The sequence below is a fragment of the Bidens hawaiensis genome, unplaced genomic scaffold (assembly GCF_021521415.1).
Source record: "Bidens hawaiensis isolate Kalapana, Puna unplaced genomic scaffold, B.hawaiensis_p1.1 tig00012610_1, whole genome shotgun sequence".
Taxonomy (NCBI): Eukaryota; Viridiplantae; Streptophyta; class Magnoliopsida; order Asterales; family Asteraceae; genus Bidens; species Bidens hawaiensis.
The window spans coordinates 518566-590654 of record NW_027492036.1 but is presented as its reverse complement, the minus strand read 5'-3'; the positions used below and the strand labels follow the sequence as shown (position 1 = coordinate 590654).

At 38.8% G+C, this 72089-nt stretch overlaps 3 protein-coding genes, 2 long non-coding RNA genes, 1 other non-coding gene and 2 pseudogenes across 6 annotated transcripts; 5 read left to right on the top strand and 3 right to left on the bottom strand.

The window, feature by feature from the left end:
• Positions 1-28398: 28398 nt before the first annotated feature.
• LOC143541536 (glutamine--tRNA ligase-like) lies at positions 28399-42854 on the bottom strand (annotated as a pseudogene).
• A 132-nt stretch (positions 42855-42986) lies between these two features.
• LOC143541522 (uncharacterized) lies at positions 42987-43298 on the top strand. The gene is made up of 2 exons (XR_013136766.1): positions 42987-43162; positions 43256-43298. It is a non-coding gene; the product is annotated as an uncharacterized LOC143541522 (long non-coding RNA).
• A 218-nt stretch (positions 43299-43516) lies between these two features.
• On the top strand, positions 43517-44555 carry LOC143541535 (uncharacterized). The gene is made up of 5 exons (XM_077034340.1): positions 43517-43866; positions 43950-44027; positions 44136-44197; positions 44415-44487; positions 44541-44555. Exons 1-5 carry the CDS (start codon positions 43780-43782, stop codon positions 44553-44555), a joined length of 315 nt encoding a protein of 104 aa, XP_076890455.1. The 5' UTR covers positions 43517-43779.
• A 2-nt stretch (positions 44556-44557) lies between these two features.
• On the top strand, positions 44558-45154 carry LOC143541521 (uncharacterized). The gene is made up of 3 exons (XR_013136765.1): positions 44558-44652; positions 44748-44831; positions 45005-45154. It is a non-coding gene; the product is annotated as an uncharacterized LOC143541521 (long non-coding RNA).
• Positions 45155-49593: 4439 nt separating this feature from the next.
• LOC143541534 (L-ascorbate oxidase homolog) lies at positions 49594-50598 on the top strand. The gene is made up of 2 exons (XM_077034339.1): positions 49594-49780; positions 49862-50598. The coding sequence occupies exons 1-2, from the start codon at positions 49594-49596 to the stop codon at positions 50596-50598; spliced, it is 924 nt and encodes a 307-aa protein (XP_076890454.1).
• Positions 50599-51900: 1302 nt separating this feature from the next.
• Positions 51901-54564, bottom strand: LOC143541546 (HIPL1 protein-like). Its single transcript, XM_077034346.1, has 7 exons — positions 54477-54564; positions 54235-54392; positions 53253-54017; positions 52970-53186; positions 52731-52903; positions 52438-52658; positions 51901-52342 (listed from the first exon to the last, which is right to left on the bottom strand). The coding sequence occupies exons 1-7, from the start codon at positions 54562-54564 to the stop codon at positions 51961-51963; spliced, it is 2004 nt and encodes a 667-aa protein (XP_076890461.1). The 3' UTR covers positions 51901-51960.
• A 780-nt stretch (positions 54565-55344) lies between these two features.
• On the top strand, positions 55345-55415 carry TRNAG-GCC (transfer RNA glycine (anticodon GCC)). The gene has a single exon. It is a non-coding gene; the product is annotated as a tRNA-Gly (tRNA).
• Positions 55416-67105: 11690 nt separating this feature from the next.
• On the bottom strand, positions 67106-68532 carry LOC143541533 (pectate lyase pseudogene; annotated as a pseudogene).
• Between the last annotated feature and the right edge of the window lie 3557 nt (positions 68533-72089).

The following is a 72089-nucleotide window of genomic DNA, read 5'->3' as shown; positions in this document are numbered from 1 at the left end:
CACTCAATGTCCACCACCACCACCACCCACCGTGTGCCACCACCATCACCGCCAATCACCACCAACCATTATCCACCACCACCACCCACCGTCGGCCACAACCACCGTGCACTACCAAAACCCACCGTCAGCCACTACCACCCACCGTCATTGTCCACCACCACCATCGTCCACTACCCACCACTACCACCGTCCATCACCACCACCACCCACCGTCGGCCACAACCATCATCCACTACCACCAACCACTGTTTGCCACTACCACTGTCCACCACCCACCACCACCCTTAATCGCCACCACCACCCACCATCGGCCACCACCATCGTCACCACCACCACCACCGTCCACCACCCACCACAACTGTCTATCACCACTACCCACCACCACCGTCCACCACCTCCACCCACCGCCTTCCACCCACCACCACCACACTCTATCACCACACCACCCACCGTCGCCCACAACCATCGTCAACTACAACCACGCACTGTCCGTCACCACCACCGCCCACCACCCATCGTCGGTCAGCACCACCACCCACCACAACCGTCCATCACCACCGCCCACCGTTCGCCACCACCACCCACCACAACTGTCCATCACCACCACCCACCGTCCACCACCAGCATTCACCGCATACCACAATCGTCTGCCACCAATCGTCCACCACCACCCACTTCCACATTTCATACACCATCACCAATTATTATAGCAGTCTACAGACGTTAAATAAATTTTGTTTACTGTGATATGTATGATAGGCAATTAATTTTTAGCCTATGCAGACGATATCCAGTTTATACAACAACAGTATTATATTTTCTGATTGCAGACCTTCAGACCACATCTTCGTTGCAGACATGAGATTTGTTGAAATCAGATTGTAGACAGTTTTTGTTTTCAAAAACAAGCATCACCACTTTCATAATGTTGTTTTCCATTAAAAACGTCCCAAAAAAGACGTAATCTAATTGCATATGCAAATCCTTCAAAAGCAACCCCTTCATTTTCAAAAACTTTAACGAAAATTTAAGTGTTGTCCTACTCATATTAGTATGTTAAGCTGATATAAAGATCAAAAAGTTAAAAAGCAGTAGTTCGTTTCGTGTTGGTGTTATCAACTTTATTATTCTTATAATCAAATACTTGTTACACCCTTCTCTAAACCTCAAATGGCCATCAAAATAGGTTATAGAAATAATCAAGCAAAGTCAAAATTGACGAATCTAACAACTGATAAAACTAATTATTATCAGTCAGTTGAATTTTTCTTCTTCTTCTTCTTCTTCTTCTTTAATTAAAGGATTTATGGTTATCTTTACCTCTACTTCAACTTGTTTGTTGTTGCGAGTACCATCCCAATGCCTCCCATTCATTTTCTTTCAATCGCATGTTAGCTTTGGAACAGAGTAGATGAGGGTGACTTCGATGACTGATATGATTAGGCAAAAGTGTGAATTAGAGATACCTATACTATTGGGAACGAGAATCAGAGATATATGATGCAAGTTTTGATTTCAACCGATTAGGTGGTGATGAACGAAGGCGGGAAGTTTATTATGGGAGCCGGTGTTTAGGGAAATTAGAGCATTCTCAGCCCATTCCCTATATTTTTGTGAGGGAGATTTGTAAATTATATGGTATGGTTATGAGTGGTTGTGAGTAGATGAGAGAGAAAATGTTATATGAGAAAGTTAAATTTGGGGTTTCACTGTTCATACCGTATAATTTTTTAATATTTTTTAAAAGTGGTTGTGAGTGAAAGAAAGAGAAAAGATAATGATAAAGGTATAAAAAGTATTATTTAATTAAACAGGAGAGAGAAAAAACAGTAATTTTTAGTGTAATTATATGAAATATATGGATATAGGATAGGGAATAGGTTGGGAATGCTCTTATGGTGGTTGGAAGCTGAATAACCGCACCAGACAGAAACCTCCCTCCTAGAAGAAATTTCATGGCTCTCAACAAATGGGATTAAAAGATAGAGACTTTAAACGATCAAGCTCTACTTAAAATATAGTTTTATGACAGAGAACAATATATTATATGACTAGGTTATTGACCCGTGCATGACACGGGTGGAAATATATAAATCATCTAACAAACATATAATTTAAATGGCAAGATAATTTGTAGTATATTTCTTGGGACGACAACATGATATTTATTACGTACGTAACTTAAATACACAAATAAATGTAATTTAAAATCATATAAACATGAAAAAAGCTATAAAAGCATATATATTAACAAATAAATGTGGTAACATACTGCAAACACATAATATAGAACTTAAGGACTTAACATGAGAAATTATATTGTCAAAAAATAACTGAAACTTATCATTTCAGTCGTCCTTACGAAGCACCATGCCAGGAAATACGTACACATTTATATAAAATTTATAATGTAATTGGATTTTGGGAATTGGCTAAGTATTTATAATGGACCCAAAAAATGTTGTCAATTGTATTGAGAAAAGTAAACTAATGCGGTGTTAATATCTGTAAAAAATAATATATTTTTAAAAATTCATAACTTCAATAGGAATATCTAAACAATATACTTTAAAATTTTAATAGTTAGTATTCATCATATTCACTTAAATAATTTAATTGGATTTAGGTTTCTGGCATTATTACATCTTATGTTACACTTTTATTTATTACAAGTTAACAAAAACAACCGAATTTGAATTTCGACATTAAGTGTTAAAATGTATTTAAAATATGTTGTTAATCAACATTGAAAAGGACGGTTACAACATATTCCATTATATTAGGTTATTTATTTTGACTAGTTATGTGTGTTACATTTTGTAAAATTGATAGATAGTACATAAAAAATCAATTGTTATTGACTATACATATATATATATATATATATATATATATATATATATATATGAGAAGTATATTTTGAAAACCCTCTTGAGTTGAGAAAACCCGTGAAAACCCTATGTAACATCGGTTTTTTTTGTTACATGTAATATATGTTGTTACATTTAATACAAAACATCGAAAATATAAAAAAAAAATGTTTTGCTATTTTTTTTTACATTTTTTTAGTAATTTTTATATATGTTTTTAGGAGAGAGAAAATGTAAATAAACTTTTACATTTTTTATTAACTTTAATTGTGAACCACAAGATTTAATCTTTAATTAAAAACATGTGGTTGAGAATGAGTTTCTAGAGTTTTCACAACTTAAGTGAGTTTTTATTCTAACCTAACCCTATATATATATATATATATATATATATTAAAAATATTTCCTACACTCACACATTTACTATTTATCAATGTTCAAGTCTTCCTACATAATGTACAACTAACTATTGCACAAGTATTATATATGTATTTAAAAGGTAAACAGTAAATTTTTTTTTCTTATAATTTTATCAAAATAGTTTCAAATAATTAACTTTTTAGCCTCTCAACTTTTGTTACAAACTTTGGTTTATTAGACTTTTGGCTAAAGATTTTTTACACATAGATTTTTTTAACCCCTCAACTTAATTTCATATATTTACTTTTTGGTTCATCGACTTTGGTAATGAAACTTTTACCACAAAAATTTCACCATAACAATAGAACCGATATCAATCGACTTCTTGCCGCTTGCCCATCGCAAAACGTGATAGCTTTCGAACATGCAACGCATTTAATCCGCTCGGCCGCAGCGTGCGAGGTAGAAATATTTGTTCTTGTTAATGGTATATTGTATCTTTTGACATAAGCTTTAACTTGAAGCTAATAGCATAACAAAATAAATTTAAATATATGTTACTGTATTAAAGCGTTATAAATAAATTGTTATAGTTCGAAATGTTACTCAGTAGTTCTCTTGGTATTGACACTACAATTTTATTTAAAAAAAACATTATTATATAACACTTGAAGGGTAAATAAAAAATATTAAAATGACTAACCGTTTAAATTACTCCTCTTATTGAAAGATGTTGATTGAACAAAATTACGTTTCTCTGATTTTGAAGACATTTGTAATATAATATAACAAGGTTGCATATGAAAATGAGAAACACGATAAATGTTGACAGAAAAAAACGTATATGGCGTGTTGTCTTATTTTCTTGATTTAATGAAGGATTTTAATACACAAAACATAACAATTAGTATAACGGGACAATAGAGAGTATTAAGTTTAGTCACAATTGTGACTTTTCTATTGGATGTTCATAATGTAATTGAAAAAGCATGGAAATTATAAACATTACCGGCAAAGATAAATAGCATACCTTAGTCTACTGGATACGAAGAATAACGGTTAACTTCAAACGACATAGAGGATTATAAATCATTAATGTGAAAGTGTCTAACCCATCAACATTGTGCGTTGACTGTATATGAACAAAATGTGTAGAGTTAAATAGTATTAAACTTTTCACATGTAAATAGGAATTACTGTTTTCTTTAATATCATAATCATTAACATTAATATATTAATTGAATTGTATACTTTTGAATAATATTATCAATTTTTAAATTATTTAATTAGCTAGAAAATTTAAGAAAACTTAGTATATATGGAAACTATAGTGATGGACTAGTAGGTAGATGTCATATACCCAAAAAGCCTATTACTTTAATAGTATAGGTTGATAGATTAATAATAATGTGGCCCACCCATAGTATATGCTCGTTATTCTGTTTATTAATTAGTTGTTGGGTCGGTTTGGGTTAGTTTAGTCGCGTTGGGCTGCATGTTTGTCTGGGCCTTGGGCCAACAAACAAACCGAACCAGGCTTTAGTTGATCAGGAATTAATATGTACAGGCCATCCTTTCTAAGTTCTAGTCACTCATGTGCAAACTGCAAAGTAAAGTAGCAGCATCATTTGGAGTCATTTATACGTACATGCTGCAAACCACCTATTTCAAACCTGATATACAAGTACCAGTAACACTACGGACTGTATATCTAGCTATATAAACAAGAATAAACTCACTAGTATTATATATATAACAACCATATACATGCATTACACCAAGTCACACATTTTAAATATATAGCTAGGTAAGTGATCTTAAAGCCTATCTTGTTTATTCATATATGTATACATAAGTTCTTCTAGCTCATACACGTTTCACCAAAGGATCATTCTTATTAGACACACAGTAAGTGATCGATCTTTCAGCACTTGCTTATCCTTCTCCTTTTTTGATTTGCTTCAGGAATAATAAACTGCACAATTAAATCTCCATTAAAACCCAAGAAATGTCAACTACATGCATATGCAACATGCAAGAACTAATTAATTACATCACAAGGAATTATTCGGCAACTTGGAGTGCGAACCGGTTTCGCTTTATCCTCGTCTTTATTTGACAATAGAGATCGCTTGGTAAGCAAAATTTCCCTTTTACTTGTTCTTTTTTCATTTAGTGCTTCTTCATCTTCTTTTGCTTTATCTAGATTGAAATACCAAGTCGATCTTAACGTCTGAGAACATATTTTAAATATATAGCTAGGTAAACTAATTAAGACTAGCTAGTTATATAACGGTTACCAGCCTTCGTTATAACTTTATTAAATGCTTCCATAAGGTCTGGGTGAGCTCCAAGTAAATCTTTTACCTATATAATAAACAAAAAACTTCAGAAAATTACAACTAAACGTTTAGCATGGAAAGCTGAGGATATATAGAGTAATAATTAACGCAATGAATTATATCCTTCCAAAGAAGTAAATTTACATTATTTATTTGAAAAAAGATAAATTTAAGAGCTTATACAATAAAAGTAATCGTCTCTATAGAAAATGCATATATACTGTTCAACGTACTGTCACATATATATATATATATAGAGAGAGAGAGAGAGAGATAATGAAAGATGATTATAGGACTGTAGAAAATTCATAATTACCAGCGCATTGAGTTGTGATGGACTTATGTTTCCTGAGTGATAGCACTTGATGCACTTCAAATAGTTTTGGTAGTCATCGATTTGATATAGCCGTTCCTTCACCTTCGCATTGAGTGCAAACACTTGCTCATGCATATCTGCAAAAACACATATATAGATTATAAGAATCATAATTAAAGATAAAAAATTGTTCAGTCAGCACGCAGACTGAACAATTCTGCTATACTTTAGCATGGAACAAATTTGCACTTGATAAAAAATTCAAGAAGTCTATATATTATTCTGCTGTATTTTTGTTGCACAAATCTGTAATATCTGTAGAGAAAGAAGTATCTAAATTTTAAAATATAATACCTTGAGGAAATCCACTCATAACTGTTTCTTCAAGTACTATAGGAGTAACACGTTTCTTGATGGGCAGAATATTTACTTTTTCACTTGTCTTTTTTTCTTTCTCATCATGTCTAGGCGGCTCGGAACTTGAAGCAATCGTAATTGTTGCCTAGCAAGAAATAATTTTTAATACAAAAAACATGCATCGCGGGCTTTTATTAGACGTGATGTTGGAATAGGAAAGTATTCATTGATATATGATATTTGGCAATTAAGTGAATTATGATTGAGTTACATAATGTTTGAAATTATTACATTTTCAAAATGCGCAAGAGAAGACACACTGTTGAACTCCTTAAGCAGATCTTTATGGTCATAAAACAGATAAGTAATCTGAAACAAGATGGTAAATTATGTTATAATTAATTAGAAATAGAAGCGGCGTAAATTAAGACACAAGTATTATATGGTGACGACGTACCACTTGGCGAGCCTCAGAGACCGTCCTCTGTCCCAGTCTATACCGCTTCAAAATACGAATAAAGTAGTTGTAAAGATGTTCATCATCTTGAAGTTTCATCTGCAAGAAAATATATAATTTTTTTAAAGGAAACATATATAATATATGGTTGGTGTGATGGTACGTACCTTAACATTTCCTATAAACTGCAGTAATGCATCATACAGTTTTGTGTTTTTAATTACTTGATAATTAGGCTGATCATCTTGAGAGAATATGATTTTTTCTCTATGTGGAAGAAAGGCGTTAAAAAGCGGAAGCAGCAGCTGTTGTTGATGATGAGCTTCGCATAGTTTTATAACCTTTTCTTTCACACCTGACACGTCGATCCTACAAGTGAATATATATTATTCATTCATCAGTATATATAGAAAGAAAAAGAAGAATTAATATATTAATTGCATGAAGCATTAAGATATATATATAGATGAAGTACCTGCTATCATTGTAGTGCTTGAGGATATCAATAAAGTGATCATAGTCTTGGGGTGTCAAGGTTTCTTTAAATTTGTTGAGACACTGCTGGGCATCAGAAATTGTCAAAGCTTTGCCTTAAAAGATTATCCTTGCACAAGAATATTATATTGAAATTATATATATATATATTGAGTCAAAATTAATTAACTAATATAATAATGATAATATATCAGAATTCACAATTTATGACCAAAGTCAACAAATTACCGGCCAGAATTCACAATTTAAACAAACAATTAAAGCCATACATACATAGCTTAAATTATATTATTTTTATTTTTATTTTTAGAAGAAGCACTTTTGATATATAGCTTGACTACTACTAATAATAAATGATAATAATAATTCAAAAAGGGTTTTCAATTAAAACGGTGCCCGTTTGGCTTCTGTTTTAAAAAATAAAAAGTAAATGATAATAATAATAATAAATGAGTTTGAAACTATATGCATATATATGATGACGTACGTATATAGAGACCGACCACCGCTAGCTAAGGTAGCAAATTAATTGACAGTTGAGAAAAAAGATGGAGAATGAAACTAAGGGTGGAGAGAGAGAGAGAGAGAGAGAAAGAGGCATACGATGATCCAATATCTACAGTATGAGTAGTAGGAGGAGGAGGATTAAGGTTGGGGAAACTGTGGCTAATGATCATGTGTTGACCACCATCGCCAACTGTAAGAATTAATCAAAAAAAAAATCATATCATATATATATAAAGCTATCTAGCTAGCAAGTAATAGCCAGCAAAAGAGAATTAGAAGACGAACCTCTTGACCGATCACCATCACCCGCCGTCATTTAATTTCTTTCTTTATATGTACTTTCTGCAAATCAATAATTAATTAATTAGCAACTCCATCAGCCATATCATGAATCTCAAATGATGAATCTGACACTTTATATATATATATATATATATATATATAGTCAAAACCTTTTGAAATTAATCGGAATGTGTGTGTGAATGTGGTGTTTTTAGTTTAGTAGTGGATCAATATGGAGTGTGTGTTTGTGCATGTATATATTTAGCAGAGAGAGAGAGAGAGAAGGTGGTGACGAAGGCATGAGTCTTTACAAGTCGTGACGTAATTAATTAATGGACCAGGGATAAAACTGTCTTTACCATTACATGCTGTTGAAGCTGTCAACATCCAAAGCTGAAGTCGGTCACAAGTTTTACAAGTCACATTAGTCATGTTTATTTATCTTTTATCACATGTTTATTTCTGTTACTAGTGGTTAGTTATTTCCTGTTTTCATGGTAGTAGGGAGTCATGGCTTAGTGCCATAGTGGTAGTTTCTTTATTTCTAGTATTTATATTCTCAATTTGTATGTTGATTATAATTCAGTTTTTCATCAATACAAAAGGCTTTCACAGCAATTCGTTCTTGTGTTCTTTTGTGTAAACAACCTGTAACTAGTTTCCTTGCTTTGATTCATCACTTTGTGCAACAAGTGGTATCAGAGCCTCCATTCAAGATGTCAGACCTGCAATTGATCGGTGGTGTGAAGAAATTGAATAACCAGAATTACAAGACCTGGGCTACGTATCTTTCTTTCGTATTTGCAGGGGCAAGATCTTTGGGAAGTGGTACAAGGGAGTGATACAGTTCAACCCCCTCGTGAAACAGTTGATGGAGCTCTAAGAAAGTGGCGAGTCAAAGCCGGCAAAGCAATGTTTATTCTGAAGACAACGGTAGAAGAAGAGCTCCTTGAACATATCAAGGATGCAGCAAGTCCCAAAGTGGCGTGGGATACTTTGTCAGAGGTTCTTTTAAAAAACGAGTTGTTGAGTATAACTCAGAAGGAGCTAACAATTTCCCAATATTTCCATAAAGTTAAGACTTTATGTCGAGAGATTGTCGATCTCGACCAACAATCTATTATTGGTGATGCCAGAATGAAACGCATCATCATTCATGGATTGAGGCCTGAATATAGAAGTTTTGTTGCTGCTGTACAGGGTTGGCCAACCCAACCATCGTCAGGTGAGTTTGAAAACTTGTTGGCTAGCCAAGAAGCCCTGGCCAAGCAGCTGGGAAATTTATCTGTTGGCTCAAGGTCCAAGCAAGAAGATGAAGCGTTGTACGTTGAAAAAGGCAAGGGTAGGTACAACAATAAGCCACGTAACACGTATAGGTACCATGACAAGAACAAGCATCATCAACAAAGTGAGAAGAAAGGGGGCGATTCTGATCGTGGTGAAAAATCTAGTGAACGAAAGTCTCGGTACGGCGGAAAACGGTTCCCGTTTCCGTGCTACAAGTGTGGTCAGAAAGGTCACATTGCCCGGAATTGTAGTGACAAAAGTGAAGAAGGAAGTGCAGCCACAGTCGAACATGAAGATGGCTGGGATGTCGAAGCCTATGTTGCCAAAACTGAAGAGGTTGTTGCTCTTACAGTTTCAACTGAAAGTCGAAGAAACAAATTGGACGATTGGATCATGGATTCGAGCGGTTAAAAGACCCAATTAAGTATGGTGGCAGCCGGGTGGTTGTAATTGCGGATAATTCCAAGCACTCGATTGCACTTATCGGTGATGTGGAACTTCCATCGAGTAGAAACAAGCATGAGCTAGTGTTGAAGGATGTCTACCACATTCCCGGGATGAAGAAAACTCTCATATCTGTTCCTCAATTGACAGATGAAGGTCTCTATGTATTGTTTGGACCAAAGGACGTGAAAGTGTATAAACACTTTGAGACCCCATCGACTCCAATTCTTCAAGGTCGCAAAACAAAAACAGTGTATGTTTTGAATGCTGAATCTGCTTATGTAGAGAAAGCTAAAGGGAAACAAACGGCTGATTTGTGGCATCAGCGACTGGGTCATGTAGGGTTTGATAAGTTGGGCCGGATGATGAATCACAACCTCATGGAAGTGAATGAAGAAGGGGTTTGTGTTGGGTGTCAGTTTGGAAAAGCAGAAGAATTGTCATTCAAAAGCTCCGACCATCGTGCCAAGGAGCCGCTTGAACTCATCCATTCTGATGTGTTTGGTCCGGGTAAACAAGTGATGTGCTCTAAATTATACAAATATTATATAAATATTCCCTATACTTTTGAGTTGATTTAGAGTTGTTTTTACTTAATTATATCCGTTCCTAGTGCATATTGAAAGTCTAAAAGTTTTAAGATACCAGGAACCAAAAAAACTAATAAAGCAACTCAACAATAGATACACCTAATTAATATTTGTAAGTGCACATGTTTAAACTTGAAGTATATTACCTAATAATATAACTATACTAAAAGTAAGAAAAGGAAAAAATGAGCTAAATAAAGACATGAATGCATATAACACGTAAGCTGAAAAGAAAATTTGATTTAAGGATTACTAAATTGGTTCGGTTATTTGATGTTTTGTAGAAACCGAGAAAAGCTCAAGTGCTAACTAAATTTTATTGTATGGGCTCAAAGGAATAATTGTTTAAGCAGGCCACAAGAGCATGAGAATGAAACTCACAATTACACATTTATCGGCCCATAAAATAGAATTGTGAAAAAGGAAGTCGGTTATTATTATTATAAAAAGAGAGAACCCTTGCACCATAAGGGGAGAGAACGAAAAAGACAAAAGAAAAGTCATCAGGTTTTGAGAGAGAAAATTGCTGTGGACGCAAGGATAGAGAAGAAAAGAGAAAGCAAGTTTTTGGTTTGACCAAATAGTATCCAGGTTTAACACCGACTCATCCAAGAATCCTTATTAGTCGGTTTGAATTTATTATTTTCGTCATGAATTTATTATTTGAACCTATTTATTTTCTTTTGGTCTTGAGTATGGTTGTTGGCTAAACTCTCAGACTGCCTAGGTTATGATGAACCTACTTTGACATTTTGATTTGACTTGGGATTGTTTATTATTATGGTTTTTATGTTTTAGTAAAAGATTTATTTATATTAAATTGATGCATATGGATGCTTATGATTGTTTGATGAGTTTTGTTCCATAGCTTTTCTTGATTATTATTCGTCATATGATAGGATTGCTATTAGGTCAATTACTTCGTGTTTTGATTATTTTATGGTTGATTTCATGATAAGATCATAGGAATAATATTGTCAAATAAACCTGAGTGTGCTCCTAACCTAAAATCTGTAAAGTGCTAGGTTATTGATAGATCTTTATTATTTAATCTTCCTAGATTTAGTTCTTCGTAAGGAGTCCGTCTAGGGTTGATTATTTATTATTATCTATTAAGTCAATTAAATATATTAAATTGCCTTTGATTTCCGCGTTGTAAGGTAAGATTTCGTATAAAGGAACTAAATTATAAATAATTAGGTGACCGTAAGGGAACTTGATTTCTAATACTGGTGTGCGTTAAAACTTGTTAGAAACCCATAGGTGTCTCTTGAGAAGGGTCAGGGGTCCTGTTCGGGTTTTCTTTTAAGTGTCTATTTTACGATCCCAATCCATAACTAAATATTTTCCCGGGTTAAGTCATAACTGAAATTTAGGGGATTCTAACCTAGGTAGTTTTCTCATCATCATCTTATTTTCACAACAAACTTTGTTTTTGTTTAAATTACTTGTTTTCTTAATTAGTTTTTAATTATAGTATTAAATTAGTATTTTAAATAAAAACCCCCAAAACAAATATAAATTAATAAGCCGTGTTTGTAGTCGAGTCTAATTAGCTAATAAACGTAATTTAGAGAGTTTCGTGGGTTCGATATCCGGACTTACTTAGCTTTACTAGAGTAGATCGGTTCACTTGCAAATAAAATTTGACTAATATAAAGCCAAATGTTAGCTATTTTCGAGTCTTTGGTTGTGTGTGTTATGTTTTTGTCCCGAGTCATCTCCGTCATGAAATGGAGAAGAAAGCTATCCGTTGTGTGTTTGTAGGGTATGACCCAGAACGCAAAGGTTGAAGGTGTTGCAATCCTAATACCGGCAAGTTTTATGTTTCAAGAAATGTTATTTTTGATGAAAACTCTTCCTGGTGGTCATCAAGTTCTGAATTGTTACCTGATACTCAACAACTTAAATCAGAATTTGAAGTCCAAATGGTGAAGCTACAGTTTGATGATAATCAAGTGGAAGAAGGTAGTAACGCATGTGATCAAACTGTTGTAGAGGAAGAAAATAACGATGGTTTAGCACCTGGTCTTAGAAGGTCACAAAGGGTTAGAAATCCTAATCCTAAGTATGCTAATGTAGCAATTGTAGAAGATATTATTGGTGAACCAGAGTCATATGATGAAGCATGTGTGAAAGAAGAATGGGTTATGGCAATGAAGGAGGAGATGGATGCTATTCTAAAGAATCAAACTTGGGAACTCATCCCAAAGCCGACTGATGCAACAACAGTTTCTTGTAAATGGGTCTACAAGTTAAAGAGAAAGGCTGACGGGTCCATTGAAAGGTATAAGGCCCGTTTGGTGGCTCGTGGTTTTTCTCAAACATACGGAGTTGACTATGAGGATACGTTCAGCCCGGTAGCCAAGATAACCACTATCCGAGGGTTACTAGTTGTTGCAGTTAGTAAACAGTGGAAGTTATGGCAAATGGACGTCAACAACGCATTTCTGTGTGGTGACCTTGACCGGGTAATACTCATGGATCAGCCATTGGGGTTTGAAGATAAAGATCGTCCGGAAGATGTATGTAAGTTGAAGAAAGTGATCTACGGGCTGAAACAGTCTCCGCGGGCATGGTTTGGTAAGATTGGAGAGTTTCTTGAACAAAATGGTTTTATGCTAACTATGGCTGATTCAAGCTTGTTTGTCAAGAAATTTGACAACAAAATTGTAGTAGTGCTAGTGTATGTTGATGACTTAATTATTACAGGAGATAGTGAAGAAGAAATCACTCAGTTGAAGAGTAACTTGTGTGTACGGTTCAAGATGAAAGATCTTGGAAAATTGGTGCATTTTCTTGGTTTAGAACTAACTTATGCAGGGGATAAGTGTCTGCTGCATCAAACCAAGTATGCAACTGATATGTTGCATAAGTTTAATATGATCTCGCGCAAACTAGCAACTACTCCAATGGACCCGAGTACCAAGTTATATGCTGATCAAGGAGTGGAGATCGACGACCCTTCAGAGTATAGAAAAATGGCGGGGAGCCTAATTTACCTCACACTAACAAGACCCGACATTTCCTTTATAGTTGGGGTCTTGAGTCGGTTCATGCAGTGTCCAAGGAAACCGCACCTGTTTGCCATTCGGAGAGTGTTGAGATATGTAAAGTCCACTGCAGGTCATGGAATATGGTTTAAGAGGGAGACTGAGCCAAAGTTGGTTGGTTATTGTGAAGCGGATTATGCTGGGGATTTAAATGAAAGGCGGTCTACCTCAGGATATGTTTTCAAGTATGGGTCGAGTACAATTTCATGGTGTAGCAAACGACAACCAACCGTGTCGTTATCTACCACTGAAGCCGAGTACCGAGCCGCAGCAGTTGCAGCTCAAGAGTGTGTTTGGCTTGTTCGTTTGCTAGGAGAATTGAATCAGGATGTGAATTATCCAGTTAGACTATTATGTGACAACATGTCTGCAATCAAACTTGCAGAAAATCCCGTGTTTCATGCCCGCACGAAGCACATTGAAATACATTACCATTTTATCCGAGAAAAGGTTTTAAAAGGAGAAATTCAAATGGAACGGATTGACACGACTGAGCAGCTTGCGGATATTCTTGCAAAGAGTGTGTCAAGTCCTAAGTTACTCTAACTTGGCAGTGGTTTTGGTCTGGGAAATTTGGATGTTGAGAGGGAGTGTTGAAGCTGTCAACATCCAAAGCTGAAGTTTCGGTCACAAGTTTTACAAGTCAAATTAGTCATGTTTATTTATCTTTTATCACATGTTTATTTCTGTTACTAGTGGTTAGTTATTTCCTGTTTTCATGGTAGTATGGAGTCATGGCTTAGTGCCATAGTGGTAGTTTCTTTATTTCTAGTATTTATATTCTCAGTTTGTACGTTGATTATAATTCAGTTTTTCATCAATACAAAAAGCTTTCACAGCAATTCGTTCTTGTGTTCTTTTGTGTAAACAACCTGCAACTAGTTTCTTTGCTTTGATTCATCACTTAGTGCAACACATGCCGTGATCACTTTACATTTCCTTCGACACTTCATTAGTAGCTAATTAAGCACACAGAACGAACAAATTAATATATACAAAGAGATCATGGAAGTGTTGTGTATTGAGTTTTGTAGCGCTTTTTGTTTCCACGATTTAATGACATCTGTCAGATGAAGATTTCAGAAATTATTTTGCCACTTATAGGGCAAGCCAAGGCGGCGGTGACGTGGAAGGAAAAACGAGCATCCATTAGATATATATGCTCGCGCTTATATAGCTTCAAACAAATAGACAAAAAAAATTAATATTTTAAGTAACCATGCCTAATTAATGAAACTTGATTTAAGTTATTTGAAATCTAGATATGATACACGGAAGGAAGTTTATTTCAAGTGATAAAAAGGTTACTTGCAGTTACCATAGTAAATATAACGAGTTTCCAAGTAAGTCTATAGTATTTTTCTATTCCCATTTATTCAATTTACTTTGTTAAGAAAGTTAGACAATCTAAAGATAATCAAATGTAACTGAAGAAACACTAACCGGACCCCGGGCAGATTACGGATAACCTGGGGGTTAGGTAGATGTTTCCCACGAGGGGTTAGACCCGGTAAAGATGGTTCTTCTGATAACCTGCAAAACAGACACCGTGAGCTTGTCACTGAGAAGGGGGGGGTTCCTCCTTGTGACCACCCTCCGGCGTGAGAATCAGACTAGATTGCTCTTTAAATATAAATGTATATTAAGAGATTGCTAGAGCAGATATCAGGTATAATATGATGATAATATGATAAGATATGGTCATACCATTTGGGGTATTTATAGCCGAAGGTAGGTTTCCAAGGAGGTGTGGCCGGCTGAATAGTGTTCCTGTTCCACCAACTGTGACCTACGCACGTGCCCTGCTGGTAGTTGGTGGGTAGGCAGCGGCTGACAGTGACCAGGCCTGCTGTGTACTATTCCTTTTCCACCAACTGCCGGCTATGCACGTGGTATGACAGGAGTTGGTGAGTAGGCAGCGGCTAATAGTGACATACAGTACAAGAGCATGCTGCTCGCCATACTGTTGTCAATAAGCTGTCGTATCTTTAGTCAGATCTTTTGCCCATACCTCGTCAGGTACAGTACAGAAGATCTTCCCGTATCGTACGGACTGGCTTAGTTGGGCGGGAGTATTCCCCCTCCCGCCTTTGTGCGGGATTGTTCCCGGCTTTGCTCATTCCTTCAGGTGACACTGAATGATTGAGAGCTAAGTGCCTTGTGCGTGTAGCCTTGCTGCGCGGGTGGCCTTCCCTGATGGCTTGTATCCGCAGCTGCGGGAACAGGCGGAGTCCTTCACCATTGGGAGGCATTTCCTGCGGGAACAGCTTGCGTACTGCGCGTAAGGACGTCACGTCTCTGAGCATGGTGGGTCCTGCGGATCCAGTTGGTTTCTGCGCAGACGTCCCTCTTCAAGGTGAGTCTTGCGGGTCCAACTGGGCTCTGCTGGGACCTACCTCTTCAAGTCCCCCTAGTCCAATATTCTTCTCATGAATGTTTAATAAAGTGAGGTGAACTTTTGGACTTAAGCAAAGGGTTTTGAAAAAGGTTTTTTTTTTAAGGTTTTCCATGGGGATTCTTCCCGCGGAAGTCCTTGTCACTTGCAGAAATTCCCGACTTTCCTGCTTGGTCTTTGGGTATGATGCGGGTAGGTCTGTGACCTCCTCGCAGGTCAGGAGCGTTGAGTCCCACTTGTGTGGATTCTCCATGAGGTTTTGGTAGTTCTGAACATAGTGATCAATTATGTTAAAACCACCAATTCCATCCTGGAGCTTCAAACAATGTAGTTCTCGACGTTCCCGCTATGCGGGGATGTTATTTCCGTTTCCGCAAGCATTGCCCAGAAGATCCTTCTTGGTTTCAATTCCCTGCGGAGCGCTAGGTATGTGAAGGGTTTTGCCTTAACACTGTACCCGCTCTCGTCTTATGGTTACTTTACTTCCAAGGTATTCCTGGCGTCAATTCCCTGCGGGTGCTAGGTATGTGAAGGGTTTTGCCTTAACACTGTACCCGCACCCGTCTTATAGTTACTTGGTTGCCGAGGTATTCTTGGCTTCAATTCCCTGCAGGTGCTAAGTATGTGAAAGGTTTTGCCTTAACACTGTAACCGCACCCGTCTTATGGTTACTTGGTTGCCAAGGTATTCCTGGCGTCAATTCCCTGCGGGTGCTAGGTATGTGAAGGGTTTTGCCTTAACACTGTACCCGCACCCGTCTTATAGTTACTTGGTTGCCGAGGTATTCTTGGCTTCAATTCCCTGCAGGTGCTAAGTATGTGAAGGGTTTTGCCTTAACACTGTAACCGCACCCGTCTTATGGTTACTTGGTTGCCAAGGTATTCCTGGCGTCAATTCCCTGCGGGTGCTAGGTATGTGAAGGGTTTTGCCTTAACACTGTACCCGCACCCGTCTTATAGTTACTTGGTTGCCGAGGTATTCTTGGCTTCAATTCCCTGCAGGTGCTAAGTATGTGAAGGGTTTTGCCTTAACACTGTACCCGCACCCGTCTTATGGTTACTTGGTTGCCAAGGTAAGGGGCATTTTCCCGCTTACTTTTGAATCTTTTTGAATTTTTGAAATTCGAAGAGTTGGTGAAAGGATAAGAACAGTCCAAACCTCTGAAACGTCGTGCGACGGTTTCTTCTGACTGTGTCAGGACGTGCAGGAAGTTATGGTGACGTGACAGTACATGGTCATTCCAGACGCTTTTTCAGGCGCGTGGGCGCGATTTTTCGGGCGCGTGGCCGCGAAATTAATGGTACGCGTTCTTTCAACAGCTGTTGCCAGCTTGCTTTTTGCCACGTGTCATAGTTTCATTGCACCTTCGATTTCTCTCTCTTCCGCATTAAATTCATCGCATTAATTGCGATTAGTATATAAAGGGGGAGAGGGTTCTTTGTAATTCACACTTTCACTCTTCTCTTCATCTTCAAAACGATTTCCGGCGAATACTCACCTTTCAGTCGAGCATTCTCTTGAAATCGTTTTCTTCTTTCATCTGCAAGATGTCTTCTCGTGATCTCGAATCTACAGCCCAGGAGGCTGGGGTGTTTGCCGATGACAAGAGTACTGCTGGCGAGTGCCAGTGTGCTCTGCCTGTCGATCTGTATCAGTACATCGTCAGGAAGTTCATGCTCGAGTCTCTCGAGCCTGAGTTTCCTGAACCCCATCAGACGGTGTATGATGCCCCCAGAGGCAAGATCGGGGTATATGCTGCATTCTTTGTCTACGGGAATCTTAGGTTCCCGTTGACAAAGTTTGTGTACCGTGTCCTGGAGAGGCACGGTGTGCACCTGACCGAGGTGCATCCGATGGCGATCGCCAAGATTCGCCACTTCGAGTGGGTGTGCCGGATACTGGGCATTGAGCCCTTCGTCGACCGCCTGATGACCTTCTACACTTGGAGGTGCATCCAGGGGTGGTATACCCTGATAACCCGGATCAAGGGTTTGAAGATTTGCGCAACCGAGCGCAGTCTTCGTTCGTGGAAGAGGGAGTTCTTCTACCTCTCTGCTCGCGCCATCCCCCTTGCCATGAAATTTAAGAATGGGCAAGCTCTCCCAAGCCTTCACGCCTCCAACTACCAGGAGGCGGAATGGTTCTCGAAGATATCCTGGGTCCAATCTCCGGTTTACCGGTTTGCGGAGTCCGGGATGGTGATGCTCGGGATGAGCCGGGTGTGGAAGGATGCGGATGCGCGAAAGATCCCGATCGTCCTTGAATACGGTTCGAACTCTGTTCCTTACGGTATGCTCTGTTTCTTTTTGTTGATTTAGAATTTCTTCTAACTTCTTTCCTGTTTATTTCAGAGGGGAACGACTTGCAGTCGCTCATGTACCCGCGGGAGGCTGACAGTCCCGCTCGGATGGGTACTCGCGCTCTAGACGAGAACGAGTTGCCCATCCTAGAACAAACGGCGGATCGGTTCGTGGAGGTCTACCCGCTAGGCCACGAGATCCTTAGCGCCAGGCGGCCAGGTAAGGCGCTATTCAACCCTCGACCCCTCAATGTTGAAACCTCTGCTGGAATTCCTCTAATCGTATGTTCTGATGAGGAATCCGCAGATGGTCCTCCGTTGATGCGGAAGAAGAAGGCTGCCCGCGGGAAGGGGAAGGAGAAGGTGGCCTCCACTGCCGATCCGGTGCCTCGGTCTGTCTCAGAGGCCGAGAGCGAGGAGGTGGCGTGGAACCCGGGTGGTGATAGGACCACCGCTCCGGAGGCTGCGACTGTCACCTCCGGAGAGCCCCGGATGACGGTGAGCGGCGCAAAGAGGCCGGCTCCATCGGGTTCATCCCCGCCTGTCCGTACATTCAGGCTCAAGAAAACCCGTAAGTACAAACTTTATTTATCTTAACTTCATAGATTTTCGTCTTAACACTTTATCTTCTTTGTGCAGGCGTGGATGTTGACGCATTCCAGGGTGGAGCGCAGAGGAGTACCCCTCCGCCCATGACGGTAGGCTTGGTCAGCCTTCCTGAGGCGACGACCCAGGCGGCTGCGCCTGCTTCTGCTTCCGCTGGTTCAGTTGCTCACTCCGTTGAGCCGACTGTTCCAGCTGTGATGACCTCACCGCCGGCTGTCAGTGCCATTTTTACCACATCTTTCACTGAGCCGGCGGTTACTTTTGCTACGGATTCCGCGGCGGCGACCGCGGCGGCTGTTACCATGCCTCCGTCATCGGCAACGACGGCCGATCCATCAGGTATGCATGGGGCTTATCGCCAACCTCTGCCTCCTTCCTATCTGCCTGACCTCTTGGATGGATTTCCGTTGGGTTCAGGTGATGGGTTTGGCGGCTATCGGCCTGTTATTGACCCTACAGGTGCGTAGGGTTCTTTTGGCCTATTTTATATATTTTTATCATCTTTTCCTAACTGCTTTATGTTTTTTGTAGTGTCGGATTCCAATGAAGTGTATGTTCCACGATGGAACATCCGCCGAGGAACAACCCTTCGCACACCTGTGGAGTGCGTGGAGTGGGCTTGTCACGCTGCTCCCAGTGGTGCGTTGGGGGAAGCCATGGCTAGCTACCAGGAGGGTAGGCTAACCAATGAGCTTCGGGTTCTCCTGGCCCGGATGCAGCCGCGCGTCGAGCTGCTTTGTCGTGAAAACGACAAGTTAAAAGCAGCTCGCCTTCAAGAAGTAGCTCGGGCGCGGGTTGTCCGGGAGGAGAACGTAAAGCTTTCCGCAGCTGCTGCGGAAAAGGAGAAGGCCTTCAAGGCCCTCGAGGTTGAAGTTCAGGCCCGACTCGAGGCCCGTTCCAAGGCTGCCCAAGCTGTTAACGAACAGCTTCGGCTGGCTAAGGAAACTGCAAGGAACGCAACCGAGAGGGCCACCAAGGCTGAAGCTGTTGCTGAGCCTCTACGCGTGGAGAATGAAGAGCTTAAAGCCAAATTAGAGGCTCTCCAGCAGGCTCATGATGCCTTGGCGATGGAAGACGCCAAAAAGCTCCAAGAGATCTTGGACCAGAGGGGGGTGCTTGACCACACTGAGCGGAAGCTAATGGGCGTCGAAGAGGCTGCGGCTAAAGAAGTGTTGCTTGCCAACCTCAACAAGAGTGAAGCCGAACGCGCCCGTAACGAAGCTCAAGCTGCCCTCCAAGAAGCTCTGGTTGCCAAGGAATGGCTTCTTTGAGAAGCGTTGTCTCAGGTATGCTTTTCATTTCTTTACGCTTTTCTTTGTAAATAGAAAAGGTTTTGACACTTGTATATTTTCTTGTAGGTTGTGCATCGAGTCTTTGCTGATACGTCTTATGACGATGCTATGAGCGCAGCCCTCAACGCTTCTCACGAGGATGGGGAAAAGGCCGGCTTCCTGCTTGGTCTAGGGTTCGTTGAGAAAGGCATCCCACCTTCCAACTTCCCTTTGTATAATGTAGATACTGAAGCTGTTTACGACCAAGCAGTGAATCAGTATGCCGTCTTCCCGCATCCGGTGGTGGAGAAGGTGAACCAAGTTGCTGCTGCTGATGATGGGCTAGCTATCCTTAAAGCTTTCCTTGAACCGCCACGTTCTACTGATGGTGCGGGTCCAAGTGGAAGTGGCCCTGAAGCCTGATCCTGAAGATCCCTTCCCACTGTTAGGATAGATTTAGCTTGTATAGATTTATTTTCTTGTAGGCGAGTAGTTACCCGGCCATTCTTGTAATGAATCATTGTGAAATATAAATCTTTGTGCGGGTAAGACCGCTACTTTCTCTGGATTCCTTGCTTTATAAACGTTATATGACTTGCATACTTTAGTTTAAATTAGCAATTTTCCAAGTGTAGAATAAGTTAACCTTTGAACGTGGTAGATAATAGGTTGAAGTTTTGCTTCCTCTTTCGTGATTGTGCGGGTAGGACCGTCACTTGCACTTAGTAGGATGGCTAAACTTTACCTACGTCTGACCTGCGTGGAGGTTTTCCTCATCTTTTTGAAATTTCTAAGTATTTAGGATAAGTTAACCTTTGAACGTGGTAGATAATAGGTTGAAGTTTTGCTTCCTTTTTCGTGATTGTGCGGGTAGGACCGTCACTTGCACTTAGTAGGATGGCTAAACTTTACCTACATCTGACCTGCGTGGAGGTTTTCCTCATCTTTTTTGAAATTTCTAAGTGTTTAGGATAAGTTAACCTTTGAACGTGGTAGATAATAGGTTGAAGTTTTGTTTCCTTTTTCGTGATTGTGCGGGTAGGACCGTCATTTGCACTTAGTAGGATGGCTAAACTTTACCTACATCTGACCTGCGTGGAGGTTTTCCTCATCTTTTTTGAAATTTCTAAGTGTTTAGGATAAGTTAACCTTTGAACGTGGTAGATAATAGGTTGAAGTTTTGCTTCCTCTTTCGTGATTGTGCGGGTAGGACCGTCACTTGCACTTAGTAGGATGGCTAAACTTTACCTATATCTGACCTGCGTGTAGGTTTTCCTCATCCTTTTGTTAGAAATTCTCTGTTTTGAATAAGTTAACCGTTCGACGCGCGGTTGTTAATAGGTTAGTGTTCAGTTTCCTCTATCATGATTCATGCGGATAGACCGGCACTTTCATTTAGTAGGATGACTGAACTTTTCCCCTTCAACTGACCTGCGTGAAGGTTTTCCGTTTTTTGGGTTTATGCGGGTTTTGCCGCCTTCCCCACGCAACGACTTTCCACGTAATTATGCGGTGAAAACCGGCATATTAGTGTTGAATAAATTAACCGTTCGACGCGCGGTTGTTAATAGGTTAGTGTTCAGTTTCCTCTATCATGATTCATGCGGATAGACCGGCACTTTCATTTAGTGGGATGACTGAACTTTTCCCCTTCAACTGACCTGCGTGAAGGTTTGCCGTTTTTTGGGTTTATGCGGGTTTTGCCGCCTTCCCCACGCAACGACTTTCCACGTAATTATGCGGTGAAAACCGGCATATTCGTGTTGATAGTTCATAAAGTATAAATGTAAAATCATCAGCGTCGATGTTCTAAGGAGAATCATTTCCATTAGAAGTGGCTCTGGGCCTTTACAAATTTGGAATTGATCTACATGCAAACTGTGTAATTGAGCTCCCTTCCCTGTTGTTGGGATGGGAGTGCCATCGAGCCGATATGCACCTGGTTCGGGATCTCGTTGTTTGCGCAGTATGTAGTCTCCAACATTGAAGCTGCAATTTTATTCGTGTTTTCCCCAACTGGGGTTCTACACGCATCAGCCTGCTCAGCGTTCATTGCGCCACGAGGTGCGCGAGCGTCCCATCTCTGACAAATGCTTCGACCATGTCCTTTACGTCTGTGCATTCTTCAGTGTTGTGGCCTTTTGTCCTGTGAAAGTCACAGTATTTGCTCCGATCAGCATTGGGACGATGTCGGATTATTGGAGCTTTTGGCCATGGGAGCTCCTCAGTGGCGAATATCTCGGTGACGCTTTTGGTGAGTGGCGTCCATCTGGAGTTCTGGTTCGACCGTACGTTATCCCTTCCGCCTAACCGATGTTGCAAGCCGGATGAGGTGTCAAAGTTTACCCTTGACTGCCAAATGCCTAGCTTCCGCTTTTTGTTTAATCGGGCGGTAAGGACGTTGTCTTCTCTTGTTTTCTGGGTGTAGAGGTTTGTGCTCTGTGGGAGATCTCTACCTAGTTGCTTCTCCGTTTCCGCAAAGCGTTTTGCTGCTGTCATGATGGCATCCCATGTGGATGGCATGCCATCTTTACCCGTTAAGGTGCGGATGAGCTCTGGGTCGTTCGCGCCCTGAATAAAAGCAGCGCGAACAAGATCTTCGCTAATGTTACCCAGACTTAGCTTCTTTGAGTTGAAGCGAGTGATGAAGTCTGGCAAAGATTCATCTTCCTCTCGAATGCATTTGAGGATTGTCCATTGCTCCTCGGTATACTTTCGTTGTTGGCTGAAGTGTTGGCTAAACTTCTGTTGGAAGTCTGCCCAGTCGTAGATGTGGTTGACCGGTAGACGATCGAACCACGCTCTAGCTGCCCCAACAAGCGTCATTTGGAACATGTAACACCACGTAGGTTCCGTCCAACTACTGACGGTTGCCCCCGCTATGAACCTGTTCAAATGATCGTCTGGATCAGATATACCATCGTAAGTGCCGATGTTGGACATCTGTTTGGCACTTTTCAGGGCGCTTGCTTCCGCAATGTCCCTTGCAAATTTGGACGTTCCCGCATTTGCCACAGTTGGTCTGAATGTTTTGGAGAAGTCACGTGGGCTTCCACCTGTGTTTTTTGGTTTGAAGGCTTCTCCAAAACGCCTTCTCGGTTGGGAGTCCGTTTCCTTACGCTTCCCTTTTGCCCTATGGCGAGGGTTCGCGTCGGTGTCGGATTCCTCCGAGTCATCGTCCAAGTATTCTTCGAATTCGTCAGCCTGTTGGACGGAACGCAAGCGTTCGTCCAACTCAACTTGGAATTCCCTCTGACGTGCCTCCGCCCATGCCTTAACTTCATCGAGTGTTTGGCGGGGGAGTCTTGTTCGTTTCTCTAACTGGGTATCGGTGAATCCCAGTGAGCGATTATTTACTGCACTTGCCCCAGCTTGGGTAACTGGGGTAGTGTTCGTAAAATTTACTTCACTTGCCCCGGCTTGGGTAACCGGGGTAGTGTTTGTAAAGACTGTGTAGCCGGTATTCCCCCCAGTAGCTGGGGTTGTGGTTACCGGAGTTTCTTTAACCATCTTTCCAGAAGTTTGAAAAAACTGAAAGGAAATGAAGTTCTAGCTTTTATGCACGGATGACGCCAATGAAGAAACACTAACCGGACCCCGGGCAGATTACGGATAACCTGGGGGTTAGGTAGATGTTTCCCACGAGGGGTTAGACCCGGTAAAGATGGTTCTTCTGATAACCTGCAAAACAGACACCGTGAGCTTGTCACTGAGAAGGGGGGGGGGGGTTCCTCCTTGTGACCACCCTCCGGCGTGAGAATCAGACTAGATTGCTCTTTAAATATAAATGTATATTAAGAGATTGCTAGAGCAGATATCAGGTATAATATGATGATAATATGATAAGATATGGTCATACCATTTGGGGTATTTATAGCCGAAGGTAGGTTTTCAAGGAGGTGTGGCCGGCTGAATAGTGTTCCTGTTCCACCAACTGTGACCTACGCACGTGCCCTGCTGGTAGTTGGTGGGTAGGCAGCGGCTGACAGTGACCAGGCCTGCTGTGTACTATTCCTTTTCCACCAACTGCCGGCTATGCACGTGGTATGACAGGAGTTGGTGAGTAGGCAGCGGCTAATAGTGACATACAGTACAAGAGCATGCTGCTCGCCATACTGTTGTCAATAAGCTGTCGTATCTTTAGTCAGATCTTTTGCCCATACCTCGTCAGGTACAGTACAGAAGATCTTCCCGTATCGTACGGACTGGCTTAGTTGGGCGGGAGTATTCCCCCTCCCGCCTTTGTGCGGGATTGTTCCCGGCTTTGCTCATTCCTTCAGGTGACACTGAATGATTGAGAGCTAAGTGCCTTGTGCGTGTAGCCTTGCTGCGCGGGTGGCCTTCCCTGATGGCTTGTATCCGCAGCTGCGGGAACAGGCGGAGTCCTTCACCATTGGGAGGCATTTCCTGCGGGAACAGCTTGCGTACTGCGCGTAAGGACGTCACGTCTCTGAGCATGGTGGGTCCTGCAGATCCAGTTGGTTTCTGCGCAGACGTCCCTCTTCAAGGTGAGTCTTGCGGGTCCAACTGGGCTCTGCTGGGACCTACCTCTTCAGTAACTATTGGGATTCATCTGGCGATGTGACTGAAATTATAAAAACGGATACCGGACTACCGGTTCTGATAATACTAATACCGAGAATAAAGTATGATATTAATAGTGTAAGGGTTGAAAATGGAACTCAAAAAATAAAGTATAAAAATGACTTTAGTTTCATAGGACCATGAACTTTAATTTAATGGTTATATAATTTTATTGTTCCGTAGGAATACTCAATAGAGTAATATACCAATATAATTTTGTCTTAAATAACGTTACGATTTGTTTTTCTTAAACGGTGATTCTCATATGTTTTTAGGCCAGTGCATTCTTTAAATTAGAGTGTTCTGGTGTCTTATTATGGTCAGACTATTTTGTTTTAATCGGGTTCACATTGGATTCAGAGTTTGGCTTGGGAGTTACCACAGGAAACCATAAAAGGAAGTTGTTGTACCACCATAAGAGTAGAGCTCTCTAACGTAACACAAAGTTGGACGAAAACCCGGTTGGACTTGGGATTCAAACTGACAACCTCACATGGTATCCTTTTTTGTCATTATATCTACCAAAATTGACGCAAGTGATCGATCTTAAGACTTTATTGGAGTACAAAAGCCTTCATACAACTAGATCACATGTGATGGATATGGATTATAATTTGTTGATGACTTTTTAAGAACTACAGTATATATATAATCAATATTTTCAACCCTAAATTACTATAGTATTGAAGTGAGTTACAAAAATTTATCATATATTTATAATTAATTTATTATATAAAATGGTCTTTAGCTTAATTATATATGTTAGATAAAAATGTAGCTAATAAAGTGACGATAGTTCAAGTCTCATAATAAAAAAAGTGAATTTTTAAGTGTATGAGATTTAGTTTAATAAAAATCTTTTTTGCTTTTCTTATATATATTTTTTAAGCATTCCATCATTAATTTTACCTTTTTTTAATAGCGTTTGGAATCACCCCAATATCCAGGTGTTCATTTCTGAGATAGAATGCTAACCGTTCATCAGGGAGAAAACCCATCATTGTAGAAAAACTCCTTTGAGTCAGGTTTCAACTTAAAACCTTAAGCCTTAATCATCATCCATACTATTATTAGACCAGAAGGTCAACTGCAAAAGCGATATTTATCATTCGTGAAATCCCTCTCTCAACCATCAACAAATTAATAAATTGTCCATATTGTGATAAATATACCTCAAAATATTATTCTGCATTAACTAATATTGGTTTTCATTTTCTATTTTGGTTTTTCGTATTTAATGTTTTAGGTGAGGAGATATGCATTTGCATATGTTTTCAATTTTTTACTTTTTTTTGACTAAGCTAAATTCAAAAGCAATATTTAGCACAAAAAAAAAAAAAAGAAGGATTAATTTGTCTTCCGTGTGTTCTTTCCAATATGGTGTAGTGATAGACAACATGAGTTTCTCAATGAATACCCAAGTTCAATTCTCACTTACAACACTTTGGGAGAGACATAGGTGGCTTAATGAAAAAATACTCAGATCTTTGTGATCTCCAATTCGAACCTGAGAGCGTCTGGGTTTTACAACCAGTGGGCCTTCGGGCAGGTGGGTTTTCCCCGGAACTGGAGATAACTTGAAAGTGCTTAAGGGCTCCGTACGACTAGGTTGGGCCAGATGACGTTAGCCTTTTGCCATTGATGTATCTCGAATAAAGTATCTAGACATTTTATGTTTGTTTGCCGTTAAAAAAAATTATCTTCCATCTCCAAAAAGGGTAAGGCTAATGTATCCACGTACTTGCTTGTACATCAACAAAAAAATCAAATTATAACTTGTCATATTTCACAATTTGATTTTTTGTAAATGATTTTCTTTTTATAAAAAAGGTTCAAAAACACTTAATTTAAAGAATAATATTTTTTTGAAAATTTAAAATTAAATAAAAATGTTTCTTAGTAGAAAAAACCTTTAAAAAATCTCTCTAAAACTTCAAAAATTATTTTAATTTCTCTATCTACTATTTTTTTTGACATAAACATGTTTAAAGAAAAATCATATAACTTTGTTATAAAAACGATAAAAAAAAGTTTATATATAGCTGTAATGATACTCATCCAATATATAGGGTTGGTATCATTTTAAAACAAAAAAAATTAAAAATTTTTAGGAGCTCCTAACAATCAAACATTTTTTTATTTTTTATTTATTTATTTGAGACTAGTTTTATCATATTTTAAAAAAATCTGATTATATATATAAATCACAAGTTTACACATACGTAAATTTTATGTAATAACAATTTTAAATATGTGTAAAAAGCATAGATGTGTGTAAAAACTAATTTTCATAATTATAATCGTAAATATAGATTTTAAAAGTGATAAAACTACACTCCAATAATATAAACATACAAAAAATTTTAGAAAAAACGTTAGTTATTAAGAGTTTTCTAAGGTTCTTAAATAATTTAAGAGTTCTATAATGATACTCATCATATAATATATATATATACACACACACACACACACATAGGGTTAAGTTATCGCACAATAACTTTATCGTATAAAAACGTACGCAAATCACGCTCAAGCCAAAAAAAATACGTTCAAACCCAAGAAACTAAAAACGCTCAATGTTAAAATGCAATACACTCAAATCCATATAAGTTTTTCATTAATACGCTTAGGAAATCCGTAATACGCTCAAAAACAGTTTTCATGAAGAAAAGTAAAAAATTGATCGATTGACGATCGAAATCTATTTTTTCGGTGAACCAATGACTAATTGGATGTATATTGACGATTTCAAGATCTTGTGATGTGATTTCATGAATCAATTTCATGAATATAGGTATTTTTATACGTTAATGTACGTTAAAATTTATTGTATTCTATCTTATACACACACACACACACACACACACACATAGGATAAGGATCCTAAGAAAACTTTTTAAAATTGAGAACTTTGAGAATCATTTTAGAGTTTGAACCACAAAAAAAACCCCTTCAAAAAATATTTTAAAAAAAATTATAAAACACAAAAAAAAAATGAAAATTTTTAAAAAGTAAAAAAACCAAAACGTTTATCTAGCATCCCGGTTTCATAAAAAAAACGTCGGTTTTTTGCTAAATTATACATATATGTATATTATCATTTAATCTTTAATTACATAATATACACATATGTACATTATCATGTATTTTAATTGCACATATGTGTATAAAAAGAACATGTATATATATACATATGTATATACATGTATATAAGTATTATACATATATGCATAATTTAACAAAATTGAGAATTAGTTTTTTTTTATGAAACTGGGATGCTCAATAAACGTTTTGGAAAGGGATTGAAATAGACAATAGAGTTGTGTTTGTTTCGAGATCATATCCTAGCTAGTATACTCATGTATGTCAAAAGAAAAGATGTTTGGAAAGGGATTAAAATGTTGTTACAAGTTACAACTTCAGGGAAGAGGAAGAGATATCGATCTTTGGATGAATACGACCCCAGTGGGTGGGACAATTTGGCGTACGAGGGGATGCCCTCTTGGATGCTTATATTAGCACCATGCTGCTGCTGCTGCTGTTTTTCAAGGGGATCAAGCATGCCAACTTTGGAAGACAACATTTGGAACGTTCAACTTTGAAACAAACAAGCAAAGAAATTAACAAAGTGAAGGGACTATACTCTTGCCTCAAATCAATTTGATGGATGGTGGCTTTTTTCGTACAACCGTGGTCAACTGTAAAAAAGTCAAATCCAACATTTTTTAAACTACAATATCCTTGTCTTTAGATAAAAGAAAGATGTGAACGCTCCAATCTTATGGTGCAAGTAAAACACACGACGGTGGTCAACTGTACAAAAGTAAAATCTAACATTTATAAATTATCAGATCCTTTCTTTCCGATAAAAGATATGAACCTACTTCCCAGTTTTCCCATAGCTGTCTCGTAATGTAACAGTTCGATTGAATATGAGTTTTTCAGGTGTTGAATCCTTATCAGCCACAAAATACCCTGATGCAGAATACGTCAATTTGTTATTATATTGTTTTGATAAAATGTTTCCAAAACAAGACTAGCAATGAATGGATTGCAGAATTTACCAAGCCTTTCAAACTGAAACTTGTCATCCACCTCCGCATGTCAGAGGGTGGTACAGCATATGCAGATGGTATTACCACTTTAGACTCGGGGTTTAAATCATCAAGCCAGTTATCAACTTCTCCAGGATTCTGATTCCAGTATATATATATAGTACAAAGTGTTAGTTTAAGTAACATTATGACAAATGTCAGTTACTAAACACCAACCTCAGAACGGAACAGTTTATCAAACAGTCTGACTTCCACCTTCAATGGATCAACTCCAGGTGAAGGCTCTGCAACCCAATGAAGAACCCCCTGCACAAAAACCAAGTTAAACTGACGACGTTGAAAAAGAAAAGGTCAACTTATGACTTGCCTTTGGTTTAGTCTTCTTGTCAGGATCATACGCAGCATGTATCTCAACAACCGGTTTTTGGTCATCAGAAAGCACCACTTCAGTGCACCTTATTGGAAATGCGTATCTGTGAGGAATGGTTTGATTTTTAGAGTGGAGGTTAACTATCAACACTTATCTTTTTAAATTTAACAGAAAAACTATGAATAACGAATGCAATAATTCTAAATACAAAAACAATATCAGATTATGCACCTGAGCAAGACAGCTTTCCCTGGAGCAAGCCCATAGTAGTCTTTTGAATCTTTCATTCTAAAGTCAGATTGCTCTATATAAACAACATTTGAGAAAGGGACCTGAAAAACAAAAATTACCAGATTTGAGAATCCAGACCATATTACCAATAAAAAGAGAGAAAGAGAGAGGTCGACCTTGTAGTAAGATAACGCGTCATCAGCAGGGGCATCTGGCCACTTCTTTGCATCAAGGTCTATTACTGAACTTGGTTCAAGGTTAGTAATAACTACCTATAACCAACTATAAAGCCTGAAGATTAGTAACAGAAATATAATTAAACAACTGAATGATATTGAAGATACCTTTAGCGGGTGCAGCACAACCATTGCACGAGAAGCTGTTTTATTTAGTTCTTCCCGTACATGATATTCAAGGCGCTCCAAACGTATCATACTACCATCACTGGAGACCCCACTTTTTTTTATTGATCCACCACCACCAAAGAGCATAAATAAATGTCTATTTAAAAATAATCCACAACATTACCTTCTGGTAATCCCAATTCCTCTAACAAAAGAATTTATTGCTGTAGATGTGACACCCCTACGCCTCAATCCTGCTAGTGTCATCAGACGCGGATCATCCCATCCATCCACATAATTCTCAGTCACGAGCCGATTCAACTAAAAGGCAATTCTTAATAACTAACTGCAATAATTTTCAATATATTATTCAAGAAAAACAAAAGCTCTTACTTTACATTTTGACATCACATTGTTAGTTATATTCAAACGTGAATATTCCCATACGTAAGGCTGGTAAAGACCAAGTGCGTCCAGCAACCAGTAATAAGAAGCACGTCGTGTCTCAAATTCAAGGGTGCATAGCTGCAAAAATACACCAGTAAATAGAAAATAACCGAAAACATTTGTGAAAAATGGGTCCACTAAACTTACCGAATGTGTGATATTTTCAAGAGAATCGACAATGCAATGTGCATAATCATAACTTGGGTAGATGCACCACTTATCTCCAGCATGTGGATGAGGAGTGAACTGAAGAATGATAGTCACAGTAACAAGTATTAATTAATTAACCGACTATTAAGTCAAAATGAAATAACATATTTTTGTTGAAATAATAATAATAATACTCACCTTTATCCGATACGCAATGAGATCAAACATATTAAAATTGTCACTCTGCATGTCTTGTCTCATTCTAAGTGTAGCTTTCCCTTCTTCAATCAAGCCGTTTTTCATATCATCAAAAAGTTTAAGTGATTCTGAAATTGGCCTATCTCTCCAAGGACTGTTCATCCTTTTTTCTCTGTATTCTTTTATTTCATCACCAGTCTTGAAGAGGTAGGTCCCAGCAGAGCCCAGTTGGACCCAGACTCACCTTGAAGAGACGTCTGCGCAGTTCAACCCGCAAGACTCCTTAAACGGACGTCTGCGCGGTTGAACCCGCAAGATTATACTAAAGGAACGTCTGCGCAGAAACCAACTGGATCAGCAGGACCCACCACGCTCAGAGACGTGACGTCCTCACGTGCGGTACGCAAGCTGTTCCCGCAGGAAACGCCTACCAATGGTTTTCAGGTACTCCGCCTGTTCCCGCAGTTACGGATACCGGCCATCAGGGAAGGCCACCCGCGCAGCATGGCTACACGCACAAGGCTTAACTCTCATAATAATTCAGCAGTCACCTGAAGAAGGAATGAGCAAGCCGGGAACATTCCCGCACAAAGGCGGGAGGGGGAATACTCCCGCCCAAATGAGCCAGTCCGTACGATACTGAGGATCTTTTACTGTACCTGACGAGGTATGGGCAAAAGATCTGTCCAAAGATACGACAGCTCATTGACAACAGTATGGCGAGCAGCATGCTCCTGTACTGTATGTCACTATTAGCCGCTACCTACTCCCCAACTCCTGACATACCACGTGCCTAGCCTGTAGTTGGTGAAAAAGGAATAGTACACAGCAGGCCTGGTCACTATCAGCCGCTGCCTACTCACCAACTACCAGCATGACACGTGCGTAGGTCACTGTTGGTGGAACAGGAATACTATTCAGCAGGCCACACCTCCTTGGAAACCTACCTCCGGCTATAAATACCACGAATGGTATGATCATCTGATCTTAACATATTATCATCATATTATACTTGATATCTGCTCTAGCAATCTCTTAATATACATTTATATTTAAAGAGCAACCTAGTCTGATTCTCACGCCGGAGGGTGGTCACAAGGAGGAACCCCCCTTCTCAGTGACGAGCTCACGGTGTCTGTTTTGCAGGTTATCAGAAGAACCATCTTCTCAGGGTCTAACCCCTCGTGGGAAACAGCTATCTAACCCCCAGGTTACCAGTAATCTGTCCGGGGTCCGGTTAGTGTTTCTTCATTGGCGCCATCCGTGCATAAAGCTAGAACATTTTTCTCCAGTTTTTTCAAACTTCTGGAAAGATGGTTAACGTTACTCCGGTCCTAAGGCCAACGAGTTACCAGGAAGCCCCGGTAACCACAACCCCAGCTACTGGGGGGAACACCGGCGAGCACACAAATTTTACGAACACTACCCCGGTTACCCAAGCCGGGGCAAGTGCAGTAAATTTTACGAACACTACCCCAGTTACCCAAGCTGGGGCAAGTGCAGTAAACAACCATCCCCTGGGATTCAATAATACCCAGGTGGAAAGACAGCGGACGAGACTCCCCCGCCAAACACTTGAACAAGTTAAAGCGTGGGCGGAGGCACGTCAGAAGGAATTCCAAGCTGAGTTGGACGAACGCTTACGTTCCATCCAACAGGCTGACGAATTTGGAAGCACTCGTCAACAGCTCAACATGAGCAGTGAGTGCGAGTCCTCGGACGAAGATCAGGAGGAATCCGACACCGACGCAAACCCTCGCCTTAGGGCGAAAGGGAAGCGTAAGGAAACGGACTCCCAAACGAGAAGGAATTTCGGAGAAACCTTCAAACAGAGAAACGCGGGAGGAAACCCACGTGACTTCTCCAAAACCTTCAGACCAACTGCTGCAAACGCGGGAACATCCAAGTTTGCAAGGGACATTGCGGAAGCAATCGCCCCAAAAAGTGCCAAGCAGATGCCCAACATCGGCACCTATGATGGTATATCCGACCCAGATGATCACCTGAACAGATTCATAGCGGGGGCAACCGTCAGCAGCTGGACGGAACCCACGTGGTGTTATATGTTCCAGATGACACTGGTTGGAGCGGCTAGAGCATGGTTTGACCGTTTACCGGTCCACCACATTTATGATTGGGCGGACTTCCAACACAAGTTCAGCCAACACTTCAGTCAACAGAGGAAGTATATTGAAGAGCAGTGGACGATCCTCAACTGCGTTAGAGATAAGGATGAACCTTTACTAGACTTCATCACTCGCTTTAACTCGAAAAAGCTGAGTCTGGGCGTTATAAGCGAAGACCTTGTTCGCGCCGCTTTCATCCAGGGCGCCGAATACCCAGAACTTATCCGCACGTTGACGGGAAAAGATGGCATGCCACCCACATGGGATGCCATCATGACGGCAGCCAAGCGCTTTGCCGAAACGGAGAAGCAACTGGGTGGGAATCTGCCCCAGACTACAAACTTCTACACGCAGGGGACTAGAGAAAATAGCGTCCAGTCCGCCTGGCAAAACAAAAGGAGGAAGCCAAGCATGTGGCAGTCAAGGGTAAACTTTGACACCTCATCCAGCTCTCGCTCCCTATTAGGCGGAAGGGATAATACACACCCATCAGGACAACCCACCAGGTGGACGCCCCTCACCAAAAGCGTCACGGAGATATTTGCCACTGAGAAACTCCCATGGTCAAAAGCTCCAATGGTCCGACAACGACCTGACGCGGACCAGAGCAAATACTGTGACTTTCACGATACAAAGGGTCACACCACTGAGAAGTGTTTATCTCTGAGGAATATTATCGAAACATTCGTCAAGGAAGGCAAACTTACACACCTGGTGGCATCAATCAGGAATAGAGGGCAGAATGACAACCGATACAAAAGCAACGGACGAAAGCCCGTTGACATCAGCATTCACATGGTTCGTGGTAACATCAGAGGAAGAAAAAGACAGACGACAGAACCATGCGCATGGAAAGAAGCTGAGGTGCGCTTCCCGCGAGTGCCAGGAGGACCCAGCAAAGAGGGCCCTATCGTCATCAAAAGCCAGCTGGGACACTACATCACTTCCCGCACTCTTGTTGACAACGGTGCCTCATCAACAGTTATGTACAGGCAGTTCTTCGACAAGTTAGATGATGAAGACAAGGAACGCTTGGAAACGGTCTACGCCTCGATGGAAGGGTTCGACGGCAGCACAAACACCCCTCTGGGCATCCTATCTTTCCCCGTTACTCTCACAGACGGAAAACTCTCCCGCACAGAGGATGTAGACTTTGTCGTAATGAGGAAGCCACACCACACGTACGACATTCTCTTCGGGAGAGACGGGATGGCAAGTTTCAACGCCGTAGTATCTTCAGTCCACGGCATGATGGGATGGCCAACAGCTGAGGGCGTGGCGATGGTCACCGGTATTCCCCAGGTATGCATCGCATCTGTCTCATCAACACCCAAACCAAAGATGGCTAAACCCACCATCACCGAACCAGAAGAATGGGCTTTTAATGGAAAATACCCCGACCAGGCGGTTACCATTGGCCCAACAATAACTGATCCTACGCGCACATTACTCAAACGCTTACTACAAAGAAACGCTGACATCTTCGCATGGAAACCAGCAAACATGACTGGTGTACCTCGAAGTAAAGCAGAGCATAAGCTCAAGTGTGACCAGGCTTTTACGCCGGTCATACAAAAGCGTAGAGTAATGGGGGCGGAACAAGCTAACGCGTGTAGAACCCAAGTCAAGGAACTCCTTGACGCGGGCATCGTACGCGTTAGCAGATATCAAACTTGGGTTGCAAATCCCGTTATGGTACCAAAGTCTAACAAGCAATGGCGCATGTGCATAGATTTCAAAGACTTGAACAAAGCATGCCCCAAAGATTGTTACCCGTTACCCGAAATTGATCTTAAGGTAGATTCGTTATCACCGTTTCGCCTTAAATGCTTCCTTGATGCGTATAAAGGATACCATCAAATCCACATGGCCGTTGACGATCAGGACAAAACCGCATTTCGGACGCCCGATGGCACATTCTGTTATCAAATGATGCCATTCGGACTTAAGAATGCCGGGTCCACATACCAGCGCCTGATGGACAAAGAGTTTCATGCCCAAATTGGGAGAAACTTGGAAGTATACATGGATGACCTGGTCATTAAAAGCCTTAACCCAGAAGCGATATTGAAAGACATCGAAGAAACATTCAGCACACTCAGAAGGATAAACATGAAGCTCAACCCCAGCAAGTGTTCCTTTGGGATGGAAGAAGGGAAGTTCTTAGGAGTCATCGTTACAAAAGATGGCTTCAGAGCGAACCCTAAAAAGGTCGAAGCCATTATTAAAATGGAATCACCTACCACCATCAAACAAGCTCAGACACTGAATGGACGCCTAGTTGCACTTAACCGCTTCTTGGCAAATCATGCGGATAGGTCGTTCCCATTCGTGTCGACACTGAGAAACTGTCTAAAGAAAATGCACTTCCGCTGGACACCAGAAGCGGAAGCAGCTTTTCAGGAAATTCGGTCACGTTTGATCGAACTCCCAACGCTCACAGCACCAGAAGCGGGAGAGGAATTAATCCTATACCTCTCCGCCACAGATAGAGCGACCGGGGCCGTCCTGTTAGTCGAGCGAAAAGGCATCCAGATGCCAATCTACTATGTTAGCCGTCTCCTAACAGACGTCGAAACTCGGTACTCTACCCTGGAAAAATTAGTCTTAGCACTTGTACAGGCTTCACGCAGGCTAAGACGATATTTCCATGGTCACCCAATTACTATTCTCACCAACTTCAAACTTGCAAACGTTTTAGGCAAACCCGAACTTTCGGGACGCCTCGCCAAATGGGCAATAGAATTGGGAGAATACGCGATAAAATACAAGCCAAGGCCAGCTATAAAAGGCCAGGTCTTGGCCGACTTTATTGCCGAAGTCCCCGCATCGCGGGAGAAAGAGTGCCAGGACGAGGCTCAGCCCTCTCCAGCACTAGACATCGATGAAGTCTGGCGACTTTACACCGATGGAGCGGCCAGCAGCGAGGGCTCAGGCGCAGGGTTAAAACTTACCAACCCAACAGGCCAAGAATACACTTACGCTATTCGACTGGACTTTCCAAGTACGAATAACGAAGCTGAATATGAAGCATTCTTAGCCGGGTTAAGGATTGCGCGTAAAATGGGAGTAAAGAACTTGGAAGCCCATGTGGATTCCATGTTATTTGCCAATCAGACAAACGGGACGTACACGGCCGTGAACGACACAATGGCCCTGTACCTCGCTCAAGCAAAAACCCTCATGCGCGATTTTAATGATTGTAAAGTCATACACGTCAAGCGTAGCGAAAACAAATCTGCGGATGCGTTAAGCAAGCTTGCGTCATTAGCTTTCACTCACTTGGGAAAGGACATCCGCATTGAACTCCTGGGAGCACCATCAGTCCCGCACAAGGAAATCTGTGTCATCCAAACCGGCACAGAAACGTGGATGACACCAATAATAAATTACCTTGCGCCGGGCATACTACCAGAGTCAAAAACACAGGCAAGAAAACTACGCTGTAAAGCATTGAACTATCAACTCATTGATGACGTCCTTTACAGACGTAACTTTCTTGGCCCCCTTCTCAGATGCGTTGACGACCAAGATGCCAACTACCTCCTAAGGGAAGTACACGAAGGCATCTGTGGGATACATGCAGGTCCACGCGCAGTTGTAGCTAAGCTAAACAACGCGGGATACTTTTGGCCGGGGATGCATACGGATGCGCTGGCGTACATCAGAAAATGCAGGTCTTGTCAGCTCTACGCACCCAACACGCATCGCCCGAAGAATGAACTTGTTCCAGTCACCTCTGCATGGCCATTTCAGAAGTGGGCCATCGACGTGACTGGCCCATTTCCCACAGCAGCAGGGAACGTCCAGTTTCTAGTGGTCGCCATCGACTACTTCACCAAGTGGATAGAAGCAAAACCCTTAGCCCAAACGACCGCAAAACATATCAAGAAATTCATTTGGGAATTTATCATTTGTCGTTTCGGGCTCCCACAGAATTTGGTGAGCGATAACGGCACCAACTTTGCTGACAAGAAGCTACAACAGTGGCTTAAAGAACTTCAAATCACCCACACCTTTACCTCGGTGGCGCACCCGCAGGGTAATGGTGAGGTGGAAAGAGCAAATAGGAGCATCGTCGACGGCATAAAGAGAAGACTATTGAAACACAGATCCGGCTGGGTGGACGAAGTTCCACACGTACTTTGGGCACACAGAACGATGAAAAAGGCAAGTACGGGAGAAACCCCGTTCAGCCTCACTTATGGCACTGAAGCCATGGTCCCGGTCGAAATTGGTTTACCCTCACCAAGGGTCATGATTCAACCAGAGGACAATAATGCGGAAAGACGGTTAGACCTTATGCTAACCGAGGAACGCAGAGACTTAGCCGCAATGCGTGAAGAGAACTACAAACGACAAATGCAAAAGTACTACAACACGCGGGTAAAACTCTGCAACTTCAATGAAGGAGACTACATATTGCGTAACAACGAGGCTTCGAACCAAGATCGCCCAGGAAAGCTGACTCCTGTCTGGGAAGGTCCGTACGTTATCAAACAAGTGCTGGGAAAGGGCGCATACCGGCTCGAAAGGCTCGATGGCACTCCCGTCCCAAGAACATGGAACGGAGCTCAATTACGCAAGTGTTACATGTAGATCAATTCCAAATTTGTAAAAGGCCCAGAGCCACTTTTAATGGAAATGATTCTCTTTAGAACATTGACGCTGATGATTTTATACTTGTAAACTTTCCACACGGATATGCCGGTCTTCACCGCATAATTACGAGGAAAGTCGTTGCGTGGGGAAGGCGGCAAAACACGCATAAACCCAAAAAACGGCAAACCTTCACGCAGGTCAGTCGAAGGGGAAAAGTTCAGTCATCCCACTAAATGAAAGTGCCGGTCTATCCGCATGAATCATGATAAAGGAAACTGAACACTAACCTGTTGACAACCGCGCATCGAACGGTTCAAAACAGAAATTTCAAAAAAAAAAAAAAAAGGATGAGGAAAACCTACACGCAGGTCAGATATAGGTAAAGTTTAGCCATCCTACTAAGTGCAAGTGACGGTCCTACCCGCACAATCACGAAAGGAAGCAAAACTTCACACCTATTCTGTCACGTTCAAAGGATAACTTATCCAAAACACTGGGAAAATTGCTAAAATAAACTAAAATATGCATGCGCAGTTCATATAACGTTAATAACGCAAGTCTCAAAGATTCAAAAGTAAGCGGGAATATACCCCTTACCTTGGCAACCAAGTAACTATAAGACGGGTGCGGGTACAGTGTCAAGGCAGAACCCTTCACATACTTAGCACCCGCAGGGAATTGAAGCCAAAAATACCTCGGCAACCAAGTAACTATAAGACGGGTGCGATTACAGTGTTAAGGCAAAACCCTTCACATACCTAGCACCTGCAGGGAATTGACGACAGGAATACCTTGGGAGTAAAGTAACTATAAGACGGTTGCGGGTACAGTGTCAAGGCGAAACCCTTCACATACCTAGCACTCCGCAGGGAAATGAAACCAAGAAGGATCTTCTGGGCCATGCTTGCGCACACGGGAATAACATCCCCGCATAGCGGGAACGATGAGAACTACATTGTTTGAAACTTCAAGATGGAATTGGTGGTTTTAACATAATTGATCACTATGTTCAAAACTACCAAAACCTCATGGAGAATCTACACAAGAGGTACTCAACGCTCCTGACTTGCGAGGAGGTTACAGACCTACCCGCATCATACCCAAAGATCAAGCAGAACAGTGGGAAATTCTGCACGTGACATTAGGACTTCCGCGGGAAGAATCTCAATGGAAAACCTTAAAACTAAACCCTTTTCAAAAACCCTTTGCTTAAGTCCAAAAGTTCACCTCACTTTATTAAACATTCATGAGAAGAACATTGGACTGGGGGGACTTGAAGAGGTAGGTCCCAGCAGAGCCCAGTTGGACCCAGACTCACCTTGAAGAGACGTCTGCGCAGTTCAACCCGCAAGACTCCTTAAACGGACGTCTGCGCGGTTGAACCCGCAAGACTATACTAAAGGAACGTCTGCGCAGAAACCAACTGGATCAGCAGGACCCACCACGCTCAGAGACGTGACGTCCTCACGTGCGGTACGCAAGCTGTTCCCGCAGGAAACGCCTACCAATGGTTTTCAGGTACTCCGCCTGTTCCCGCAGTTACGGATACCGGCCATCAGGGAAGGCCACCCGCGCAGCATGGCTACACGCACAAGGCTTAACTCTCATAATAATTCAGCAGTCACCTGAAGAAGGAATGAGCAAGCCGGGAACATTCCCGCACAAAGGCGGGAGGGGGAATACTCCCGCCCAAATGAGCCAGTCCGTACGATACTGAGGATCTTTTACTGTACCTGACGAGGTATGGGCAAAAGATCTGTCCAAAGATACGACAGCTCATTGACAACAGTATGGCGAGCAGCATGCTCCTGTACTGTATGTCACTATTAGCCGCTACCTACTCCCCAACTCCTGACATACCACGTGCCTAGCCTGTAGTTGGTGAAAAAGGAATAGTACACAGCAGGCCTGGTCACTATCAGCCGCTGCCTACTCACCAACTACCAGCATGGCACGTGCGTAGGTCACTGTTGGTGGAACAGGAATACTATTCAGCAGGCCACACCTCCTTGGAAACCTACCTCCGGCTATAAATACCACGAATGGTATGATCATCTGATCTTAACATATTATCATCATATTATACCTGATATCTGCTCTAGCAATCTCTTAATATACATTTATATTTAAAGAGCAACCTAGTCTGATTCTCACGCCGGAGGGTGGTCACAAGGAGGAACCCCCCCTTCTCAGTGACGAGCTCACGGTGTCTGTTTTGCAGGTTATCAGAAGAACCATCTTCTCAGGGTCTAACCCCTCGTGGGAAACAGCTATCTAACCCCCAGGTTACCAGTAATCTGCCCGGGGTCCGGTTAGTGTTTCTTCAAGTCTACACAAAAAAATTAAATAATTTGAATAACAGGTTATGACTTTATACATTTGAGAGAAAACGAACCGATGTAAAACCAGGTGATCAACATAGGCATGACCCCCTCGTATGAGCTCCACTGCTAAATCATATAGTTGTTGAAAATAATCACTGGTGTATGTGATCTGCAAATATTTTATTTTATTAAATCTTCTGAGCCATTAAGAAACGGGGCCTGACTTCATCTTGCATATATTACCTTAAAAGGTTTCCATCCCATCCAACTAACAATTTCTTCAATCTGATCAATATATTCTTTTTTCTCAGCTTCAGGGTTAGTATCATCATACCTACAAATTATAGATTTCATGCAGATGTTGAAACAAAAACCAATGTTTTCTTTTAACAGACCAACTCTTATTGTTATTTATGCAGATGATTCAAACGATAGCATAACGATGTAGAAAATGATAAGAATTTTATTCAGACAATCATATTAATAAAATAACCATACCGCAGATAGCAGCCACCATCTCTTTCTTTTGCAAGATCAAAGTCAACAAACATGGCCTGCATAAAGGGCATAATATTAAAGCATAAATCTATCCTTTCTAGCAATTTATTGAGTCGTAGAAGTTGACTCAAAACAGCAACTTACCTTAGCATGACCAATATGTAGGTATCCATTTCGTTCTGGTGGAAAACGAGTCAGAACTTTTCCACCCGTTGCCTTGAGGTGTTTTTCCAATGCTGCTTTAGAATTACAAGCTCTGAGCACAGGCCTATCACTTAAAAATACTTGTGTATGCACCTGTGAGACAACAATAAACATCGTAAGAACCCATACTGGAAAAAAGAAAAATAACTATTTGAACCTTATAATTTTCCTCAGGTGCAGGGAATATTAAATACGGGTTGAGTTGTTCTTCAGATGGCGCCTCATGTTGTATGGTAGTGGTTTTATCTTCTTCTACTTTAACAGGTTTGTCTTTCTTCTTTTTGACAGGCTTCTCGTCATCTGCAGCGGTCTTTGGACCAAGTAAAGCAAGTAGCTTTCGGTCCTATGACTTGCTGACATGAAATACGTATGAATCATTTTGCAATGAAATAAACATAATAAAAATGTAAAGAAACAAGAAACAAGAAACAAGGTTTGTTACCTTTAAGGTCTTAGGATCTGCCCAAGGCTGCTTCTTTCGAACAAGAGCAATGAGCTCACCAACTAAAGCCAAAGATGACATGAGAATAAGAGTGTAAGCAATTAAAAACATGTAACTCACCATTTGTCTGGTATCGTTGGTCCTTGATCGCGGTCTCTCTGTGTTGAAAAACTCCATTAACAGCATGGTGTATATCTTGATCAGAGACCTGTAGTAATGTAATAATAAATTCGGTATCGGTATCAAAGTTTTAAGTTTTGGGACCGGTACGGTACCGGTATTTTCCGAATTTTTGCCTTCAATACCGATACCGAACTGAATATTTCGGTACAAGAACCAAGAATTTATAAATTTCGAGACTAGGATTTTCGGTACCGGTACCGGTCTCATCCCTACAGCGAGTAACACCAAATCCTTGTAATCATGTAACAATTATCGATGTTTATCGTTTGTTTGAAACCTTGAAACCATTTAAATTACCAATCATCGGTTTGGTTTCATGGTTGGTTTTTTCCTTAAACTTTTGGTCATGAGGTTTCTAAATTTTCAAACCGTAGCAAACATTTGGTTTGCTGTTTATACCGAAAACCGACCATATAGAACCTGGCCGGACTGGACGGTAAATTTATATTTAAATATCCATCCATGAAACTAAACGATTAGTAGTGATTCGATTTAAATTTTCAACTGTGCGTTCCGCTCTTGAATGATAACAAAATGTTACTGGCGGGATTTGACTCACGGTTTAACTTAAAAACCGTCAAAACCGAATTGAGAATACCTATAGGTTACATGTTAAATTTTTGTAATTGAAAAAAATTATATCAATATTATACTCAAATTAAATGTAATAAAATGCTCATTTTTATGATACAATTTTTAAAAAAAATATTAACGTATTAAAAAGTTAGTTATGGCTGTTCAAAAATTATTGGTGGAAAGTTGGTTTAAAATTGAAATTAAAAGGAATATATGTGTAGAGATAAGGGACTAAAGTTGAAATTATTTTTTAAATTTACAAAGCTTGAGTTAAGTAAAAGGGAAAATATTGTAATTATTTTTAAACATATTTTGTAATAGACAAGATTGCCCTTATCTTACTTGCTTTATAGGGTGTATCATATGCATAACAAGTTATAAAACTCTTAAAACTCAAGTGTCTTAATTTTCTCATGTCTCATATATTATATATATTATAAATTATTATTATTTGTTTTATACACGACAAATAAATGACAAAAATACCCCTGTCCACGATGCCAATGCTAATGCTAGCGGTGGAGGTATCAAAATGACATATTAGGGGGGTGTTTTGGGATTGCTTATTTCCACTAACTTATAACTTATTAACTTTTTGAAAAGCAAAAGGTGCTTGGGATTGCTTATATTGTGAGAGGAAAAATTTTATAAGTTACAGTTTTGTAACTTATTAACTTAAGAGAAAATTACTGTTTACGTCCCTGTGGTTTTAGGGCGGAGGCACAATGAGTCCCCGAATCTTTTTTTGAATTGGTTGAGTCCCTGTGGTTTCAAAACGAACTATTTGAGTCTCTGCCGTTACTTAACTTTCAAGATAAACTTTCATTTTAGTGAAACCACATGGGCTCAAATTGTTTGTTTCTAAAACCACATGGACTCAAATAGTTTACATTAACTCAACCAGCTTAAAGAAAATTTCAAACACTCACCATACCTTCACCCTAAAATCACAAGTACTCAATAATTTTTGTTAACTTAAATCAAAGTTAAGGAGACCATTGGGAATAGGAATAGGAATGGAGGTGGTATCAAAATTCAACTTCAAGGCGAAGCTCCAAACCCTAATTACGGAAGTTGGTCAACTCAGAGTCAGTAGTGATCTCAATTCAATCCTTTCCTTTCCTTTCCTTTCTTCCTTCCTTGCTTGCTGCTCTAATCTTACTGATTCATTCATTCACTAATCATTTCATTTACAATGGCTGCCTGCTGTGTTCAGGAAAAAGAACGTCTCTCTTCCGATCAACTTCACAATCAATTCCAGGTTATTTCATTTCATTTTTAACTCACATAATTGGAAACCTAAACCTAAACCTAAATTATTCAATTATTATTAGAAATGGAAGCAAGATGAGCAACATTTTTGCACAAAGATTACTGAACTGGAAGCAGACTTAGCTTCATCCATTCAACTTCAACAACAACTGCACCGCAAGGTACCTAACATTCTCATCTCTTTCATTTATCCTATCCTTCTGATGCTCAAACGCATTTCTTGTTTTTACTTCTCACCTCAGCTTCACTTCCTTGAACATCATGAAAATCATTTGCATCAAACCAACCTTAAAGACCTCAACCAAACCATTCATACCATACTCCAAGCTAAACAAGCTTTTCTCAATGCTTACCAGGTCAGCTTCATCACATTCAAAACTCACTCCTCCTCCTCTTATTATTATTATTATTATAGTTCTTTCAACTCTCTCTATATATATGGTAAATGCAGGAATCTACTTGCGAAATGAAACGATCCATTGAATCCAGAGATAGAAAGATAGCCATGCTTTCTCAGAAAATACAGTCACACCTTGTATCCTTGGACTCAATACGGAAGGAGGCGTCCTCTGTCAAGCAACTAGTGGATAATGCACACTGTCTTGTTGCTGAGAAAGAGGAAGTAGGCATGTCGTGTTTTCTTCATTTCACATGCATTGTTTATATCACCGACTAATAATTTTGAATTGCTGATAAAATCCCTTTTTTTTCTCAGTGGCTCATTTGAAGATACAAATGTATAAAGTATGTGAATTTGAGCGCTTACTTATTGGTATGCAGTTGTTTCAATCTATTTATTTTCATCACTACATTGTTTGCCATACTTTTAGATACCTTATTTGATTATTATTATTATTATTATTATTATTATTATTATCTGCAACGTTATGTGGCCAGTGGTTTCTAGTTGTAAACTACAAGTATTTTCAGACATCAAGTCACAAAATATATTTTTTGCGTCACTATATCTGGGACTCAAGAGTATGCCCATTTATTATAAGATATCAACTATTGAGGGTCTGTTTTTGTTCAGAAAAAAACGATGACCTTGAAGCTAAACTGAAAACTAAGGAGGATGAGTTCCATAAAAAGGAAAGGATGATTGCAGAGCTCCAGACGCAGTTGGAGACAGCAAAAATAACTGTTCAATTTCCATCAAAAATAGAGGAGATATCCACATCATCTTTATCTGTAGACGTTTTATATATTACAAAAACTTAGTTAATGCACTAATCAGCAATGTCAAATTGCCTTAACCAACTTTACCTTCAGGACACTGTACTAATGAAAGAAGGGATCATAGAGACCTTATTTTCAGAGAACAAAGTATGCACTAAAGGCTGTTTAGTCTCTGTTTCACACATTAGTTTCCTAAAATTCTATCACTTTTATTTTCTTAAAATTATCAGGCCTTGCGTTCTGAACTAGGGATGCTGGAAGTTTCCTTTAAAATTGTTCAAGACGCCATGACACGTATGGCCGAAGAGGTCAGAGAATTGCACCTTTTTTCTTTATGAATTTTACTTGATTTTAGATGCTGTTACAGAATTATGGACTACCAGAACTTGCTGATAACAAACAATGTCTTGATGCAGGATGGAATTGCTTTGGCAAACCAAGTAAAAGATGCAACAGAAAAGGATAGGGAAGATGACAGGTAGGGCTTAGGACAAAAACATTTATAAACAGTAGGAAAAAATATGACGATCTCTCATGGTATCATGAAACAAAAAAGAAAAGAACCAAAAAAACACAAACAAACAAAGATGCTTATAATTGAACTATCATGTAAATAGTTAATCTTGTGTTATCATATGAGGATCTGCCATAGTAGCTTTTTTCCCCTCATGTTAACCGGTCGTTGGAAAAAGCAGAATGAATCGTGATATCAAGAACTGTGAAGCAAATTATCATCACGAGGCATCTAGAGCAGCTGTTGGTGAAACTGCAGGCATATTTCTCTTCTCTTTTGTGTTTGTTCTTTACATATATTATGGGAGGTGCAAATTCTGTAATTTTTTATTGTTAAAAGCAGATTCACCATGTAAGGAGCATGCTCATATTGCCATTCCCTTGAGGGAGAACAACAATGTCCACTCTTGTGTGTCAGAGGCAAGCTGAACAACATTCTCTTCTAATAACTGAAAACTATATTATGGATGTGTGTTTGAAAATATTTTTAAATTCTGTGTTGGTACAATGGGCAGTCCACTTTTTCCCCTTCACATTCAGTTCACTTGGAATCTCAGCCTGCAGCAAATGCTTCAAATGTGCCTGCTGCTGAAGATAAGGTATGAAAACCTTGGCCTTTTCTATGACATAGATAAGTAGGAAAAAGAAAAGGAAGCAGCACGAAAGAATTAGTGAAACACATTATTATTATTATTAATTTATTATTATTATTATTATCATTTTGTACTTTAATATTTTTATAAAACTGCAACTTTGATTTCTTGTTGCCTAGGATAACCGCAACACTTGTATACAACAGCTAGATTCTGAATGCTCAACTACACAGGCAGTGACATGATGATAATGACACTTATAAGAAAGGTAGCAATTTTCCTTCAAATGCTTAGTAATGAGAATGGGTACATGATGTCACCGAAAGATACTTATTGTCTGAGCTCTTGATTTTTTGGATACATGTTAAATGCCTGTATTATAATTTGTTTGACCATATGCTAAATGCACATTGACCGCCTTAGTTGATTGGCTTATAATACATCATGCTAGAAGACTTGTGCATAGCAGAAAATAGAGAAAAAAAGTGTAATGATGTTGATAGATTGTTCTTATTTTTACCCCAGACCCACTTTTTCTTAAGTTTGTACAAATAATAAGTTCATAAGTTCTAGTTGACTTCCTTTTATTATTTGGGGTAAAACTAACAATAAGAATGATAACTTCAAGAAGCTCAAATTGACTTCCTTTTAACCCCTGGCATACCTAGACTAAGTGTGTAATAGCTTAGTACTATTTTCAATTTGTTCATGCCAAAGTTCATGTCGTATCGAAGCACCACTTACCTATCATCAACAAATGCACGTTCAACTAACAAATTTAATACATACGTGACGTGGGTGCGTGTAATATGCATTTTCGTTGTGTCTAAGGTAAAAATGACAACACATTACTTAGCGTTTGCCGAACAGGTTAAAGCCCCAAAACGTCGATCATTTAATAAAAAAACGTCGATCGTTACATTAAAAATGTAGTATTTGTAATTACATTTAATACATTGGTTATTATATCTTTTTAATGACAAACTGTACCTTGGTAACCTTGATTCGACACACTTAAAACATGATTTGTTTTGAGCCGATTCCGATTTGACCCCACCCTGCCCCTTCCCTTTTTCCAAAATCTCTCTCTCCATCCCTCCTTCCTAGCATGATTACACTTAGTAGAGATTGGTGAAACCGACTAATACCGATTGCTCAATTATTTCTTGGATACATGATTCGTCCATCGCATGACTTTACTAATCCTATTTCCAATCACCTTGATGCTATGAAATTTGTTTTGGAGTTGTCAACACAACTTTTAAAGCTACAATATTTGGATCCCACTCGTATATAGAACTTATTACGTATTTAAAAAAATATACAGTGTTTATAAATACGTGGTGGATGTGGCGAGGAGAGAGAAAATCATAAATCCGTCTATACAAGTGATGAAATAGGGTGGGTTACGTGGAAGGCGGAGAAGAAAGGGGCCCCACCATGAAGATTTAGATGTGATAGAAAGAGATGGGGCACCCGTCTTCTTTCGTTGTGAATGACCTAAGGGGGTGTTTGGTACCGAGAATGGAATTGTAGAGAAATGGAATAAAGAAATGGAATTGCAGAGAAAGAGAATTGGTCTGGAGAATGAGAATTGACTGTTCTGTTTGGTATTACAGAGATTTCAGTAGAGAAATATAGCTGAGAATCATTTCTCTTGTTTGGTACATAGAAAATAAACAGAGAATTATATCAACTTTATCATTAGCACAAGTATTTTATTCATAACAAATATTTATTAAAAAATAAAAAACATATAAAAAGATGCATAAATTCCAACCAAAATATGCATTGATCAAACCAATTCACATACAAAACATAGTTTTTAAGCAAAAAACATCAACAATAGTTAAAACCAATTCACATACAAAACATACTTCAACCATACACAACTATCCCATTGAACCATCGGTATACAACTCGACCATCTCAATTTTCTCTTCTATTGTCAACGCAAGAAAAGAACGTCCTAGATCCACATCTTTACCAATCAAATGAGCTGCTTTGAACCGTTTTTTCGTAGTGATACCTGGTAAAGCTTTCAACTCATCACTAACCTTTTCATAGATTTCACGAGCCTCCATACCTTCTTTGCTAAGTTGTTCACCCACCATCTCCCCAAATCGAAGCAAAACTTCCTTGATATCTTTGCAAGACTCTCGATATATCTCATCTGCATCCGTGCTTCTACCTCTTTTGCGCTTGCTTGTTACACTTCCTGTTTGTCCTTCAGATCTATCAACATTTGGAACGGCTTCATCAACAAAATCAAAGTCTTCAATATCAACAGGTGAGCTTTTTTGCGTCTCTTGAACATCTTCTTCTCCAAGGTCAACTGCTTTACTACCAGTAGCTCTATCCTTACCGAATATGGTACACAATTTGTCATAGAAAGGAAATGACTTGTCACGAAAATTCACAGCACCTTTGTGAGACTACAAGACAATTACAAATAAATTAGACTAAAATTTTAAAATCTAAAAAATATATTTTTTAGAATATACCTTCACGTATTCATTCCAAACACTATCATCGGCAATAATACAACATTTTTGTTCATCCCAACCAAACCCACTTGTATGCACCATATCATATACAATGCTAAAGTGTGCCTTCCATGTCTTCATCCTAGACTTTATATGTGGTTCTGCTTTGAGGCCAGAGTTAGGAAGACTTACATCTAGCAATTGTTGAACACCATTTAAATAACCTGGTTTGAATCCATTGTCAGCACCAGCATACTTTCCGGATGCATGTATCTCCATTAATGCATCAATTAGCTTTACATCTTCATCATTTGTCCAGGTATGCTTGCTCCGAGTAACTCCTCTCACTGTATTTGAATCTGCCATGTCTACGTACAAATGCATAATTATACAATTAAAAATCATAATTCATGTAACTACAAATACAAATATAATAAGAAATATTAATAAGAAACAAATAAAGTGCATAAATAAACATTAATAAGAAACATCCTTGGTTCTACAAATAAAAAATACATAATTGTCAAACATAATTAAGAAACATTGTTGGCACGCTGCGCACGCATCGCAGTCCAACTATTAAACATTTCATTAGCAAGAAGGTCTCTACGATCGGTCCATTCTTGTGAGGGCTCGATCATAGAAATAATATTGTCATGGTCATTTGCAGGTTGTGTGTGATTTACTGGGATTTCGTTATCAAGAGGGTCTTCACTCATTGTTGTTCGTATGAAATTGTGCAATAAACAACAAGCAATGATGATACGTGGCATGGACTCTATGGGATGATATGAGTTATCACGCAAAATAGCCCATCTATCTTTAATCATTCCGAAACATCTTTCTATAACATTCCTGGCCGATGAATGTCTCATATTAAAGAACTCCTTAGCATTCGTAGGAGGACGAGACCAATCGTTAAGATGATAACGTTGACCTCGATATGGAGTTAAAAATCCTTCACCATTTGTATAACCGGCATCACAAAGGTAGTATGTTCCTACAATTAACCATAAACTCTATGTTAATTATCATACTTAAATCTATGTATATTCTTTGAAAATTGTCTATCACGTACCCGGAGTTATTTTAAGACCATTGGGTCTACTGATTGCATCACGCAAAACTCTACTATCAGCTGCAGAACCCTCCCATCCCGCTAAGACATACGTAAATAAAAGGTCTCTCGTACATACTCCGAGTACGTTAGTACAAATCTGCCCTTTTCTTGTCCTATAAGGTTTTCTATCAATAGCAGGGACTTTAACTTTAATGTATGTTCCATCTAATGCTCCTAAGCAACCCTGAGTTAAAAGAAAACATTACTTACTAATTTATGTTAGCAAAAAATATCTTTAATAAAAAATGTGTTTGACTAACCTTAAACCATTTCCATCTTTCATCAGTTTCATTATCTGGCACTGGCACGGGTGACTTGTAGAGTTCTTTGTGTAATCGACATATAGCATTTAAGACTAACTTGAAATACCGACTTACAGTTTCCCCGGACCGATGAAATTTGTTGACTAGTATCCTATTCTTTGCATTATGAGCAAGGGTATGTAAAAACATAGCAACTTGCTCATCGACTAGCATGTTTTTACTATTCTTTAGTCCCCCTCTAGTTTCTAGCATATCACAAAGTGTTGTAAATGCATGTATATTCATTCTTATGTTAACAACACTCGTAACATCACTTTCATAAACCATCCTCACCATGTTTTCACGCCTATTATGGTAACTCATTAAATATTTTGTACGTAAAGTCATTGACTCAATCGACCCACGCAAATGATAAGTACACAACATCCACCAACGAATCGTAACATAAATGACATAAAATGCACCTATGGCAACTATTCTTTGTCTGGAAGGTGATCTTGCCATCTACACATAAAAATATAAGAAAATTCAAGAAAAACAAATAACTCCAAAATATAATCCAAATATTAGCAACAAAGTGATCATGAAAGCAAGAAAAATGATTACAGGCTACTTTATTCACTGACTTGCTGAATGTTTTTTGTTTTCAAAAGGTCACCCCTTTTAATAGAGGAGTATTAAATACTTGCATATTTTGTAGGGACAATATATGTGAATGCTCATGTGACATTATTATGTTAGATTTCATGCTATAATAATAATAATAATAATAATAATAATAATGCACAAGTCACTAAACTTATTTTTTCAGGAATGGACTACAACACAGAAGAAACTCATGGCAAGATGGTACTTATGGTACAACTTGTCCAATCCCACCTGGCAAGAATTTCACATACATGCTTCAAGCCAAGGATCAGATTGGTAGCTTCTTTTACTTCCCTTCACTTGGCATGCAGAAGGCGGCTGGAGGCTACGGTGGCATTAAAATCTACAGCCGCCCACGCATTCCAGTCCCGTTTCCTTTCCCTGCTGGAGATCACACGGTTCTTGCCGGGGATTGGTACAAAAAAGGCCACCAGGTTGGTTAGCTAGTTTAATTAGCTTTGCATAATATTTGAAATTGAATTAGTTTGACTGATTAATTAATGTGTTTGGTGTTTGTAGAGATTAGACACATATTGGACATGGGCAAGAGCATTTCTAATCCTAATGGACTTATCATCAACGGGCGTGGCTGGAACGGTTACACCTTTGATGTCGAACAAGGGAAAACATACCGGTTCAGAATATCAAACGTCGGGTTGCAGACATCTATCAACTTTAGGATTCAAGGACATAAAATGAAACTTGTGGAAGTGGAAGGATCACACACGGTCCAGAACACCTACGATTCGCTTGATCTCCACGTTGGACAGTCGGCTTCCGTGTTGGTCACTACCAACCAGCAAGTCAAAGATTACTATGTTGTCGTGTCTTCACGCTTCACCCGTCATGTGCTCACAACCACCGCTGTTCTCCACTACAAGAACTCTAGAATTGGGGTCTCGGGCCCTCCCCCTGGTGGCCCCACCACACAGATTGCCTGGTCCCTGATGCAGGCTCGAACATTGAGATGGAACCTTACTGCAAGCGGGCCTAGACCGAACCCGCAAGGCTCGTATCATTACACTAAAACTGAGATGATGTGTTTTTATAGGTGTACCCGAAGGCATGGACAACAATCTATATCGCGCTGGACAACGTGGGGATGTGGAACATACGGTCAGAGAATTGAATTGTTGGAATCAGTTTGCTTTGTGTCTGTTAAATCTAAACTTCATTTAGCTAAGAATATTGAAGCAGTTGCTAATTTAATCAACAACATAAACCTAATTCATGTTCTACCACTTAATAATTATTGATTTGTACAAAGCTAATAGAATAAGATGTATAATGAAAACAAAGTGTTGGATTAAAGGAGAACTCACAGGTTAGGTTTGGTGATGATTAAATGATTGATAGAAGCTGATTCCAGGTACGGCGGCGATGCTGATGGATGTCAGGTGACTGCCGCTATGTTCCTGAGTTCTATACACGGAGAGAAAAGAAAGAGTTTGAAAGGAAAAGGAGGAAAATGGGAGAAATGAAACCCTAGAAATCCAATTCTCCGCTTTTTTTAGAGAAACAAAATCAGAGAAATGGAAATGGTTTATTTCCATTTCTCGCCTCTTTCTTTCATAAACAAACAAGAGAATTCTTTCCAATTCCATTTCTCACCCCTTAATTCCCTCTACCAAACACCCCCTAAGTAAATTGTTTATTTTATTTTTATTTTTTAAATTACATTGAAACAAAACACACACACATGCATAGATTATACTTCATGGTTTAGATGACAGGGTAGGGTTAGGCTCAGAAGACCCAAAACTCTAAAAAGTATTTGAAGTCTATGCTGCTACTTTGACAAAATCACAAATAATTAATAACAAATCCAAAATTTTTAGAACGAAAAATCAAATGTTACTCCTAAATTATTACACTTATTTTACAACGACAAGACTTGAATCCTCACCTATTAAAAATAGACAAAGCCTTATTCAACACCTTGATACCATTAGGCCAAAGACAAAGAAATCCATTCCCATGTATCACACAACATTTTAGGTTGATTTATAATTATGTATGTAGTTAAATGATAAATTCATTACGTTTATCTGATGTAAGTAAATACTTATATGGGGTGACTTCTGAACACTTATAAACACTACTTCAACCTATCAGATAATTCAATTATCTAAATAAACTATATTGAGACTTGTTTAGTGATTTAACTAAATAGTCACCAGCACGTTGGCATGCAGGTTTTCACTAACTTCTCCTTAAAAAAGCGTAACGGTTTAAATAACATACAATTACTATTTAATCTTTTTCTTCCCCACAGGCAAGGAAGGCTTCTTACTATGCAATTGCCTATCTTTTCTATTGTGGTTTTCTTATACCACAAACTTCATAATTTCTGAATGTTTTGTTTTCAGTTTAATATATACTTATTATCTATCAAGTGTTTTAAGCATGTCACTGCATACATGACTCATTAGTAACACAATTATGTACAAAATTTCGTGCGCAACTGTCACAAATTACAATATGTGGAATCTAGATCACTACACCTGCTTATTAAACAAGTCAAAAGGAAAAAAAAAATCTTTTTCACATGATCACATACAAGCTGAAATAATGCACATATACGAAAACACTGGCCATTATGCTCTTTGCTTTTACGCTTACAGCATATGGCCTACTAAGATCAGCATCAAAGAGATATAGAGCACAAATTCCAGGTGATTAGCATTCGAAGGTGGTGGAAAATTAGGAGTTTGGGCCTGTGTTCCACTTTCCTTTGTGCAACTGTAATTGCAACGACTTGGTTGAACTACTCTGTAGACACCTGTGCTTGCCAATATATATACATCTTTTTTGTTATCTTCTCCAAATGAGTATATGTAGCCTAAAGCAGCTAAGTCGGTGTTTGGTACAGAGTTGCACTCCAATGGAGAATCACGGGCACAGCCGAAAGGGATTGAAGTTGAGGTGAAGTTCCCGCTGTTTGTTGGAGTTTCAGCAGCTGCCCATAAAACAGTGGCATACAGATCTGCATACAAGTAACTAAAGATACATTTATAGTTACAAGTTAGAACCAGTGGCTTTTATATTAAGTATAATTTACAAGTCAATATCAAAACGGAAGAAAAATGTTTTACCTGCCATACATGCATGGATCAGTAGTGGAACGATAAAAGCTCCCGCCTGTTATTGCTGCAGAACCCTCTTTTTTGTTTACATCATAGTGGCTATAACCCATTGCTGGAAATATAAGATCGGATGCACTGTTTTGTTGAGAGTCAACAGGAAGGTGGCCTTCGTATATACTCCACCCATAGTTTCCACCCTTGGTAATAACATCAATCTCTTCGTAACGATCCTGATCAATCAAGTTTTGTTTTTGTACATAAGACTTAGAAAACACAAAAACTAATATTCATACGATACGAACCTGACCAATATCTGTACAGAGGAAGTAAGAAGGCCTCTCAGAATCAAAGCTACAACGCCAAGGATTTCTGAGTCCTAGGGCCCATATTTCAGGCGACAATTCTTTATTTTCCGAGTAAGGATTGTCACGCGGTATTGAATAATTTCCCCATAGATTCAGATCATCTGCTTCTTCTGAAATTATCAACCTACACTGTTATTTAAAAGGCATATCTAAAGTAAAACCAAATAAATACTTACTAGGTACGGTGTCGACGTCCACCCTGATGATCTTTCCAAGCAAAGATTTCTTATTTTGAGCTAACCTGAAAGGACCATTTTTGCCACCACCATCTCCCAACATTATATACATATACCCATCATCAGGCCCAAAAAGAATCTGACCGCCATGATTGTTTGTAAACGGAAGTCCTAGCGTTAGTATCCTCCTCACCTCTGTAGGTTTCCCTTTTGTTGCCTTCAAACATATTAGAGATCGATCAGTATATGCTATAGATAACAGTATCAGTTTTTGTTTGAATACCTTTGCAGGCTCTGATGATGTTCCATTAACAGTGTACTCTGCGACAACGTTATGATACTGGCATGGGTGGTCTGCTCCACCAGAAGTACCTATTTTTGAAGGGTCACAACCAACATCTGAGTTACAAGCACACCTCCCTGAACACGTGGTGGACTTTTCTTTGTCGCAGTTGAAGGAAGCAAAGAAACGGCCGTTTTGGATGAAGTTTGGATGAAATGCAATCCCCATCAACCCAAACACGGTGTCATATTTGACTTGATCTGTTAAATCTACAAAAGGGGCAGATTCATCTAGTCCCAACGGTTGTCCGGAAGCGTGTGCAGGAATGGTTGCTAGCCATATTTTGCCTGGCAGGTCTGAGAAGAAGGCACGGTCTGACCCGTCTGGATGAGCAGCCATGTTGATGTACCCTTTATCTCCAAGCCTTTCAAGACATAGGCCTTTTGGAGGGACCGAGGAGGTTCGGGTTGAGTTAAGCTGGACCGGTCTCCCATTGAAACACACATCATCTGATCTGCCACCAAACGCAGTGCAGAAGTCGGTTCTTGATTGCCAGAGATCTGTGAGCTTAGATGAGGTGTTTTGTGGCAATCCAGCAGCACCTTGTAGTGAAGGCGCAAAGGGGGAATTTCTTATCGAGACGTTTTGGCATGTGTCCCATACATCTCTGCAGAAACTTGTTGCAGATTGTTTGTCACAAAGAAGTGGAACAGAACGAATCTGTGATTCGACTTTGAACAGGTTTGCCGAGAACTGATCACATGTCTGAAAAATTCAACAAGCAGTTGGTCGGTCCGTCAGTCGGTCTGTCATTATAACAACTAACTCACAAGCTCCTATGCATGTTGTAAATCAAATCATGGTTTTTCTTTCTTTCTTTCTTTCACACAAATTGACTGGTGAAGTCATAAATTTTGGACATAAAAGTAGTTGGAATTTGAACCTATGAGTAACAAATTAGTGCTAGTGCTAACTAACTTACAGCACAGAGTATGGATTTGATAAGAGAAGCACAGCTAGGAAGAGAGATGTTCATAGCTTCAAACTGCATCTGCAGTTGTGAGTCTTTGGTTGAGTCACAACACACCCTCCCCTTGTACGGACAAAATGCCAAAGCTTCCTTTGCCATCACAGGTGCCCCTTTTCATTTTTACACACACAAGGTCAGTCATCATACTCATATTATATGTAATTAAGTTCACTTATCAGTGAAAAGAGACTTACTCAAGCTGGTGCACATGGGCAGTGAGGAACAAGGGTAAGGATACATGATGAGTAAAAGACAAAGCAAGGGAATAAAACCAGCTTCCATCTTTAACAGATAATCATTCCCACTCTCTCTCTCTCTCTATGTATATATATATATATATAGATATAGATATAGATATGGTTCAGTCTGTCTATATCTCAATTTGTTCAAAGTCCTAACATGTGAAGGTGGTTGTGATAGCTTTAAAGGCAGGCTGGCTAATCATGCAGAAAAAACAGACATTTAATGCCCCTTGCTAAATTAAGTAGAGATTTCTAGAATATTTAAACAAAGGTCTTATTTTTCTCTTCTCTTTATCTCCCCATTGACAATGGAGGCATAGGCCTATCAACAAGAAGTAAGTGATGATGGCCCCCACCAATTTCATTAAATCTAAACTAATGTTGGAAGATCTCAGTGGATATAATTGTTAATGGTGGATACAACTGCACTAAGAAACTTGTAAGTTTAATTAAACAAGGACTTTTATTTATTTATTTATTTATTTTGCTTGTTAGTCTGTAAATGAAATTGTTTATGAATCATAATACTTTGGTTTAACATAAAAACAAACTGTGGAGGGGAATCAACATGTATTTCATATTCAAGTATTTGAAAATAATTAAGAAAAGAAACCTATTTTTGAGAGTTGGAGTTGGTAACCATTAGTTTTTTTTTTTTTTTTTTTTTTCTTTTTTCACTTTATTGACATTAAACAAACCATAAAGGAGTGTGAGTGGGATTTATAGTTTACAAATACTACTACTATTATTATTATTATTATTATTTAATTTTAAGCTTATACTTATCCTAATATACTTCTGTAGGGGAGGATGATGTAAAGCACCAGTGGTCTAGTGGTAGAATAGTACCCTGCCACGGTACAGACCCGGGTTCGATTCCCGGCTGGTGCATTTTTTTTATTAGCTGGCTGATAGATGTTACAGTGCTATTAATGATGTCCAATCGGTGCTCAGTTTCATTTTACACAAATGGTTTTGTGAGGTGAGTTAGGTAGTTGAATATTAAAATACAGTCTCTAAAAATGTGATTCTCCCATGTCTTTTTTGCTAACTAACACACGATATATGCTGTTTCATTAAAATTAAAATAATAAAACTAATTGTGACAATTAAGAAATTCAAATAAATTAAGTGCTGGTAGTTTTGCAGAAAGGACTCACGGTTTGCTTTCTAAAAACTTGTCACTTATTAAGGTGTAAGCAAGGAAGGATACATGTAAGGATTCTGTTATTATATGGTTTAGCTTGCCGAGGGTATGGGAGAGGTGATTTCAGTAGAGCATTAGAGTTGCTTGGTACAGACTTTGATGCCAAGGAATCTATCTCTTCTTTTCTTGTTAATAATGACTAGTTAGTTAATTAGGTTAAATAAATATAGGCTTTGGTTATCCACACACCCTTTTCAACCTTTTCAACCAAATACCCTTTTCAACTAAATATATCGTTTGTTGTATTGCATTTTGCATATGGTTGGTGAGTCCGGGGAACAGCTTGAAGTTTGGTATGTTATGTTACTTGAAAAGGGTATGCTAGGCCCCTAGCTTGTTCTTAATGTATGTTTGTGTGTGGTAGAACATGTTAGTTCCTTGTGATTGCATCTGCATCGATTCAAGTGATTGAGAAGCAGTTAAAGAAGAGAGATTTTGTGGCGTTGTTGGTATGATGTCGGTTTCTTTTATTAGTAAATTGCTGTGAGTGTGTTTCAGAATCTTTAATGGTTTCAGGAGATCGAGGGGATACTCAATGTTGGGGAAGCAATTAGAAGCGGAAAGTATAGGTGCAAAAGCCAAGGCGTTAGAGGCTGCCTGCTTCTAACAAAACACTCGCGACATGGATATGTTGTAATATGTTATGTGCACTCTAACAAAACACTCGCGAAGGATTTAAGCTATGTCTTGTGATGTTGTCGGTTTGAATTCTGAGCCCACCCGGTTTTTGTCCCACCATGTGTTACGTGAGAGAGTTCTGCTCTTGTGGCGATACAACGAATCATAAATTTAAAAAATTTTGCACTTACACTTTGTACCCTATTTCAAGCCCAAATCAGTTTTTTTAAGATTGTCATGAATTTTAGTTTTTTTTTACAAAATCCGAGCGGTAACATGAATATACCATCAGTATCTTTTTTTATTTAGAACTTAAGCGTATGTAGTACGTATACAATAACATCATTTCATATAACTTCGACAAGTTATTTTCAGTGCTAGCTATTTATATTTTAAGTCTTAAAGCAGTTAGATATCGAATGGTTACCATAGAATGTTGGATAGGTTTAATTTTAATGATAATCTCCTATGTCAAGTGACAGCTGGCGTTATGTTGTCTTAACCGGGCTCACACTGGCTTCAGATTTTGACTTGGACATTATCTAGAATACCATTGTATTGCATTATAGATAACGCCCAAGTCAAAACTGAAACCAGTGTGAGCCCGATTAAGATAACATAATCTGGCAAGAATGAAACAAGGGCTCTCCAATTTAAGGCGTGCGGGGCGCTATTAAAAAAAGAAAGAAAACTTAATAATACCCAAGAAGAGTGGCAAAAGGTTTAGATATGTAAAACCTTCCTCTTTTTTAACCCCTTTTAACCGATATTTAAACCCTAACAAACTAAAAAAACAAAATTTCCCCCATTTTAATGTTATAAAATGGAAAGAGTTAATGAACTAGAAGAAAATGACAAAAGGGTCCATATACGAATAAAAAAAGAAAAACCTTTATGTGAAACTAGCATATAAGGGGGCTGAGGTGTATTTGGGGAAAAAAGGACAATGTTTCCCCTCACGTGAGGGGCACGCTGATGGATTTTGTGGTTAGACTTAACGAGGTTAGTTGAGTCGGGTTTAATTGCAAGTGAAATGAAACAAAATGGACGAAAATTGTAGATTTGAAACTATTGGATTAAAACAGCAGATTTTGACAAACCACAGAAACAAAAACCGCAGTTTACTCTTTGCTCTTTTCTATTTTTTAATATATATATAACTAGTTCCTTAACCAAAAATAAGGTGGTTGGTCTGAAAGTAAAATGATCATTAAATTCTAATTGTGCCCCATGTTATGGCAACAGAAATGGTTAATCAACAAAGTGGGAGCGAGTGTTTGTGAAGTTAGTTGTTGGATTGACACGGAAAGCAGATGAGTCATGATTCCGATAATCACTAGGGATATGACCATTACCATAATGATTGCTGGACACGTAGACAGGGTTTTGAGATATTGCCCAAGAGAACTAGCTGCTATCATGTACTCACGTCCCCTGTTGGTGCCTCGAAAGGAATCACAACGTTCGTGATTGTTGCTATCACAATTGTGTGGTGGATGATAGCCATAAACGGTCCGTGGAGCAGTTTTGGTCATGAGTTGAAAGCGGTGTTGAGCTAGCATTTGCTAGCATGCCATAAGTTATTACGATGGCTATGTTTTGATAGGCAAAGACTATAAATGTGACATTCGTGACAAACCGGGTACGCCTTAGTATTCACATATCAAATAAGCAATTAATCGCTTATTGCGTAATCAACGAACGAATAACCAAACGTGTCTGGTTATGATCCGGATATCCCGTCGGGCCATCTATAAGTGATATACGTATATTATAAGCCAACATATTGATATTATGGCCTTAACATACTTGTTTAACTACCCGCTATGATTTTAAACGCGAAAGATAATTATAAAACAAGCATTGTATCATCCGTTAAGCCAAAAAAGACTTACAAAACAATTATTTGGGATGTTTTAAGACATCCGTAAAAATATTTTCGATTTTTACAAACAAATAGCGTGTTTTCTAAATTTACAAAAAATTGGCCGAAAAACACTCGTTTTCGCGCTGTTTGTCGTACCCGATATATTTTTCTTGCCAAAAACCGAACCCGAAATAAATTTGGACTCGGGATTTAACGTTAGGGCATGCAAAATGAGGCAATTGGGCCAAAAATTGGTCCCAAAAGGGGCCCAACACATCTCGGCCGCCAACTTTGAAATAACACCCCCTGATGTTTTCTTTATATTTAAGTTAATACAGGAGATATTTTGTGCTTTCTTCAACCAAATCAGAAGAGTACTTTTGATACTTCATCACAAACTCAAACCCTAAGGTAATTCATTAATTTTGATCATTAAACCTTAGTTTAAACATGGTTTTCTTACATAAAATTGAACCTTGATTACTAAAAACCAACCCTAATCATGCAAAAACCCTAAAAATTGTTCAAAAATATATTTTGATCATACACATGGTTAGGAATCTGATTTGATAAGTTTTTGTTGGTCATAAACACGGATTAGAGGGTTTAAATCGCGTTTTTACAATTCAAAAGTTCGGTTTAAAACCATAACCGAAACCCTATGTTTCAAGGCTGGAATTTTGATGATACATGCTTGTTTTTGTGATATAGGACCTATAGTGACATTAACTAAAAGGACGAGAACCTGGAAAAGTGAGAAAAAGAGTTGAAACGATCGAAAACCGCAAATGTATTACCGAAATACTCGTTTAGGGGCTGCTAGGATTCGATTGTGACATGCTTGGTGTTAGACTATGAAAATTTATAGGGACATCAGGGACCATATGAATGAGTCCCTGTCCAAATTTGGTAATTTTTAGACCATCCGAGAATATTTGGCGAATTTATTACCATTTAGGGATGTTTATTTGGTAAAAATACTTAAACTACTTGAAAAATTATGAAATTTTTTGAAGAACCCCAGGTATGGTATAATATGATCACATATAAAATTTGGAGTCAATTGGAGAACCCTAACTATACTTTCTGGATTCGCGTTTATTCAAGTTTTTATAGTTGTTTTTGGCTCAAAAAGGTCAGTTGGCAAGATTGTTAGGTTCTGGGAATTTTACATTCTATTTTTGGAGTTATTTGAATCACTTAGTAAATTTATCGGATTTTTCAGAAATCGTTTGGTATAAACGGACGATTTACTGGTTAAAAATAGCATATAAAATGAATTTTTATAAATTATTAAATCAGCAAATAATTCCAGAAATATTTTTATAAAAATATAGATATTTTAATTAGTGAGTGTATAAATTTTTGTAATTTAACGATAAATGGATAATTAGTTGTGCTAATTTAAAAGTTAAACAAATTCAATTATGATAAAAACGACGAGTTTGTGATTAACGAACCTGTTGGAATATCAGAACATTAAAAGCGATTAAAAATCATAATTTTGGGTTAATTAAGTAAAATGAACTTTTTGTGAGAAATCCGGACAATTCTGATGGATTGTGCATGTTTTTCTCCAAATCAGACTAAATACACGGAAATGAGCCCCGTAGTGAATCCAGATATCTAATATATGATTTCTCTTTATAACTTTAATCATTTTATTAACCAACACGTTTGCCCGAGTTTATACGGTCATACCTGTTTTCTAAACGCACAAACGATCAACTTGATCCAACAGGTGAAACGGAGAAACTGAGCCAAATTCAGTTTTAATTTTTAAACATTAGACATTGAACAACGCCACAATTTGAGCCTATTGACATGTTCTGGGTGTGACAGTCATACCCAGGCTAGATATACAACCCAGTTTAGTATGGAGATTATAGTAATATTAAAATATTAATATTATTATAATTATTGATTATAGGGACTAAGTGATAACGATTAAGACGAACCAAGAGCTGATACAGTACTGAATATCTACTAAACCGTGAGTTTCATGACCCCTCTTTTTAAACGGTTTTACGAGTTTTTGGGGTGTGAAAAACATGTTTGATTACATATACATGCCTGTAACATGTGATGATGTGAATTATGTAAGTGCTAACACATGAAAGTCCCCACTAACACAATGATTAACTTCGAGCCGGTGGCTTGTGAATAGTACTATTGGTTTGACAAACCCAAACGGAGACAGCAAGGTTTGCTGAGACTTTACCCCGTTTGCACATGACCATGATTATACAAACAAGCTATGTAGTGTTAGACATGGCTACTTGGGGCATGTTGTGGGCAGAAAGGGGGTCACAGTGGTTGATTGTGTGTGGGAAATGGAGGCACGCAGCACGAACGAACAGTTAAGGCTTCACTGTAGCTTAGCATAATTACATCACATATTTACATGCGTATATACAAACTATGACCCGTGATTACGCATTACTGATTTCTTGAAACTCGTGAAACTCACCAACTATGTTTGTAGTTGACCCGTTTTAACATGCTTTTCAGGTGTACCGGATTTGGATTAGAAAGCTGATGTGCTATGTGTTTGACTTGCGATCAATACTGGGTAAATTGATGCAAGTATGCTAATAAGAAGTAAAGCAGCTTAACGGGTTGGTTTTGATTTGTATCACCTAGTTTGTAAAAGAAGTTAGAACGATATAAAATATTGTAAATTAGTTTGTATTGTTCTTTATAAACAATGTGGTTGATACTAGAGGTGTCTGTCACTTCCGCAATTTGCTAGTCGGGGTGTGACAATAAAGTTCGATCACTAAACGTTATAGTAGATGATCATGCAAGAATGATGGACTTGAGGCTACTGTATTCCTCACGAAGCCTTGTGACAATAATCAAAAGCTAGAACCATGTCTTTTTCTTTGTAGATCACCAATGACTGCAAATGATATGTACATAACTTAAGTAAGTGTGTGTGTTGTGGTGCTCCAACAGGGACGCTAGTTCTTCAGCCACCGACATCGTGGTCATGCACACCACAACAGGGTGGTGTGAGTGGGGGCGCTAGCGCCTAGCATGGGCATGATAGCGTGAGGAATGTGCTGACATTTGACCGATATTCTCGATATAAGTGTTTTATGTCTTATTTATCAATTTTTAGTGTTTAATGTTAGTGTTTGAAGTCTTAATCAGTTCATACTTGCTATGCTTGTTAGTGTTCTTCAAGTTGCAAAATGTTAATTTGTTAGTAGTAGTAGATTATGCTGAATTATAGTGTTAAATTCCTATATATATAAGATCATGATCACGTGAGAACTATTTGAAATTTGAGAACCATAAGAATCATTTTGGACCACAAAAAACCCAAAAAAAAAATCATAACAAAAAAAAACACAAAAATAAAAAAAGTAAAAAAAACCAAAATTCTTATTTATCTTCCCGGTTTCATAAAAAAAATTCTCGTTTTAGCTAAATTATACATATATGTATAATATGTACATATATATACACATGTTTTTTTATACACATATGCATAATTTAAGGTAACTGATAAGGTACATATGTGTACATTACGTAACCAGAGATTAAATGAAATTTTACAAATGTGTGTAATACGAATTTTTTTATGAAACCGGAATGAAATATAAGAATTTTGGTTTTTTTAATTTTCGTATATTTTTGTTTTATAATTTTTTGAATATTTTTTTAAAGGTTCTTTTTAGTGGTCCAAAATGATTCTCAAAGTTCTCAATTTGCAAAGGGTTCTCTTAAGATCCTTACAATACACACACACACACACACACACACACACACATATCTTACATCTTACAATACTAATAAAAGAAAATGTTGAAGCTTAGGTGCCAAACCCACATTTCACCTAATTTCTAATCTCTCATCTAATTCATTCTAGCTATTCATAGGTCATGAGTCAAAATCATTTTGTCAAGTGGGTTATAACATAGTGTGGATTATATTCATTATTGAATCAAGTGTCGTTTTCATACCTAAGGTTTGACCAACTACACAACTTTAGTACTTTTTTTTAAATTTCTTGCAAATCAACACTTGGTGTTTCCAAAATAATGTTATTTTAGTACTTTTCGTTAACCATGTTTGTTTTTTCCATTAAGTCTACGTTAAATTAATTCACAAGTATTTGAGATTTGAGAATCAAACTAAAATAACAAACCTTATTTATCTTTATCATTTGATAAAACCCGTGTAATACACGGGTTCAAAAGCTAGTATATATATATATTATGAATTTTACATGATATTAAAATTACAGATATCCCGCCGTGATAACCGATATATCAAATATCGGTTCTTGACTGATATTCGTTATTTTTCCTGCATTAACTGCTTAGATGATAATCACGCATTGGATATCCATGTAGATATTTACATAATCTACCCTATACTATGATTTAACAACAATGTGATCTAATAGATGGTGAGTCGATATGCATTGAAGGAGGAGATCATTCAAGAGTTAAAAGGTTATGGTTGAGATAAGTATTAGTATTAGTTTATTAATTATTATATTAATTGGTTAAGAGTTATACGTAGTTGGTGTTCAATTCACTTGACCGGTGCCAAATTATTGAAATACACTTGTAGCAAGCAATGGCACAAAAAAGCTATATAAATATTACTGGCAAATACTGGTATTTTTGAACCGCTTTTGAATGAAAAATTCGGTCTTTCAACAAAGATTATATACCTGGGAACATGTGCATAAAAACCGTGGTTTTTGATAATCTAAACCATCTAAGCTCAGGCTTAAGTCTGGGACTAAGAAGATCGAAGAAACCAAAGGAAACGTAAGTTTTGGTGTTAATTAATGACAATGACATGCCAGGCAAGCCCTAAAGTTCCCCCAAACTCTTCAATAGAATCATGTAAGCCAACCTTCCAATGAAGTGTTTGAAGGAACTTCAGGACTAACTTGACCCACTCTGTCTCTATCTTTTCATCACAATCAATAACAAGAATTAGATGGCGGCCGAGCCTTGAATAGCCTCCAAGCCGGCATCACAACTAGGTTGTATTATATATATATATATATAGAAAGAGAGAGAGAGAGGGGGGGGGGGGGGAGGGAGGAAGGGAGGGGAGAAGGGGGGTGGGGAAGGGCTAGATAATAATAGTGGAAATGTTTTAGACAATCATATGATTCATATATAGTTAGCCGTCTCCAATAATTCTATTTTCAAATATACATGAAAAAGAAATAGTTTTTTTTAGTGATATTATACCTTTTTTTTTTTACCTCAAACTCTACACTTCAAAGACCAGGAACATCTGTTTTTAACTTACTTGGGTTCTACTAGAGACACTCTTTATATGCCCTGTATAAGATTATATGGAGGCCTATACGTCCTATAAGTGTGTATAGAAGGGTGTTTGGTGTCCCTATAAAACCCCTTCTTTAATGTTTACTTAAATAAATTAAATTGGATTTTCTCTCATGGGAACTTGTGAATCTTGAACCTAGTCTCATGTGTGTATAAAATGCACAAGAATATTAAAAAGTCCCAGATCAGGAATGTACGTTATGTATAGCAAGCAACTTCTTTATCCAGCTTCTCTGCTAAACCATGTGCTAAAAAGTACATTTGTTGGTCTATGATCGATGTTGAATTTACCCAATATCCCAACCACATTCATGGCCAACAAAAAGACATTATCGCTTTACTTTATGTAATAACATATGTTACGTTACAATGTACATATATAGGAGCATCCCCGATAACAAATTTTTAAAGGGTGTTTTTGGGTGTTTGTCCACCTCACCCATTTTTATCTGTCGTGGGTGTGATTTTTGTCATCCTTATGTTTTTCTACAAGAACAACCAAAAACACAACTTTTTGCATGTGGTGGGTCAGGTGGGTGAGGGTTGGGTCTTGAATAAAAAAATAATTGTAAAATATGATGATGATGTGATAATGTTTTTAGGGTTTCTTATTGGGTGGGTTTTGAGTGCTTTAAAGAATGATTTTTTTATGGTATGACAGTTAATAGATATGTTTTTTTAGTGTTTTTCGAAGTTTTTATTGTGGATGCTCTATCAATAATTATGTGACTAAAATATTGTACTCTTATAACTTGGATGCATTATACCTTTGCATGGAGGTTTTATTAGCTACAAATTAAAATATTATCATTATAGATTGAAAACGAAGGCTGGCTAGAATCCTTTGATTTAACTCAGTAATTATATGCTCATCTACCAAGTTCAAGTTTCATGCATGTACTAAGGATTTAATACAAAATTATAAATATTACTGAGGTCTCAAAAATTAGATATGATACTAGTATTTGATCCCCTGCCTTGTGGGGATGTGTAAAATTGTTTATTCACACGTCCACTTTACTCAAAAACATGAAGGCGTCACCAGCACCATCGTCCTCGGTCATCATCCCCTCTCGTGCGGCAAGTAATTTCATTAACTATTAAGAAACCCGAATGAAAAGTAAACGTAAAACGTTGTATTGTACACGATGTGTCATAATAACATAAAAAAAATAAGTGCAACACGACATTTTTTAGAGACGGCGAACCAACATAAAAAACAATTTGAAAGAATATAAAAAAAAACTAAATTTATTATAGTTTATAGATTATAGTAACTCTTATAATGTTCAAGGACAACAACGTGATTTTGATTAAAACTAATAGGGGTTATTTGAACATTTGTATAACACAAAAAACACAACCTATCAAAGGGTTGAATTTGAGACCTACAACTTCACACCCAACCAAACTTACCACTACAATAACCAAATTCTTTGATAAAAGCTCATTTGTGTTTCTATATATACTAAAATCACTTGTATTGAAAAAAAATAATAATTAAAGTTAGTGGAGATAATGATATACAAAAATTGAAGCAAACGCTACAACACTATGATACACAACTCTCTCAAAATTGTATATATATAAATTACCAACTTCTTTTACAAATTAAAAGTGAAAAATAAAGACTAAAAGGTCCATACTTGTTAATAACAACCTTTTTATTTCTGTACTGATACAAATTAAATAAATTAACATGTTCAAATGATATAATTTTACCAATCGATCAAACTAATTAGGGCATATATTATATAGGGTAAATGTTGAAATGCAAAAGGTTAGAAATATGAGAAATGTGAGAAGGATTTGTTGCCTTTAGATGGTTGAGATTAAAAATACCTCTTAAAAAATAATAAAAAATGATAAAAAAATCATAACTCAAATACAAATAAAAACTCAAAAAGTAAAAAAAAAAATGTATTTCTATATATTATCCTCTTAAAAAAAATTCATCTCGAAAAATGTTGGTTTAGCTTTAGGATTTATTTTAGTTTTTACAACTAGGCTTTTATATTCATTTTAGTTTTGTTCCTTCTTTTTTGGGGGACGGGGGTGAGGTTTTTGGCTAAAACAGCTCTCCATCAACTTGATATCAACCATATAAAGAAACAAATCGTTCTTATTCTTTTTATTTTTATTATGACACTTTGTAGGACAATTCAACTTATTATACGGTGCGCTAACACCCATGACGAAAAGGCCCCCAACACCAAAACATATATGGGCGATTGTTTTGGGTGGCAATGTGAAGCGAGCACCGAACATGAAGGGAGAAGAGTTGTGCAATTAATTGTTTGGGTCAATCAAATGCAATACCATTTTCACCTACACAACAATAATATGATTGTTGTTCACTTTTTTATGGTACATGCTATTAAAAGTGAAAAATGTTTGTAATTTCCAGAAGTTAATATAATAATATTTTTGGAACACGTTTCCAGCATTACCTAACAACTGGTTTTGCATACCAAAAATCTATTAACCATTTTGTCTTGTCTTTTGGTTAGGGGGCAATCGTGACCCAAGCTCTCTCATGTGGGTTAGTTGGGGCTTCTTTTTTAAAACCATGTAGGTTGGTTTGAATAATATATTTCACTGAAAAAGTTAAAGTGGCCGTTTAAAAATACTTTTTACTGAGAATAATAAACCACGTGTCAATCAACGACTCATCGCCGATCGTTGACGAAGGTCGTGAACTCCCCCCACAATTCAGGTATCGATTCAGCAAGTCTGGTAATTTTTCATAAACATTAATCGAAAGACATTTGTGTTAGCGCTTGATGTGTTATTAGGTCTTTGATAGGGACCAATTGCATGTATTCATTTTAGGTTATGATTGAAAACTCACAATTGAAAATTGAACGTGTTTTATGTAAATTTTGATTCAGTCTCGTATCTATGTTATAAATTGTAATCGTGTAACCATACCTGCACATGTGTAAGCATACGCATCAGATGTGCAACCGGTACCTATTTCGGGGTTCCATCCCCTTAATTGCCTTATTCTAGCTTTTATGTGGCGCGCACAACCAGTGTGTAACCGACGCTTGTTACTCACTTACTCGTGAGTTATGTATCAAGCTCCATGTTAAACGCGTACTGGGGCCGGTATTTTGCTTGAATTCGTGAAGTAAAGTTCTCCCAAAGATGTTATGCATTGATTTTGTTCATCTATTAGGTGATGGAAGTTGACGCATAAAGAAAATTGAGATTCAACCCAAAAGCTTCTCAACCATATTCCCAAAAATCAAGTAGTGGCAATATATACATTGCCATTTAATTAACACATACTATTGTCGTCATTTAAATGTATATCTATGAATTTTAAAAACACGGAAAGATATAGATAAAGGGGATATCGATCAGACTTGGCATTTCTGGACTATATATAAACTTGGTAACATTCTGATTTATAGTACGTAATTACTAGAAACTAACAACTAACATAATATCATTACAAATTAAAATTACATATAAAATTCATTAGCTAGCTACCAATTAATATATATATATATATATACACTACGTACTTTACCAGATCGAAAAGAAGATAGTTAATTAATTAGCAAGGTCTGTTGGGCCTGCAGCGGAGGGCTCCCGCGTAACGAGTGAGCAGACCGACGGCCGCACCATGTTTTGCTTGGACCATATGCTTTTTGAGTTCGTGAGCAATGTCTGAGTGATCTCCGGATGCTACGAAGAAGGCCCCGTTAAGGAAAAGGTCATTGACGGTCCTCCATCGCCAGTGCCTCCAGACTTTGCGATGAAAGTGATCCCGATGGGTGACCTCCTTTGCGTGGACGTTGTCCGGAGCCCTGAATCGGTTGCCTTGGCTGATGATGGTCGGGTTCATGCTCCCCCCGATAGCATACATTTCCCATTTGTTGTAGTCGTTGTTGACGACGTGGAAGAACCCCCAGCGGCATGCAGGCATCCTCTGCACCAGCCCCTTCCCAAACCGGTTGAAGGCGATGGTCACCTGCATGATCTCGTCTCCATGGAAGCTGTTGCTGGCGCCCAGCAGCATGACGTCGTTGTGGTGGTTGAACTTGCAGTTGGAGATGGTCACGGCGGTGCTGGCCATGATGGCGTCGATGAGGCCGTCCGAGCAGTGGTCCAGAGACACGTGGTCCACCCACACCTTGCTAGCGCCAAAGATGGAGATGCCGTCCCCATCGCTGACGGTTCTGAAGCCGTAGTGGTCGGTGGAGTCCCTGATCATCCCCCCGGGCTTGGAAACAATGTGGTGGATGCGGATGCCATGGATGATGACGTTGTGAACGAACTGGACGGTGAGGCCCGCCCCATGCGCGATGTGGACGTTCACCCCTCTCCCGTCAATCGTCTTGTCGTCGTTGACGATGAGCTCTTGCTGTAGGGTGATGACCATGGACCTAGCGAAGATGATCCAGAGGGGCCTCCTCTGGATGACTCCCCAGCGGAGGGTGCCTTTCTTGGGATTCAGCAGGTCATCGTCCGAGGAGTCTGTCACCACGTAGGTATCGCCGCCCATACCACCCGTCGTGCGCTCTCCAAACCCACGAGCACATTCACCTAATGCTTGCCGATTCTTGGCCCAGTCCTTGTTGCACCTCCAACATCTGTCTATTGGGTTGGTAGCCATGCATGACTTCCTCCTACCGCCATTTAAATTTAGCCTCCTTCTCCAGCTCTTCTTCGTCGAATTATAATTATTATTGTTTGTCTCTGCATCGAAAGACCTGATCGATCAACAAACCACGTACCTTAATATTAACATAATATAATATAATTATATACAAATTACGCATGACTCACTTACTCTTGGATTTGCTTATTGAAATTAAGGATGGCCAATTCAGGGTTTGGATTATATGCTCTTAAAGCGGCCTTGGTGGCATTGTGAGCGCGCTCTTCTACGAAGGCGTCTGGATGACCTGTGTATTCTCTCATTGTCCCGGCTAAGGCATGATCATGACTCCCGACGACTATGATGACCGCAAAGGCCATTAATGCCGAAAAAGACATTCGAATTACTCTATGGAAATGGAAATGGAATCGGAATGATCATAAGGGAACCACTAGTGGGTTGATAATTAATTAACCTAACCTAGCTAACCTAACCACAGTGATTCACCTTCATCATCTCCGTCTTTTAAAAATTTCCTCCCTTGAAAACTAATTAAAATGTTTGTTATATATGCGGACTACCACAAATTATGTATATCATCAACATGCATGCCAACAGAAATATTGTATGGTCAAACTCATCTACTATAATTAGAACTATTAATGTACATTCATATCCGATAATTGATTGATAATAATTTTCAATTGAAAATTTATGTAATTAATATATTATACTATACGAACGGATTGTTCCTGATAAATGATCGAGACGGGTGTAGTATAATTAAACAACCGATCAAACATATAATATAAAGATAAGATAAAGGGTAAACGATCTCGTAATCGGTACAAAAGATTAACATATTAAAATGGACCGATCCCACCCGAGGTGAGCTCCCCCTGGGTGGTTGTTTTACACCATCAAAAACACACACATACATAATGTTGGTTATTTTAGTGTTATTGGATTAACTTGTCGATCGAGGAAATAACGTTAAAGATTAAACGAATTAGGTGACGCGGGAGTGCGTGCTCGATTTAACTCTAAAATGTTATTTGGGCTTTATAATTATATTTGGGCTTATGTATAATGTAAAGTGGGCTTCTAATTATTGATTTGGGCTCATATGGGTTTTTAGTTTAAAACAAACTGATGTTATAATCCCATGGATTTACATATATTTTTGTTTAGATCTTGATCGATAGAGATAGAAGAGAACAACGGTTACAGGGTTCTCTGGTTCTTCATCCATATGCATGGAACAATCAAAATTCTATTCCATGTGCAGAAATTCTCTGTCTTATCCGATAAATCATTGTGTGTAACCCACAAATAGGTTTATCTGATTGTGATTATACGATTCAGAGAATAATCCAGGTTGCAATTTCTTCATATACAATGACATACAAGATTACCAGGCTTGTTTATTTGTTTAATTGATTGATTTTGGGTTATAGACTACCCAAAATATACAACACATAAGACAACATGTAACATATATATAGCAAAAAACAATATTCTTTCTAGAAGTCTTTTCCCCATTGAAGCTAAGCGTGTGCACTTAAGCTCTCGCCTCGGATCCGGATTACTCACTGACTTTAATAATCGCTTGACCAAAATATATTTAATGACATTCGCCACATTGAGATCGCAAGTCACAATTATCAATTGTTTAATCGTGTCACACATCTTCACGAATCACCCACTAAACCGAAGCCTCTTTGTTTCAATTCACCCCCTCAAGGTACGACCCATCTAATTTCATTCATGAAGGAGTTGTCGCTTTTTTTACCATTCTCTCGGATTTTAAGCTATATAGGCATGAGAGGAGCTCGAATATCCACAAATCAATTTTGAATTACCGGATTCAACGATCGAATGACAAAACTCATTATTTCCTTTTCAAATCCAAATCCAATTTGTTCGAAGTTCACCGCATGGATACAACTTCTCGAACGTCTTGAAAAAAATATAAATAATAAGTTTTGAACACTCGGTCAAACTATGACAAAAACCCGCCCAATTTTTGACTTTCGTTGGTCAACCCGAAAAATAAGTCAAGAAAAAAATAAACATTCTTCATAATCAGCCTAAAATAATATAATCCAAACTGCCCAAAACATTTAGCAAAAGGCTGGCCCATTTCTTGATCGTTATAAATAGACCATACATATCATTGGGAAGGACCGACATCCCAGTTTCATTTTACCATTTTAGATTAGGGCATTAAAAAAACAGCCGCCAACACAACAAATCAATCAGTGACCTTCCGTCGGAGCTCCGGCACCCAATTCCGGCAACCATCGTCACCGGCCTCCCATATGCCGGACACAGTCCTCCGACCAGCCACCCTCCAAATGTCTCCGCCTCACTCCATCATCACCAAGCGCCAACCTTCATCATACCCGCCACCACCTCTATAATCATGGAAGATATCAGGTTCTTGAATCGACTCAAAAATTGATGAAAAACTTGATCTATGATCTGTGCTTGTAGAAGGGAAACGATAATCGAGCATCATCTTTCCCAAACAACATGTTTTAATAATTAATTTGAGCCTTAACCACAAAATAAAAAGATCTATCCTATTGTAGATGAGCAGATCTTAAAATCAAAGTTATAATCATTTAATTGGGCAAAGAAATGGCCTGATATGGATGATTAGGAGCAAACCGAACATCATAGTACCAGAACCGATCATCAAAACACATGAAGTAGACTCGAACTTCATGGAACAATATCTTTACCTTGAAGAACACGAACATAATCTTAGATCTGCAATTATTCCATGAAAACTTGATGAAACCGAATAAACCTAGTTCAGAGGTGCTCGGAATTCACTCACTATCTGTCACACCCCCACCAACGGCGGAAATGCGGGGGCGTGATGACGTCATGGATCATAGTCACTGTTTATAGACTATACGATAAATATTTCATCAAAATGCCTCTACATATGTGTGACTCCATATGCGTTTCCAATGCTTCAATTACTTAAGAATGCACGCATAAAAACGTCAACAAAAATTGTTGGTGAGCTTCACATGTTTATATGACATCTAAAAATATGTGTTTCTTGGACAACGACTCAACCAATTTCTCAGGCAGTTACCACGAGCTCTATGATCAAGACCTAACAACGTTTCTATGAGCTCCCCTCTTGATGTTCTAATGCGAAAACATCGAAGTCATCTGTTGGAAAAATATCACCCGCTAAACATCCAATCTTAGTTAGTGTGACTAACCATGGGTGGGGTGTGTTAATCCCGAATAGTACTATTCACATTGGCCACGTCTACAATAGTTAATGATCATAGATTCTAGAGAACTTTGTAGGGGTGTGCACATTTCGGGTTGCACCGAAAATACCCGAAACCCGATCCTAAAAGAGACCTTAACCGAACCCAATCTATGTATGTCGGTCCTTGTTCGGTTCCTAGCTCATTAAGTTATCGGTTTCGGTCTCGGTTCCGGTCTTTGAATGGAAAAAACCAAGGTGGCCCGAACAGGCCGAGAAACCCATGAAAGTTCAGTTTTGGACGAAAGTAGGTGATGCTAGACTATCGGTATCTAGTAAAAAATAATTAAATCAGTGTTCCTAATCACCTAAGCGAGCTAGGGTAAGTAGGGTGTCGAACCACGAGGAGTATGTGGTCAGTGTGCAGTGAAACTGATTCCTAACATTATGAAGTGATTCAATTAACAAAGTGCTGATCACACTAGCAAATAGTTTGGTTTTATAAGAAACGAACAATTATTTAAGTATTCAATCAATTAACAACGCAAATCACACCCGGGAATTCAAGTAAGCAAACTAACAACAAACTCATGCACATAACAGATAAACTATCCCGTGTCAACTACAGACTGACTAACCGGTTAAACCTTAGGCATCCACGCTCGCTAACACATGACACTGGTTATCAAACGGTCCCTG

Coding starts and splice junctions, on each gene's coding strand:
- LOC143541535 (XM_077034340.1), top strand. CDS start 43,780: ATGTCAAATTGCCTTAACCAACTTTACCTTCAGGACACTGTACTAATG. Junction 43,867..43,949: donor CCTTATTTTCAGAGAACAAA/GTATGCACTAAA, acceptor TAAAATTATCAG/GCCTTGCGTTCTGAACTAGG. Junction 44,198..44,414: donor AAGGATAGGGAAGATGACAG/GTAGGGCTTAGG, acceptor TGGAAAAAGCAG/AATGAATCGTGATATCAAGA.
- LOC143541534 (XM_077034339.1), top strand. CDS start 49,594: ATGCTTCAAGCCAAGGATCAGATTGGTAGCTTCTTTTACTTCCCTTCA. Junction 49,781..49,861: donor CAAAAAAGGCCACCAGGTTG/GTTAGCTAGTTT, acceptor TGGTGTTTGTAG/AGATTAGACACATATTGGAC.
- LOC143541546 (XM_077034346.1), bottom strand. CDS start 54,564: ATGGAAGCTGGTTTTATTCCCTTGCTTTGTCTTTTACTCATCATGTAT. Junction 52,659..52,730: donor TCTGTACAGATATTGGTCAG/GTTCGTATCGTA, acceptor TTGATTGATCAG/GATCGTTACGAAGAGATTGA. Junction 52,343..52,437: donor GATCCATGCATGTATGGCAG/GTAAAACATTTT, acceptor ATGTATCTTTAG/TTACTTGTATGCAGATCTGT.